This window comes from the organism of the source record quoted next, unplaced genomic scaffold, assembly GCF_019419815.1.
Source record: "Pyrus x bretschneideri cultivar Hongxiangsu unplaced genomic scaffold, Pyrus_bretschneideri_v1 Contig1, whole genome shotgun sequence".
Classification (NCBI taxonomy): Eukaryota; Viridiplantae; Streptophyta; class Magnoliopsida; order Rosales; family Rosaceae; genus Pyrus; species Pyrus x bretschneideri.
In genome coordinates, this window is record NW_025999390.1 from 1,441,143 (window position 1) to 1,513,231 (window position 72,089).

Here is a 72,089-nt window from a genome sequence, read left to right on the forward strand (position 1 = left end):
GAGTGGGATTAACAACGCCTCACGTGGTATCAAGACTATGGAGAAAATGATCTTTTTCAGGCAGCACAGTAACAGTTTTATTAGCATTACAAGAAAGAGAGTTTTAACGAAAAACCTACAGTACTGTTCACTTCAATGAAAAATCATATTTTTACATTAAAAAGTCAATTATGATATTATTCACTTTACCCTTTATTTTGTCCTTATCATTAAAACTTAAAATTTTCAAATCATTTTCATTAATTTTCCTTATAAGAAAAGGTATAAACTTCAAATTGAGTATCTTGAATTAAATCCGAATGATCCTCAAACAAAATGGATTTCAAAACAAAAAACAAGGCCAACTTGGCCAATCTCACCATAACGGCAGATCTTTGGATGCACAGCATTCCAAAGCCAAAAGTACTTTGATCTCGGCAATTAGAAATTCAATCACATCATAACCTGCCTCATAAGAAACTCTGCGTGCAAAATTACCAACAAAACTATTAATGGAACACTATTTACATACATAGCAACGCTAACTTCAAAAAGAAACTGCAAAAAGACCAATTAGTGACGTTTACAAAAATAACTCTACATTCAAAACCACAAACGAAATCATCGATTAGATTACAATAAATCATACCAACGCCATCATGAGACATGAAAGAAAGACTCAAGCTCAAACAAGCAGATCTAACATGGACAAAAGCAGCACTATAATCTAGAAAATCCACATCATTAAAACTCAACTTCATTTATTGCCAAACCCACACTACCCAAAACAACCACAGATGGAAGATTTTGAGAGAAAAATTGGATTGAAAAAGGACAAAAAAATAATTGATAGAGAACTCAAATATAAGCAAGCTTAGGCTAAAACTTAATCATCACAGGATTAATAATTAGTATGTCATCAATATGTGATAAAAAAAAAAAGAAATCACTTGGTGGTTTAGCCACAACAATTTATCTTTTTGGAGACCAAAAGATTATAGAGACGCTTCAAGCCTCTCCTTAATCCAGTATTATGAGATTTACATGCTTTAAAAATATAATCCAAAACGTACTATGAATAAAATATGAGCTTAAAATTCGTTTTCAATCAATGAATCATCCCGTAACTGTTATAAGATGATCATTATTCAATACATAAAAATCACAAGTGCTAGCCCAATTCCAGTGTAGAGTAATTTTTGTAAGGTTATTTTCGTTGGGGGCAATGATACTAAAATTATGCACAAATCACACAGAAGACAATCCCATCTTTTTTGCAAGTTGCATCGAACAGATAAGTAAAGGGTCCAAACCAACCATGTCATAAATAATCAAGTTCTTAGAGTAATAAAAAAGATGTGATATCTTATACATTTTATTTTATTTCTTATATGTTTTTTTAATTTTTAACTGTTTAATCGAATGAATTAAAAAATATTAACGGATAAAAATTATTAAAAATATGTGAAAAGTAAAATAGAATCTAAGGAAATTTTTAGGTGTTTTCAATGACTCGTTCTTTCTATCTTTTGCATACTATGTTTGACAAAGTAATCAAGATGCTGACCAAAAAAAAAGAAGAAAAAATCATGTCATTGATGAGCCGCCGCCGCAAGAGGGAAAAATGTACAGTCCCTTTCTTTTTGTTTTGGTTTTTTTTTAAATATAACCTTAACTCCTTACATTCAATTTTTTTTATGGATAGAACCCGACATAATTTGTTTACGGACGATTCTTGGATGCTGAACAGTCAGCACACTAAATTACTGACCACTACGTGGATCAATGGAATTTAGACGTCTATTATTTGAAACCTATCCTAACAATTGCTATCGTAATACCCAAACACCCAACCGTCACCTTATGTCTGTAACCAAACAGCAGGATCTTCTTGCCCTCACGTCTTCCATGGCAGCTCTCACCAACCAATTCATCTCTCCTCCGTCAACCCCACCTCCATTCCCTCGTCCAACCTATTCTCCGTCCTCCACAACAAGTCCGCGACCAAGGCTACCTCGTCGACTCCGCCGCCATTGTCTGCAAGATACTTTAGCAGTCGCGGAGCAATACTCTTTTGGAACGACGACGTCGATCATCGAGGAAGACTAGTTTTGAACCACACGACAGAGGACGACTAGTTGCAGTTGCTGCAGAAGAGAGGGATTGGAGGTGGGTCGCTGGAGAAAAGAAGGATTGATGGGGGGGGGGTGGCCTGTTAGGGTCGCCGGAGAAAAGAAGCCATGCCATGCCGGCTATGGCATGTAAGACTCGCAGACTTGCCGCAGGAGAAGTGGTCTGTTTGGTTAAGGGTTTAATAATAGAAAGGATGATTGGTTACTTGATTATCAAGCTTAAACATATAACACATGTCATGTCTTTATTGGTTATGTAATTTAGTGAGTAAAATGAGCACTGACTAGTCAGTACCAAGTATTATCCCCCTTTTTTTTTACTCCTGATCACAATGATCCACGTAAGAAAATTCTTTAATTATGCTTTATTTTACAAATTTTATATTTTTCAAATACCTAAAATATCCTTATTGCATATTTGATTGACACAATTAATTTTACATAGGTTGTAAAGGAAATTAATGATTTGCCAAAAAAAAAGACAATTAGAATGGATAAGTTCTCTTTATAGAAATTTGATCCAACAGTTAAAGTTATTATAACTTTGAAATAAATCTCTTATTTGTAATCGTTTAATCAAATTTTAAAAATCTAGATCGATTGATTAAGTGAATTTAATGAAAATGATCCGACTCTTTATTATAAACCTTTTGTCTTTTACTCTTTAACATGTCTCGAGAATAAGAAGTTATTTATTTCAATCGATTCACACGTAGTACACGTGCCCATATTACTCCTGTATATCTGTGTGTGTATATGACAGGGCTCGATATAAACTTAAGCCTTCACCCGGTTCGGCAAAAAATCAGTCTCTAGCTTTCTAATGTTTGAGTTGCAATAATGGATCCTCTCCCTTATGCAAACTCTATCACTGCTGGCCTGTTCACAGTATTCATCGTGCTCTATTACTTATCACGAAGACGGAGAGCTGCCAATCACAAGGGCAAGTTATCACCACCATGAAGCCAAGGGTGGATGGCCTATATTTGGTCACCTTCATTTGTTCGGAGGCTCCACTCCTCCTCACATAACTTTGGGAGCCATGGCGGACAAGTACGGACCCATTTTCACTATCCGCCTTGGCGTCCATCCGTCGTTGGTGATAAGCAGCAGTGAGATCGCAAAAGAATGCTACACAACCAAAGACTTGAGCGTGCTCTCTCGCCCAAAGATGGTGGTTGTAGATCACGTTAGCTACAACTATGCAATGTTTGGGTTCGGACCACCTGGACCCTATTGGCGAGAAATTCGCAAGATCGTTACCTTGGAGTTGCTCTCAGTCCGGAAGGTTGAGCTGCTCAAGCACATTCGAGTGTCGGAAGTGGCTACTTTCTTAAAAGAATTGCACGAACTTTGGAGTACAAAGAAAAAGGAGGGCTCGGAAGATAGAATGGTTGTAGAGCTAAAGCAATGGCTTGGGGACATGACGCTGAACGTTATTCTTACAATGGTGGCTGGAAAGCGGTATTCGGTGGCTGCCGCTGGGGATGAGAAGAAAGAAGCGCGTAGGGTTCAGACTGCATTGAGGGAGTTATTTGATTATCTGGGCATGTTTTTAGTGGGTGATGCGGTTCCTTATCTGCGGTGGTTGGATTGGGGTGGACATGAGAAGGCAATGAAGAAAGGTGCAACGGAAATGCACGCCATTATTGCAGAGTGGGTTGAAGAGCATAAGCAGAGGAGAGCAAAAGGTGATGCAAAAGGAGAACAGGACTTCATAGATGCGTTGCTTTCTGTGCTTGATGGTGCAGACCTTGGCAGTTTTGATGCTGATACGATCACCCGAGCCACAAGCTTGGTACGTATATATAATTCATTAATTTTGCAGGCAAGTAATTAACCATAAAAGGCTGGAGTTAGACACTAAACACATCAAGATTTTATTTTTACTTTTCAAGACTTATAAGCTAATTGCATGGTCTATAAAAATAAAATGAAAACATTAGACAATAAATTTTTTTTTTTTTTAAACATATGATTTCCAATTTTATATATGATTCATGCGACATATTTGTCTGCTCACCGATGAGTGATTGTAGAGAGATTACCTTCTTAGACAGTATCTGTAGACCACATAATGTGACGATTAATGGTTAGATTATTTCTTTAAATCTTTAAGAATGAAATTCAACTATCAACCGTTACATTCTTTGATTTACAAGATGTGATTTAAAAAGATAATCTCTTTAACATTTTCGTCGCCTAAAGAATGTATAAATGTTAATCAAGCAAATATTCCTTGGGCAGAATGTTATTGCAGGAGGTGGCGATACCACCATGGTGACATTGACGTGGGCACTATCGTTATTGCTGAACAACCCTCATGTTATGAAAAAAGCTCTAAACGAACTGGACACCAAAATAGGCAAACAAAGAGTTGTGAGTGAGGAAGATATAAGCAACTTGGTCTACATCCAAGCTATTGTAAAGGAGACGTTACGTTTGTACCCAGTAGGACCATTATCAGGGCCGCGTATATTCAGTGAAGATTGCACCATTGCTGGCTACCATATCCGAAAGGGCACCCGGTTCATCCCAAACTTCTGGAAGATCCAAACTGACCCGAAAAATTGGCCTGAGCCATTTGAGTTCAAGCCAGAGAGATTTCTTACCACACACAAGGATGTTGATCTGAAGGGTCAGCATTTTCAGTTTATTCCTTTTTCAAGTGGTAGAAGATCATGCCCTGGTTTGGCATTTGGTCTTCAAATGGTGCAATTTACATTGGCTAGTTTTCTACATGCATTTGAAATCTCAAACCCGTCGAGTGCACCAATTGATATGACAGAGAGTTTTGGAATGACCAACGTTAAGGCAGCTCCACTCAATGTTCTCATCAAACCTCGCTTATCTTCTGAACTCTATGGATAAAAGAAGAAAATATAGAATATTAGGTGTGGGATATGAATAAAAGATTTTGGTTGTTATTAGTTATATATAATTATATTTCTATATCTGTAATCGTAAAATCAATAAATCAACTGCCAATATAAGATAAAAAACCTAGCAATAATGAGTGTTTCAGAATGGGCATATTTAGCAATAAAAAAGTACCCCAAAAATGCCTCTATTTACATTTTCAATTGGGCTCTCTTTTGGGTCTGTTGCCCCCATTCGCCAGTACACAAACAGGACAAAATAAAATAGTCCATTTGCGATTATTATCGAAAAGTTAATTTTGATTAGGTTTTTCTTATTATTGATTGGAAAACTGAGATTTTCATTACATTAACCTGGGTCTAAACTGTTCTGAAGTGCAAAATTTGCACAGCAATGATATGTTTACTGCTTACATCACTTTGCATATCAGTAATGTGATATCAAGATATTTCTAACATTATTTGTAGGGCAAGAAAGAAATCCAAAAAAACCGAATCTGATCCGAAAAATTTGAGCCTAACTTCAAAAAAATCAAACCTGAAAATCCCAAATTATTCGGTAATCGAAACTGAACAATTCTAAAAAATTCGGTATAAAAATCGGGACTAAAGTGCGGTATGTTCAATAATACAAAACTAAACCGAAAAAATATATAGCATTAATCTTTAATATTAGAAAGCCAGAATGATAGTTTGGTGTCTTAGGGCTTTACCAAAAAGAATTGGACTATAAAGCCCCTCAAACAAAAAAAATCCAAAACTAACTGAAAATAATAGAAACAAAATAGCAGGGATAATTTTGTCATAAAAAAATTAAATTAACAAAACATTAGAAGCAGTTTTCTTCCCACTATCTTGCGAGAAGAATCCGCGTTATGGAAGCAAAAGAAACCGTCGTCGTCCCACACAAGAACCACACCCGGAGGAATTCTTTGATATTACGCGTATTGGAACTCTTTGACTCATCTCAAGAACCACACCCATTCTTCCCGGAGGAAAAGAATCAGTTTTCTTCCTGGAGATTATATTTTGGATGCAAAATTTGATGTTTTTGTGATATTGTTACCCAAAACAAGAAGTGATATTAGCAATTCTCTCTCCTCCACCTACTTCCCGTCGCCTTCAGTGCCATCCGGAGGTACCCAACTTTCCAATTTAAAAAACTAGGGTATTTTTCTGGGTTTTTTCTTCTGTTAGTTAGTTTGGGAATAGTGACTACCTTACTCAATGGGTGAGATTGTGTGTGTTAAAAGAGATTGGGCATCTACAGAGCCACGGAAAATCCCCAAGTCCAGTTTTGATTTTTCACTCTTTTCATTTTCTTTTTTCCTTGCAGATTCGTGAAAAGGATTGAGGCTACAAAGTCGAATCTCTTCCGTAAGTTTTCGATTTTTTTTATGTTGGCTTTGTAGTTTGTCACTGATTTTGGTATTTTAGATTGCTTTTTGGGGAATTTAAAGTTACCCAGAAACTCCAATTGCATAATTTGTAGATATAATTTGTTGGTATAATCTTAAATATGCTTTGGTCTTTTTCAATTCACATAATTTGTTGATATAATCTTTATTTTTTATTTTTTATTTTTTATTTTTTGAGGTTTTCAGGATATGGGATTTGATGGAAATGTGTGATTTTTATCGTAAGGCTACGAAATTTTACTAAATTATGCTTCAAGCTATGGAATTTACTTAACTGTGTGTTTTACTATGTTTATAGACTCTATACAAGAGCAGGAGATGGAAATCGAAGCCTTGGAAGAAAATACTTGCGGATGACTTCAAAGGTATCTGCTATGTGGTGCTTCTGCAGACCAACATTTGTTATAAAATTTGTTATCTGCTTCATTTTTTATTATCACAGGCAGTGAAATTTTTAGGAATGTTCTTTTCTGTTGTTTTCTATATGCCAAAAATACATTCGGGTGAAAGCGGGTTAAATACTTCCAAGAGGTGTTTTCAAATAAAAGTTATCTCCAGTGGTAGGTATCTCATTCTCTTGTTGTTTGCATTCTACTGGCATAATTGTTACAACATCATAATGTCAGGTCAAGAAAGAGTCTTGCTCGGTACAACATTTCAACTCTCAATCTTAATCTTTTATACTCAATTCTCAACCTCATTCGTTTTGGTCCTGTCAAGCTTAAATAGGGATTACAAACATGGACTATTAATCAGTAGTGGGTATATATGCGTTTCGTTTAGTGGTTTGCATTACTAATATCAACTCCCTGTCTACATTCTGCTCATTGCTTTTTGGTTAAATAGGCTTTGGTGCATTGAATTAGTGGAGCATTTAAACAGAGATACAAACAGAATTACTGCATTACTAAGGTATTTCCTTCATTTCATTCTTAATTTGTTAGATGGTAGACAATCGCACATCATGTTTAATATTTACTTTGAATGCCGTCAAAGGCATCACCTTTTTATGCCTACTTTAGAACAAAACTCTAATTAATCTTCACATGAGATAAGACTTTACATTTTTCGTACTTGAGTGATTTCAACACCATCGTGATCAATATTAAGCATGTACGTGCTTTTGCTTTCCAAACGGTTGGAGAAGAGTGTTTTAGATTATGTCATGGAACCTTCAGGTGGAGTTTTTTTTTTTTTTTTTTTTTTTTTCAAGGTAAGTAGAATTTAAAAGGAAGGTCATGTCCAAAGACTTGCGTACGAAGGCAAAACACCAGAAACACAGACGGGAAACCATAGAAATGGTACAAAAAAAATAATAGCAAAAGGTGACTGCATGAAGGGTAAGTGACTTGAAGTAAAACTTCAGTCTCGACCCCATTTCTAAAAACCAAGCTGCAGAGAAAGATAGGATAAGGTTAACAGTGCAAAATGAAGTATCGTCGCCTTCGGATTTGAAATCAATAGACGAATATGGTATACACAAGGTTGATGTGGAGTGAATGTAGAGTGTGTAGAGTAATTCGGAGTCCCCGAATCGTAAGCGATTTTTTTTTCATTCATTCATTGATTGATTCAAGGTAGCTGTAGCTTGCTTCCAAGTTCAAGTGCTAGCGATAGAATAGGTAGAACACTATGACACGATGACACGATTATAGCACAACACTTTGACACGATTATCTAATTTGCCTCACCAAATGACACTGTCTGTTTTGTCCATGCATTTTTATGTCACCTATAAATGAAATAATCCCTTTTTTGTGATCCTTAAGTCAATTCATTCACCCACCATAAAAATCAAATGAGTAAAATACATATTATTTGTGTCTTTATTGTTCTGTTTTCTATTTGGTACTCATATGTTCTTCAAATACGACACACAGTCCTTACTTCTTTATTGTGAATACTCTTCATTTCATGTTATATATTTTCTTGCCAAAGAGTAAATAGGTAGAAAAATTAAACATTTGTACGTGGCTTTATCAAGAGGAGTTTCAGCGTATACAACAAAAGTCTTGGTAAAGAAAGGAGAATTACACGATCATGAAGGAGTCTTCACAAGAAATGTTGTGTACAAAGATATTTTGCTTCCCTCAAATTCAACATAAGGTTACATTCTTTCTCTTAATGTTTAATTCCCTTTTTCAACTTTTAATGCAATTCAATCACAAATAATGCTAATATTTGATTTTAACTAAACGCATTAAATTTTCAACAGGATGAAACGATATGAGTTCATGATATGTTTTGCTGTCAAGTGTGTCAAGGTCAATTGAAGTTTTTGGATTGTTTTTATACTTTTTATTTAGCTTTTAGTTGCAACTAAATTATAAGGATCTTCTCTGTTATTTATTACTTCTTTTTTTTTACATATTCTGGACAAAATGCTTTAAATTCCTGCCTGTATTATTAGAGATGATAATTGCCTTTATTTTATGTTTCTATACATTAAACCAATCCTCACATATAAATACATCTAAAATGTGTAAGTCGTGCGTAGTGCGCCGTAATTAAAAAAAATACCTTTCACACGCGCTTGAAGTTATATCTCAACCATTTATAAAAGAAATTAAACCTCTCTCTCTCGACGACCCCAACCCTCTCTGTTTCTTCTACGGTGACACCACACCGCATATCACACCACACCCCACCACATGGTAATTTGCACCACACTGCCCCACACCTGCAAGCTCATCATCTCTAGCAACACTGCACCGTCAAATTCATCGCCCAATCCCACCCAATTCATGTTTCACCTCTGCGCTTGCACAAATCTCTCTCCCTCTCAACCCTCCACCACCCATTCCAATATTAGGTAGTCGATGACCACCTCTCTCTCTTAGTCCGCACACAACTCCACGAAAACTCCTTTTGTTTCAGCCGTCGACGCACAGCTCTGTCAATTCTCAACCAATTATCTATATCTATGTGCAACTCCCTTACAAATTATTTTGTGTCGTTGGTTTTCTTGGGTTTCCCCAGCCATGTAGAAGCTCAAGAAAGAGAGTCCTAGCAGACTCAAGACTTGCTAGCATTTACTCCCTACAGGCCCATATGCTTATGCTATTTCCATGTGTTCATCCAGATGCATTGCTTCTTATAAAGGAAGAGGGGATGCAAGAACCAATGGAACAGTAAGCCAACTCCTGCGGATTGGCTCCAGAGAGGAAGTAGCAGAACACCGATTATCCAAGAGGGTTCGAGTCAGATTGTTGCTTACGGTAGAGGAGGTAAGATCTCAGAACTAATAGGAGATTTCTCCATGGCATTGGCTTTTGCACTCGAAAATGGAGGAAAGCTCGGGAGGACGGATGCATCTAGCACAAGTTCAATGCTTTAAATGAAGTTTATAAAATTAACGATTTAAGTTTATATAATGAAGATACATATTTGAAAAAGGTGAAATATGTTCATTACCTTGACTGAAGAACGTAAGTATGGAAGGATTCTACTATAAAAAATAGGGGTGGGCATAGAAACCATAGAACCGCACCAAAAGGGACCATAAAATACCATATTGACAAAAAAAGTCAACTTAGGTTCAAGAACCGGACCAAACCGTTCATACTAGTTTCAGTTTTGGTTTTCATCTTGAAAGAATCGGGCAAACTGAAGTGAATGGCGATTTTAAATAATTAATTAAAATTTATTAGTGGTATACAAGCGTCGTTAGATAAGTGGTCAAAACCAAATTGGTTTAACCTAGTGCGACTGCACTTAATCATTTCTCAATTAGGTTTTGTGTTTTTTCTTTCAATCGAATCGTCATTCCTCAGTGCCTCACTCTCTTTGATCCTCCTCCTCCTCCAGGCCTTCCTCTCATGATATTGGAATCAATTGTAGTAATGCAAATGGGCATTCAAGGCCAGGTAATTTATTCCCTTCTGTGTTTTTTATATGGTATTTGACATGGTCTTGTACGTTGTGCTCTAAAAATTTAATCATGCCATCATGACGTATTTTCAACTAAGTTACCATTTTTTGGTTGGGACGTTTTGATATAGACGCCTCGTTTTTAAATGTCATCGGCTAAACATCTATTCCTTTTGCAAATTTGATTAAACATTTTCTCTACAATTTTGATACTTTAATTTTATTTCATTAGAAGTCTATTCACGTTAGCATTCCCTTTTTTTCTCCTATTTTTATGCATCTCTTATTATGATAATTTAATTTTTTTTATTTTTTTATTAAAATATTTATTTTAGTAAATTAAATAGAATGTAACAAAACTCGTTGTTACGTACGTCTAATTATAATGGTACATTTAGTTACTTGATGCATTTGAATTTTTGGTCCATTTGGCTTCTTGGTTCCTTTGGAATTTTAGTACATTTGAATTTTGGTACATTTGAATTTTTGGTACGTTCGTTTTCAAAACATAAGTTTTTTTACTTTTTGTCCTAATAATGAGGAATTACTTTGATTAATTATTTTTTTTATAGAAAGAGTCATTAACAATGTAAAAGTTTAAATTACTTTAATTAACGGATAATAGCTTTTTTTGTTAATTCAAAATTATATGATTTATCGTTATTATTTAGCATTATCTATAATAATAAGGATTTATCTCCGATTAACTAAAAGTTGTTCTAGAGACTTATCTACCAAAAAACAAGACTGTCTAGAGCATTGTGTATGAACCAAACATATTTTTAAACATTCCAAAAAGATAAATATTCATTTTAATATAGTTTATAATTGGATATGTTTTAATTCGGGGTTGGTACGTTTTCGTTTGACGTTGGTACGTTTTCATTTAATATTGGTACGTTTCCATTTGGCGTTGGTTTACATTTAGATTTGAAAAGTTTAAATTTTTGGACTTAAATATAGTTGAAATTATTTAAAATATATAGCAGATATTTAAATGTAAATTAATTTCAATTACTCTGAAGTAGTCAAAGTCTAAGTATCTTAATCAAATGTTTCGAAAGCTTAATCAAAAACTCAAAAAGCATAAATGTTTAGCCTATAAAAGTCTAAAATAAGGCATCTAATTCTAATTTTCTCATTTTTGGTTCTTGGTTTTCTCACAAAGTCGGTCTCATATTCGTTATTTGGGCTTGCAATAATAAATGCCCGAGTCTCCTTTGGATCCCAATTTTAATATCATCTCCATGCTTCATTAGCCCATACTGCTCCCAAAAGAATATTTGTCGTTAAAAGGATAAACTCTAGGCTAATAATACAAGAATTGCAACAATTCAATTATTGAATCAGTTGATATCTTTAATGATTTTTAGGCGAAATAAAAATGGTGTTTAAAAGTCTTGACCTTGAGTAAGGACATATTGGTCACTACATTTTGGAAAAGGATCCTCCTCGGATCATTTTTCTAGGATTTGGGGATCCTGTGATCATGACTGTTTATCGTACATTGTACGGTCATAAATCATTTTAAATTTAAAATTTAAAATGAAATATAAATAATACTTAACAAAAATTAATCGCACGATATACAATGAACAATCATGATCACAAAATTTTCCGAATCCCCAAAAAAAGAATCCGCTGAGGATCTTTTTCTCTCTTTTTTTTTATTTCGTTATTGACATGCAGTAAAGATAACTCGTCCTCCTTCGTAGTAATGTGGTGCAAAACGGTCGACGAGCGGGCGACGGGTGGTTGTCGAGATGATGGGGCGATTGACTTTTTGTGAGTTTATTTGTATTTCTTTAATTTTTATTATTATATAAAGAAAGAGTAAATTATATTTTGCACCTTTAAGTTTTAGTGGGATTGCAACCTCATACAACATCTTTAAAACATTTCAATCTTATATATCTACTTATCATTTATTTTCATTTTATACGTTCGTTAAAAAATCTGTTAAGTTAACTGTTAAATGATAATGTAGCAAACATATAATCCTTGAAAAGAAAAAAAAAAAAAAAGAATAAAGCTTTAGTTAACTAATAGTCGCACGATCCCATTATAAGATAGGTTTTTTAGTCAAAATAGTCCATGAGATTTGCATAACACATCACTTTGGTCCCTAAGATTTGAAATCAATATAAGTGGTCCTTGAGATTGTCCATTATCAATCATTCTGTGCAAAATTATGTTAAATAAGGATCAAAATGACAAATATATCTTCAATTTAATAAACAATGGGCTAAAATGATTTGACAAAATTAAGGGCGCAATATTATATGAAAAATGTTAAGGAGATTCTTTTAAAATGAAATTTTATATAAATCTCTATCACCTCACAATTTAACGTTATTTTTTTGTTCGAATATTATAAAACATTGTGCAAAAAATGAGGGGTTAGAAAGTTCACACAAAGTCACACTTTTACGAGAATATCCTTATATTATATTGTACACAAACGAGAAAATATTATTGAATTGCGAGAAGGGCAAGGAACAGTGGGAATTTGGTGTCATGGCTTCAACAAAAATATTAGGACAAAATTGCCCCTCAACAAAAAAAAATCCAAAACCAGTCCAATATAATATATCAAATAATGCAGGGGTAATTTGGTAATTTGATTACCATAAAATATAATATAAATATAAGTGGGAAGAGAGAAAAGAATAAAAAAAAAAAAATGAAAGGATGAGTGAAAGTTGATGGTGCTCATGTGAAGGGGAAAGAAAAATATAATAAAAAGTAAGAAAAATCATGAATATTGTGTTCAAACATCTTATAAGTCGTGCGTAATGCACTGTGATTCAAAAATGTCTTTTGCACACAGTTATTTATTAAATACTATTTCTCTATTTTTAAACACTTAAGAGGTGTGTAGTGCCAATTATATATAAAAAAAAAATCCTCTCGCACGCGCATAATAATGTGATTCGATTAATTATCAAATGGTTTTTTTTTTTTTTTTTATTTTTTATTTTTTAACAAACGATGTTATTTAGACTAAGGGGGAGAGAGTGGGGCTTAGCCTCACAATGGGCTACCAATCAGTTGTTTATTAAATATTATTTTTTCTAATCTTAATATAAATTCAATAAAATGTAGACGGAAGTTGAAAAACCGCTTTCATTAATGTGGATTCAGCTGCTTTGATCCGTTCATCGTACATCGTGCAGTTAGTTTTTGTCAGGTACTATTTTTGTTTAATTTTAAATAAAAATATTTAAAATGATTCACGAATCTCCGGGGTCCTCACAAAGAAGATTTGGATTCCTTTCAGGGTGACCCAATGGAAATTGAAACAAAAATGTTGATTACGTTGGAGTATCTAGCTAATGATGGTGTATGTGAGTGGGACTAACAATGCCCCATGTGGTACCAAGACTACAGAGAAAATGATCTTTTTTCAGGCAAAATAATAACAGTTTTATTAGCATTAGTATAAACTTCAAATAGAGTATCTTGGATAAATCCTAATGATTCCCAAACAAAATGGATTTCAAAACAAAAAACAAGGCCAACTTGGCCAATCTAATAGCCCCCATATTGGCGGATCTTTGGATGTCACTAGCATGATAACACATCCAACACTCCAAAGCCAAAAGTACTTCAATCTCGGCAACTACAAATTCAATCACATCATAACTCGCCTCATGAGAGACTATGTGTACAAAATTGCTAGCAAAACTAGTAAAGGAACACTATTTACATACAAGCAATGCCAACTTAAAAAAGGAACTACAAAATAAAAAACTAGTGACGATTACAAGAATGACTCTACACTCAAAACTACCAACGAAGTCATCAATTGCATTACGAAACGTACCATCATATAAGACATAATAAAAATCAGCTCAAAAGAAAATTAAAGGACGAAAGCCGCACATAAAAAACCACATTAAAATTAACATACTCTCCCCAAACCCACACAGAAATGGATCATCTCCGGATCCCTTCAACCAAATCCACCCAATCAAAATTTGATTAAACGGCTACAAATAGGTTTCTCTTTAAAAGTTATAATAATTTTAGCCGTTGAATCAAATTTCAAAGCCCGGATTAGGTGATTGGGTGGATTTGGTGGAAGGGATTTGGAAATGATCTCTTGCCAACCCACACTACCCAAAACAACCACAGATGGGAGATTTTGAGAGAATGATTGGTTGAAAAAAAAAAAAAATCACTTAGCGGCTTAGGCACAATAGTTTACATTTTTGGTGACAAAAAAGACTTACAAATGCACTTTAGCCTCTCCTTAACCAGTATTGTGTAATTTACATGCGTCAGAAATCTAACTCAAAATATACTCAAATAAAATATGGTTCTGAAATTCGTTTTCAATCAGTGGATCATCCTGTAGCGGTTAAGGATGACCGTTATTCAATGTATAAAAATTCCAAATGCTAGACCAATTATAGTGTGGAGTTTTTTTTTGTAAGATTATTTTCGTGGCGGCAATGATATTAAAATAATGCACAGATCACACAGAAGACAATCCTATCTTACTTGCAAGTTGCATCGAACAGAAAAGTAAAGGGTCCAAACCAACCATGTCATAAATAATCAAAATTCGTCAAGAAAAATGTGGGACTGCGCGATTTAACCATTTGGTCGTTCTTTAGAAAATTGTATATAGACAAGAAAATATTATGGGATAAGTTTAAATAATAAGTCTAAAGCCATGTAGAAAGTTGTCGAAGAAATATCACACTTTTCACGAATCAGCTTGATGCTACTTAATTCAATATTTGACTAATGAGTTTATAATATTAAAAATAGCAAATTATAATATCAAATAACGCACCATATGCGGGTTCATATGTTAATTATTTGGAGTACACATCCTTTTTGGATTTAAAAAAACTGAGCATAAGGATCAAATGATCCGGACATTTGAAATTTGATCTAACGACTACAATTATTATAACTTTTAGAATGATCCTTATTTGTAGCCGTTGAATCAAATTTCAACGGCTTGAATCATTTAATCCTTAGACTTAATTTTTTTAAATATAGAGAGAATTTGTACTCAATTATTTGAGGGTTCTTTCAGGGTGATCCAACAACGTGAAAGTTGAAACAAAGGTGTCAGATTAAGTTGCACGGTGTTAGATTAAGTTGCAAGTGTATCTAGCTAATGATGGTGTGTCTGAGTGTAACCCACAAGACTCATTATTTATGAATTCTGATCCTCTGCATGTTTTTTTCCCTACCACACTATTTCGTTGAGGAGAAATGATAAGGGGCTCCCTCGTTCGAACCACCAACTCTGCTTTGGTATACATTTTGCTCGGGATCAAAAGTATGTTATTGCCTCAATGCCTAATGTGGTACCAAGATTATGGAGAAAAGGAATTTTTTGAGGCAAAACGATAATGGTTTGATTAGCATTTTTTTTTTTAAAGTACAAACTTCAAATAGAGTGTCCTAAATCAAATTTGAGTGATCCTTAAACAAACAGTTCTAAAACAAAAAATAAGGTCAACTTGACTAATCTAATAGCTACTATATCGACGGATCTTCGAGTGTGACTAGCGTGAAAACACATCTAGCACTCCAAAGTCAAAAGTACTTTAATCTTAGGCAACTAAAAATTCAATCACTTTAAATCCGTCTCATGAGAAACTCTACACACAAAATTACCAGCAAAACCAGTTAAGAGCACTGTTTACATATACATGCAACACCAACTTCAAAAGAAACAAATAGTGACCGTTATAATAAGAACTCTGCACACAAAACTACCAACGAAACTATCAGTTGCATCACGGTAAACCCCATCAACGCCACCATGAGTCATAAAAGAAAGACACAAGCTCAAAAAGGCAAATTTAACATGGACAAAAGCCGCACTATATACCTAGACAACCCACACCATAAAAATTCGGCTCCATCACTTGCCACACCCCCACACTATCCAAACAACCATAGAGGGAAGATTTTGGGAGAAAAAATGGAATGAAAAAAGGACAAAAAAATAAGTGACAGAGAGCTCAAATCTAAGCGAGTTTAGACACAAACTTAATCACCACAAAGGGGACTAAAATGCTTAGTATGTCATCAATGTGTGATAAAAAATTACTTGGTAGTTTCGCTACAACAATCTACCTTTTGGGGATAAAAAAGACTCACAAAGACATTTCAACCTTTCATTGACCATTATCGTGTGATACACACGCGTTAAGAATCTAATCCAAAACAAACCGTGTATGATATATAAGTATGAAATAAGTTTTCAATCAGTAGGTCATCCCTTAGCGTGGGGTCAATGATATTTTTTCAGTAGATCATCCCTGACTGGAATTGTCCCCTATGTATAAAAATAATGAGCGCTAGACCAATTCCAACGTAGAGTTTGTTTTTTTTTTGTAAGGTTATTTTCGTGGGGGCAATGATATTAAAATTATGCACACATCACACAGAAGACAATCCCATCTTGCTTGTATGTTGCAACGAACAGATACGTAAAAGGTCCAAACCAACCATGTTACAAAATAATAAATCTTCAAAATAATCAAAATTCGATAAACGTCCAGAAAAACGGGGGATTGAGCAGTTTTACTATTTTGTCATCCTCAATTAAATTGTCTTTTTTAAGAGTTATGAAAAGGAAAGGGTATTTTTAAATTTTAAGGGAAGAGGATCCTCTTTTGAGCTCAGGATGAAAATCCTCATAATCAGTTTATCCAGACCGTTCAAATTTAATAGTTGAATTAAATTTAAATGATTCGGATAGCCTGATGAGAAGGATCCCTATCTTGAACTTATGAGGTATCCTCTTATATTTTTAACTACTTTGAATGTCTCATTTTTATATCTTCTGAACAGCACTTTTAGAAAAGTAAGCAATCGCGTCATTCTTAATTAAATTGTCATTAAGGAGTTTTAAAAAGGAAGGCATAATTTCAAGTATTTTGAATGTGTTACTATTTTTATATTTTGACTTTGTAACGATGGATAGATAGAATATAGATAACAATATTTTTGAATCACATTATTGCTAACTCATTGTGAGGCTAAACTCAATTTTCTTCTTTAGTGTAGAAAATATTGTTTTTTTCCAAAAATAGAAGAAGGTATTTTTGAAAAGTAATCAATCACGTCATTAACAAGCGAGAAAAGTCTCCAAAAGCTACATAACGTAGCACCAATATGAGTAATTACTTTAAAGACGCAAATGAAGTAGCCCAAGGAGAGCACCAAAGCAGCAGTTGCTGCCTTCTCTAAATGGTCCCTTTGTTCTTCTCCAAAGAGACTCTTAAACTAACCAGATTTTGTTTTCATATAGTGGAAACATGATAACTCGTAAATAACTAACCATTAATATTATTACACGTATTAATTATGATTCAAAAATAAAATTAAATATATACGGGTCGGTTTTGTTAACCGTACCCTAAAAATTTTGAGAATCGATTGCCAAACTGAGCTTCGGGTGGGATTCAAGCAGTTTAGTCGGTTTTTTTTTATTTAAATGCCCAGCTCTATGTTCTACGTAGAACCCAACATAATTTTTTCTCTTAATAATTAAGATCCACATAAACAAATTCATCAATTATACCTTTACTTTACAGATTTTACATTTTTCTAATTCTTAAAATATTCCTATTGCATATTTGATATACACAATTAATTCTATGTGGGTTCTTAGGTTCGATTCTCGCTAAAGGTAAATTTGAACCCCATTATTACTAACTCATTGTAAAACTTAGTGCACTCTCCACCCCTTTTAATGTAGATAATAGCATTTGTTAAAAAAAATTACAATCTATCTTTTACCTTTTAGTTAGTCATAAGTTTTTCATTTCTCCCCTCAACTAGGAGATAAAGAGTTATGTATTTCAATACAACCATACGTAATAATCAAGCCCTTTCTCCTATATATACGTGTGTGTATGACAAGGCGATAAATCAACTTAAGCCTTCACCCAGTTCAGTAAAAACCATTTTGCCTCTAGCTTTCTAATGATAGTTGCAAAAATGGATTCTCTCCCTTATGCAAACTCTATCACTGCTGGCCTGTTCACAGTAATCATCGTGTTCTATTACTTATCTCGAAGATGGAGAGCTGCCAATCACAAGGGCAAGTTATCACCACCAGAAGCCAAGGGTGGCTGGCCTATATTTGGTCACCTTCATTTGCTCGGAGGCTCCACACCTCCTCACATAACTTTGGGAGCCATGGCGGACAAGTACGGACCCATTTTCACTATCCGCCTTGGCGTCCAACCGTCGTTGGTGATAAGCAGCAGTGAGATCGCAAAAGAATGCTACACAACCAACGACTTGAGCATACTCTCTCGCCCAAAGATGGTGGTTGTAGATCACGTTAGCTACGACTATGCCATGTTTGCGTTCGGACCACCTGGACCCTATTGGCGAGAAATTCGCAAGATCGTTACCTTGGAGTTGCTCTCAGTCCGGAAGGTTGAGCTGCTCAAGCACGTTCGAGTGTCGGAAGTGGCTACTTTCTTAAAAGAATTGCACGAACTTTGGAGTACAAAGAAAAAGGAGGGCTCGAAAGATGGAGTGGTTGTAGAGCTAAAGCAATGGTTTGCGGACATGATGCTGAACGTTATTCTTACAACGGTGGCCGGAAAGCGGTATTCGGTGGCTGCCGCTGGGGATGAGAAGAAAGAAGCGCGTAGGGTTCAGACTGCATTGAGGGAGTTATTTGATTATCTGGGCATGTTTTTGTTGGGTGATGCGGTTCCTTATCTGCGGTGGTTGGATTGGGGTGGACATGAGAAGGCAATGAAGAAAAGTGCAGCGGAAATGGACGCCATTATTGCAGAGTGGGTTGAAGAGCATAAGCAGAGGAGAGCAAAAGGTGATGCAAAAGGAAAACAGGACTTGATGGATGCGTTGCTTTCTGCGCTTGATGGTGCAGACCTTGGCGGTTTTGATGCTGATACGATCACCAAAGCCACAAGCGTGGTACGTATATATAATTCATTAATTTTGCAGGCAAATAATTAACCATAAAAGGCTGGAGGTAGACACTAAACACATCAAGATTTTATTTTTACTTTTCAATACTTATAAGCTAATTGCATGGTCTATAAAAAGAAAATGAAAACATTAGACAAGAAGTTTTTTTTTTTTTTTTTGAAAACATATGATTTCCAATTTTATATATGACTCATGCGGTATATTTGTCTGCTCATCAATGGATGATGGTAGAGAGATTATCTTGTTAGACTGTATATGTAGATCATATGATGTAGTGGTTGATGGTTAGATTCTTTCATTAAATCTTTAAGAATGAAATTTAACGACTATCAACCGTTACATTCTTTAATTTACAAGATGTGATTAAAAATATAATCTCTTTAACATTTTCGTCGCTTAAAGAATGTATAAATGTTAATCAAGCAAATATTCCTTGGGCAGGCTATTATTGCAGGAGGTGGTGATACCACCATGGTGGCAGTGACGTGGGCAATATCGTTATTGCTGAACAACCCTCACGTTATGAAGAAAGCTCTAAACGAACTGGACACCAAAATAGGCAAACAAAGAGTTGTGAGTGAGGAAGATATAAGCAGCTTGGTCTACATCCAAGCTATTGTAAAGGAGACATTACGTTTGTATCCAGGAGGACCATTAGCAGGGCCGCGTATATTCACTGAAGATTGCACCATTGCTGGCTACCATATTCCAAAGGGCACCCGGTTCATCCCAAACTTCTGGAAGATCCAAACTGACCCGAAATATTGGCCTGAGCCATTCGAGTTCAAGCCAGAGAGATTTCTTACCACACACAAGGATGTTGATCTGAAGGGTCAGCATTTTCAATTTATTCCTTTTTCAAGTGGTAGAAGATCATGCCCTGGTTTGGCATTTGGTCTTCAAGTGGTGCAATTTACATTGGCTAGTTTTCTGCATGCGTTTGAAATCTCAAACCCGTCGAGTGCACCAATTGATATGACAGAGAGTTTTGGAATGACCAACGTTAAGGCAGCTCCACTCAATGTTCTTATCAAACCTCGCTTATCTTCTGAACTTTATGGATAAAAGAAGAAAATATAGAATATTATGTGTGCGATATGAATAAGAGAGTTTCGTTGTTATTAATTATGTATTATGTGTCCATCTTTGTAATCGAAATATCAATAAATCAAGGAGCGTAATATCCACACATCCCATTTTACTTCTCACACACATTTTTAATTTTCGACCGTCGGATCAGATAAATTGAAGAAGATCAACGAACAAAAATTATCAAAAGGTGTATGAGAAGTAAAATGAGGTGTGTGGATACAAAACCTAGCAATAATGAGTGTTTGAGAATGGGCATATCTAGCAATAAAAAAGTACCCTAAAAAAGCCTCTATTTACATTTTCAATTGGGCTATCTTTTGGGTCTCTTGCCTCCGGATTTTTTGTTTTTCAATTTGTTTGTAAAGAACCCACCCATTTGCCAATACACAAACAGGACAAATTAAAATAGTCCATCTGCGATTATTATAAAAAAAAACTAATTTTGATTAGGTTTTTCTTATTATTGATTGAAAAAACTGACAGATTTTCATTAGATTAACTTGGGTCTAAACTGTTCAGAAGTGCAAAATTTTGCATAGCAATGATATGTTTACTGCTTACATCACTTTGCATATCATTAATGTGATATCAAAATATGGTATTTCTAGCATTATTTGTAAGACAAGAAGGAAATCCCAAAAAAGAGAATCCGATCCGAAAAATTTGAGCCCAACTTGAGAAAAACCAAACCTGAAAATCCCGAATTATTCAATAATCAAAACCGAACAATTCTTAAAACCTCGGTATAAAAATTGGGACTAAAACGCGGTATGTTCGATGATACAAAACTAAACCAAATATAATTATATAATATATATATATATATATATATGTATTTGAAATATATGTGGCCGTTAGATTTGCTTGAAGTTAGATCTCAACCGTTAATAAAAAAAAATAAAACTCTCCCGAACCTCCCAAACTCTCAATCCCTCTGCTCGACGACTCCGACCCTCTCTCTCTGTTTCTTCTCCGGTGACACCACACCACATTGCCCCACACCTGCAAGTTCATCTTCTCCGGCAACACTGCACCGTCAAATTCATCGGCCCAATCCCACCCAATTCATGTTTCACCTCTGCGCTTGCACAAATCCCTCTCCCTCTATACCCTTCACCATCCATTCCAATATTAGGTAGTCGTTGACCACCTCTCTCTCTCTCTCTTAGGCCGCCCACAGCTCTACGAAAACTCCTTTTGTTTCAGCCGTCGACGCAGAGCTCCGTCAATTCTCAACCAATTATCTATATCTATGTGCAACTCCCCTACAAATTATTCTTAGTGTCGTTGGCTTCCTTGGGTTTCCCCAGCCACGCAGAAGCTCAAGAAAGAGAGTCCTAATGCTTATGCTTTTTCCATGTGTTCATCCAGATCCATACGCTTATTCCAAGCAGACTTATAGAGGAAGAGCGGATGCAAGAACCAATGGAACAGTAAGCCAACTACTGCGGATTGGCTCCAGAGAGGAAGTAGCTGAACACCGATTATCCAAGAGGGTTCGAGTCAGATTGTTGCTTACGGGATAGGAGGTAAGAGCTCAGAACTAAAGGGAGATTTCTCCATGGCATTGGCTTTTGCACTCGAAAATGGAGGAAGGCTCGGGAGGACGGATGCATCTAGCACAAGTTCAATGCTTTAAATGAAGTTTATAAAATTAACGATTTAAGTTTATATGATGAAAATACATTATTCAAAAAAGGTGAAATATGTTCATTACCCTGAGTGAAGAATGCAAGTATGGAAGGATTCTACTATAAAAAATAGGGGTGGGCATAGAAACCATAGAACCGCGAAACCGAATCGAACCGCGCCAAAATGGACCTGTAAAATACTATGTTGACAAAAAAAAAAAAAATTAACTTAAGTTCAAGAACTAGACCAAACCGTTCATACCAGTTTCGGTTCTAGTTTTCATCTTGAAAGAATTGGCAAATTGAAGCGAACGGCAATTATAAATAATTAATTAAAATTTATTAGTGGTATACAAGCGTCATTAGATAAGTGGTCAAAGCCAAATTGGTTTCACCTAATGCGACTGCACTTAATTATTTCTCAATTAGGTTTTGTCTTTTTTCTTTCGATCGAGTCGTCATTCCTCAGTGCGTCACTCCTTTGATCCTCCCCCTCCTCCAGTCCTTGCTCTCATGATATTGGAATCAATTGTAGTAATGCAAATCGGCATTCAAGGCCAGGTAATTTATTCCCTGCTGTGTGTTTTATATGGTATTTGACTTGGTCCTATACGTTGTGCTCTCAAAAAATTAATCATGCCATCGTGACGTATTTTCAACCGGTTACCACTGTTTGGTTCTTGGTCTTCTTACAAAGTCCTCATATTCGTTATTTGGGCTGCAAAGTAGTAAATGCCCCAGTCTCCTTTGGATCCCAATTTTAATATCATATCCTTGCTTCATTAGCCCGTACTGCTCCCAAAAGAATATTCGTCAGGACATATTGGTCACTACATTTTGGAAAAAGATCCTCATCGGATCTTGTTTTTGAGGATCAGGAAAATTCTGTGATCATAACTGTTCATCGTAAATCGTGCGATTATAAATTATTTTAAGTTTTAAAATTTAAATTAAATATAAATAGTATTCAATGAAAACTGACCGCACAATATACAATAAACAATCATGATCACAGAATTCTCTGAATCCCTTCTTTTTCCCTACTTTTTTTCCGTTATTGATATGCGGTAAAGATAACTTGTCCTCCTTCATAGTAATGTGGTGCGAAACGGTCGACGAGCGGGCGAGGGCTGGCTGTCGAGATGATGCGGTGATTGACTTTTTGTGAGTTTATTTGTATTTCTTTAATTTTTATTATTATACAAAGAAAAGAATAAATTATATTTTGTATCTTTAAGTTTTAATGAGATTGCAACCTCATACAACATATTTAAAACATTTCAATCTCATATATCTACGTATCATTTATTTCAATTTCATATGTTCGTTAAAAAATCTGTTAAGTTAACCATTAAATAATGACGTGGCAAACATAGAGTCCTTGAAAAGAAAAAAAAAAGAATAAAGATTTAGTTAACTAATAGCCACACAATCCCATTAAAAGATAGGCTTTTTAGTCAAAATAATCTATGAGATTTGCATAACACATCACTTTAGGTCCCTAAGATTTGAAATCAATAGAAGTGATGATTGAGATTGTCCAATATCAATCATTTTGGTCATTATGTGCAAAATTATGTTAAATAAAGATCAAGATGACAAATATACCTTCAATTTAATAAACAATGGGCCAAAATGATTCGAAAAAATTAAGGGCGCAATATTATATGAAAAATGTTAAGGAGATTTTTTTAAAATGAAATTTTATATAAATCTCTATCACCTCCCAATTTAAGTTATTTTTTGTGTGAATATTATAGAACATTGTGCAAAAAATGAGGGCTTAGAAAGTTCATACAAAGTCACACTTTTACGAGACCATCCTTAACATTTCTTATATTATATTGTACACAAACAAGAAAATATTATTGAATTGTGAGAAGGGCAGTGAATAGTGGGAATTTGGTGTCATGGCTTCAACAAAAATATTAGGACAAAATTGCCCCTCAACAAAAAAAAAACCCAAAACCAGTCCAATATAATATATCAAATAATGCAGGGGTAATTTGGTAATTTGATTATAATAAAATATAACATAAATATAAGTGAGAAGAGAGAAAATAATAAAAAAAATGAAAGGACGAGTGATAGTTGATGGTGCCCAAGTGAAAGGGAAAGAACAATATAATAAAAAAAAAAAAAGAAAAATCATGAATATTGTGTTCAAAACATTTTATAAGTCGCGTAACGTGATATGATTCAAAAATGTCTTTTGCACGCGGTTTATTATTAAATACTATTTATGTATTTTTAAACACTTAAGAGATGCATAGTGCTAGTTATAAAAAAAATCTCTCGCATGTGCATAATAATGTGATTCAATTAGTTATCAAATGGTTTTTTTTTTTTTTTTTTTTTTTAACAAATGATGTTATCTACACTAAGGGGAGGGAGTGGACTTAGTCTCATAATGGGCATCAATCAGTTGTTTATTAAATATTATTTTTTCTAATCTTAATGTAAATTCAATAAAATGTAGACGGAAGTTGAAAAACTGCTTTTATTAATGTGGATTCAACTTCTTTGATTTGTTCATTTTACATCGTGTAGTCAGTTTTTGTCAGGTACTGTTTGTGTTGAATTTTAAATAAAAATATTTAAAATGATTTCTGATTGGACGATGTACGATAAACAGATACGATTCACGAATCTCCGGTATCCTCACAAAGAGGATCCGGATTCCTTTCAGGGTGACCCAATGGAAATTGAAACAAAGGTGTTGATTATGTTGGAGTATCTAGCTAATGATAGTGTATGTGAGTGGGACTAACGATGTCTCATGTGGTGCCAAGACTATGGAGAAAATTATCTTTTTCAGGCAAAATAATAACAGTTTTATTAGCATTAGTATAAACTTCAAATAAAGTATCTTGGATAAATCCTAATGATTCCCAAACAAAATGGATTCCAAAATAAAAAACAAGGCCAACTTGGCCAATCTAATAGCCCCCATATTGGTGGATCTTTGGATGTGACTAGCATGATAACACATCCAGCACTCTGAAGCCAAAAGTAGTTCAATCTCGGCAACTAGAAATTCAATCACATCATAACTCGTCTCATGAGAGACTCTGCATACAAAATTGCCAGCAAAACTAGTAAAGGAACACTATTTACATACAAGCAAAGCCAACTTAAAAAAGGAACTACAAAATAAACAACTAGTGACGATCATAAGAATGACTCTACACTCAAAACTACCAACGAAGTCATCAATTGCATTATGATAGATCGTAAAAACACCATCATGAGACATAAAATAAAGTCAAGCTAAGACAAATCTAACATGGACGAAAGCCGCACTATAATCTAGAAAACCCACATCATAAAAATTCAACTTCATCTCTTCCCAAACCCACACGGAAAGGGATCCTCTCCGAATCCCTTCAACCAAATCCTCCCAATCAAAATTTGATTAAACGGCTACAAATAGGGGCCCTTTTAAAAGTTATAATAACTTTAGTCGTTGGATCAAATTTCATGTGTCAGGATTACGTGATTGGGTAGATTTGGTGGAATGGGATCTGAAGAGGATCTCTTGCCAACCCACACTACCAAAACAACCACAGATGGGAGATTTTGAGAGAACGATTGGTTTAAAAAGGACAAAAAAAATAATTGATTGAGAACTCAAATATAAGCAAGCTTAGGTACGGACTCAATCACCACAAAAGGGACTAAAAGAATTAGTAGGTTATTAATGTGTGATAAAAAAAATCACTTAGTGTCTTAGGCACAACAGTTTACTGTTTTGGTGACTAAACAAAGACTTACAGAGGCACCTTAACCTAGTATTGTGTGATTTACACGGATCAGAAATCTAACCCAAAATGCACGCAAATAAAATATGAGCTTGAAATTTGTTTTCAATTAGCGGGTCATCCCATAGCGGTTATAGGATGACCGTTATTCAATGTATAAAAATCACAAATGCTAGACCAATTCTAGTGGAGAGTTTTTTTGTTTTGTAAGATTATTTTCGTGGGGGCAATGATATTAAAATCATGCACAGAAGCCAATCCTATCTTACTTGCACGTTGCATCGAAAAGATAAGTAAAGGGTCTAAACCAACCATGTCATAAATAATCAAACTTCGCCAAGAAAATGTGGGATTGCGCGATTTAACCATTTGGTCGTTCTTTAGTAATTTGTGTATAGACAAGAAAATATTATGGGATAAGTTTAAACAATAAGTCTAGAGCCACGTAGAAAGTCGTCGAAGAAATATCACACTATTCACGTATCAGCTTCATACTCCTTAATTTAACATTTGACTAATGAGTTTGTAATATTAAAAGGGGCATTTAGATCCGAGTCCAAAAAATTGAGCTACTTTTCAATTGAGTCCAATTCCATGTGCCTTATCAGTTTAGGTATAACTGATCTTTTTATGTCTATTTTGCCCTTTTATAATCTAAATGAAAATAGATTTAAATTTCTTGATTTATCCAAATTTGAATCATTAAAGCCTTTAATCTCTATTCAATATCCAAGGAAAAAAAATTAAAATTAAAATTCATACCATGTTTTTCAACAACAAAATCTACTGTGATATACATTCTTGATAACAGTAGATTACGAAAAGAAAAAAACCTATGATATAGGTACATAAATACAAAATATGTCATGAAGATATATTTAAATAATATATAATCAAACTAGTGTAGGTAGATAATGCAACTAATCTGTGTTGCAGGTAGGCAATGCAATCAATCTGCGATGCAGGTAGTTAATTTACAAACAAAAAAACATATGATACATATGCAATTAATCTCTAATATGGGTAGAGTATTATAAAAAAATCATATGGTATAGGTAGATAAACACAATTAATCTTAAATTATCAATAGAATATAATATATATATATAGGTAGATAAATACAATTATTCATGATACATGTACATTATAATATGAAAAAATAAAAAAAGGACAAGTGATATAGGTAGATAAAACAAATAAAAAAAATGGGAAAGAAAAATGATATTGAGGGAGGAAACACTAGAGAAAATGCTAATTCAATAGAACTTCGAAAAAAAATAAAAATATATATACATATATAAAAGAACAAGAAGCAAAAAAAAAAAAAAAAAAAAAAACAAAGAATCCAAAACACTAATGCAATTTTTTTTTTTTTTTAACCAATCAAATGTATATTCATCATTGTTATGGAAGAGGAGGAGAAGAGGAATATTATGGAAGAAGATTACTCAGCAAAATAACATAGGAAGAGAAAGATATTGTGAGGGAGAAACAAGAAAAGAGAAATTAACGGTTGGGGAAATGAGAAGAAAAAAAGAGATTTCAATCCCTAAACTTATAATTAAGGATAACATTAATCACAAATTAAAAAAACAATAATTACTTAATTAGTCAATTTGAGGGTAAATTTGGCAAGAAAATACAAATAAGCTTAAGTGGATAATAAATCACTGGACCTAACCCAAAATTTAAAACAAAATTGGACTATAACTAATAATGGCTCATAAAATTGGACTCGTATTAAGTTTCCCCATATTAAAAATAGCAAATTATAATATCAGACAACGTGGCATATGCGGGTTCATATGTTAATTATTTGGATTACAGATCCTCTTCGGATCTAAAAAAACTTAGCATAAAGATCAAATGATCTGGACCGTTGAAATTTGATTTAACGGCTACAATTATTATAACTTTTAGAAGGATCCATTGTTTGTAGCCGTTAAATCAAATTTCAACGATCTGAATCATTTAATCCTTAGACTCAATTTTTTTTAAATCCAAAGAGAATTTGTACTCAATTATTTGAGGGTTCTTTCAGGGTGATCCAACAACGTGAAAATTGAAACAAAGGTGTTAGATTAAGTTGCACGGCGTTAGATTAAGTTGCAAGTGTATCTAGCTAATGACGGTGTGTGTGAGTATGACCCACAAGACTCATTATTTTATGAATTCTGATCCTCTGCATGTTTTTTTTCCCTATCACACTATTTCTTTGAGGAGAAATGATAAGGGGCTCCCTCATTCGAACCACCAACTCTGCTTTGGTATACATTTTGCTCGGGATCAAAAGTATGTTATTGCCTCAATGCCTCAAGTGGTACCAAGACTATGGGGAAACGGAATTTTTTGAGGCAAAACGATAATGGTTTGATTAGCATTTTTTTAAAAAAAGTACAAACTTCAAATAGAGTATCCTAGATCAAATTCGAATGATCCTTAGGCAAACAGTTCTAAAACAAAATTGCCAGCAAAACTAGTAAAGAGCACTGTTTACATATATAAGCAACACCAACTTCAAAGAGGAACTGCAAAAAAAACAAATAGTAACCATTATAATAATAACTCTGCACACAAAACTACCAACAAAGCTATCAATTGCATCACGGTAAACCCCATCAACACCACCATGAGACAAAAGAAAAACATAAGCTCAAAAAGGCAAATTTAACATGGACGAAAGCTGCACTATACCTAGACAACCCACACCATAAAAATTCAGCTCCATTGCCACACCCCCACACTCTCCAAACAACCATAGAGGGAAGATTTTGGGAGGCAAAATGGATTGAAAAAAGAAATAAGTGACAGAGAACTCAAATCTAAGCAAGTTTAGACACAAACTTAATCACTACAAAATGGACTACAATAATTAGTATGTCATCAATGTGTGATAAAAAATTACTTGGTAACTTCGCCACAACAGTCTACCCTTTGGGGATCAAAAAGACTCACAGAGGTATTTCAACCTCTCATTGACCATTATTGTGTGATACACATACGTTAATAATCTAACCCAAAACATACCGTGTATGATGTCTGAGTATGAAATTTGTTTTCAATCACTAGATCATCCCTTAGCGTGGGGGCAATGATGTTTTTTCAGTAGGTCATCCCTTACTGGAATTGTCCCCGATGTATAAAAATCACGAGCGCTAGACGAATTCCAGCATTGAGTTTTTTTTGTAAGGTTTTCGTGGGGGCAATGGTATTAAAACTATGCACACATCACACAGAAGACAATCCCATCTTACTTGTATGTTGCAACGAACAGAAAAGTAAAGAGTCCAAACCAACCATGTCACAAAATAATAAATCTTCAAAATAATCAAAATTCGATAAACGTCTAGAAAAACGGGGGATTGAGCAGTTTTACTATTTTGTCATCCTCAATTAACTTGTCTTTTTTAAGAGTTATGAAAAGGAAAGGGTATCTTTAAGGGAGGAGGATTCTTTTTTGAGCTTAGGATGAAGATCCTTTCGATCAGGTCATTCAGACCGTTCAAATTTAATCTAACAGCTTTAAACAGGAGGATCCTCTAAAAGTTATAATAATTGCAACCGTTGAATTAAATTTGAATGGTCCTGATGGCTTGGTGAGGAGGATCCCCATTCTGGTAGACCTGACAATTTCTTACACGATCCGTTAACGTGACACGAAAATAACAGGTTTCGGGTTAACACGATAATTAATCGGATCATTATCAGGTCACACGATAATAACCCATTAATAACGGATCTTTAACAGGCTTACACAAGAATGACACGTGGGTAACTTGTTTCGACAAGATAAGAAAAAAATTAGTTTGATGATTTTAATTTTTTAAACTACTAAAAAAAACTTACTATAAAATACAATAGATATAATGAATATGTATATATTGTTTATTAATTATTATTCTATATAAATTTTAAAATTTAAGTTTTATTTATTTATTTATTTATTTTTATATTGTATTATAGGCAAAGATTGAGATTAAAAATCATAAAACACATTAAAAATAAAAATATCAAATAATTTAAAAATACCAAACACATTAAAAAAATTATAATAATTAATCTACATGTGCGAAAAATATGAAAAAAATATGCAAACTCTCGTAGTTGCATCCCTTACGCTTTGAGGATGGGTATATGATCATTTGAATTTTTAAAACCATACAAACTCTCATGAATAGTAATTTTAAGGGAGTTCAAAAATAAACAAAATTCTTAATCATTAATGTATAAGTCTGAAAGATGTGAAAGTATAATAAACGTTTATAATTGCATCCTTAACGTTGAGACGATGGTTACATGGTCGTTTAGATTTTTAAAACCCTCCAAATCTCATGAACAGTGTTTTTTGTTTGAGTGCAAAATTAATAATAATTATTGTAGAAGTGTGAAAAATGTAATCACTTGTAATGAAAAGCGTTACAACTTTCAGGGATGGGTAATGAGTAGGGTTATATTACTTAATAATATTAATGGGGTTGATTTCGAGTCGGGTCATATTACCCGTTTACTTTAACAGATATTACACGACACGATCTATTAAGCTATTGGGTATAACATAAAAATAATACGAACACGAAAAATACGACACTAATACTAAGTCTACATCCTGGGCTCATAAGAGGATCCTTGTCCAATTTTAAGTACTTTGAATGTCTCATTTTTCTATCTTCTGAAAAGTACTTTTAGAAAAGTAGGCAGTCAGGACATTCTTAATTTTTTTTTGGTACAACGGAGGGCAAAGCCCGGCAACAAAACAAAAGAATCAGGCAAGAACAGCCCTAGGAAGGGCCCTGCCGATAGAATCAGAAACTAGAACATTACTAGCAGAGGTAGGAGGAGAAACAAAAACATGGAGGCCTAGGGATAGCCCATGACCCAAGTCAGCCATGTGATTAGCTGAGGCATTCATTTCTCTATATATTATGAGTGACTTCACATCTCCAATTTTTTCCGATGGCTTCTTTGCAGTCAATAATGAGATTGTAGAGAGGGTGCGAATCCAGAATAGGTTTTTGGATCAAAGTAACAGCATCCCAAGAATCACATTCAAGGATCACATCCCTGCATCCCTCATCCCAAGCTATAGAAAGGCCCATGAAAACAGGACATTCTTAATTGAATTGTCATTTTAAAGAGTTTTAAAAAGGAAAGCATAATTTCAAGTATTTTGAATATGTTACTATTTTTATATTTTGACTCTGTAAAGATGGATGGATAGAATATAGATAACAATATTTTTGAACCATATTATTGCTAACTTATTATGAGATTAAACTTATTCCCTTTCCTTTAGTGTAGAAAATATTATTTTTTCCAATAAAAAAGAAGAAGGTATTTTTGGAAAGTAATCAATCACGTCATTAACAAGCGAGAAAAGTCTTCCACAAGTTACATAACGTAGCACCAATATGAGTAATTGCTTTAAAGAAATCACAAATGAAGCAGCCCAAGGAGAGCACCAAAGCAGCAGTTGCTGCCTTCTCTAAATGGCCCCTTTGTTCTTCTCCAAAGAGGCTCTTAAACTAACCAGGTTTTGTTTTCATGTAGTGAAAACATGATAATTTGTAAATAACTAACCATTATATTATTACACTTATTAATTATGATTCAAAAATAAAATTAAATATATGCGGGTCGGTTTGGTTAACTACACCCTAAAAATTTTAGGAACCGATTAAGGTCGGTGCGGTTTGGTTAATGGGTCAACCTGTTAAGCACCCGTTAAATAACAGGTCATTTTGGATGAACCCGCTAAATCCGTTAACCACCGTTAACACCCGTTATTGAGGGCTTTTTTGTAATTTCAATGGTCAATAATGAAACCCTCCTTCTGTCTCCGAGAAGTTTTTGGTGGGAGAAGGAGATGAAATGCAGAATGTGCTCTCCATGTGTTTGATGAAATGACCTTGTGAAGATGGAAGGTCATGTCGTCGACTTTAACGACAATGTCGCTTAATAATCCAGTGGTGCAGAACTTGCAAAGACGAGATTTTGAAGCAAGTTTTGGCGAATTGGTTCATTGTTTTCAAATGGGTCTCCGGCAGAAAAATTGAAAAGGTGAGGTTTTTAAATTGAATTTGACCATTGAACTCACCATGCTTGGTCCTTGGAGCTTGATTTCTCAGCTGCCACCGTCGCCGTCGCCGCCGCTGATGCTGCCATTTTTTCGATAATGTCTCTGTGTATCTGCCTCTTGAGTGAAAGAAAACCCTTTCGAGTAGGGAATCAAAAACCTATATCCATGAAAGAGATGAATGGGGAAAGGGCTTGACTTCAGTTCACACAACCCAGAGACTGAAACAACTGAGAGACTGAAACAACCCAGTTCACTGAAACAATTGAGAGATTGAAGGAATAAAAGGAAGGTTGATGGGAATGGAATAGTGGAAGAAATTGGGTGGTTGTGATATTCCTTGATAATCAATTCAGCATGTGGAGAGAGAGACAAGAGAAACAACGAAAGAAAAAAAAGAAGAAAAAAAAAATTAACTGGTGAAATGGATAACCTGTTAGCTTAACGGGTTGAGTTCGGATGATCCGTTAACTTAACAGGTTGGGTTTGGGTGACCCGTTAAATTAACAGGTCGGGTTGAACCTGATCCAAACCTAATAAACCCGATCCGTTTACAGGTCTACTTACTCCTATATATAGGTGTGTGCATGACAAGGCGATAAATCAACTTAAGCCTTTACCCAGTTCAGTAAAAATCATTTTGCCTCTAGCTTTCTAATGATAGTTGCAAAAATGGATTCTCTCCCTTATACAAACTCTATCACTGCTGGTCTGTTCACAGTAATCATCGTGTTCTATTACTTATCTCGAAGATGGAGAGCTGCCAATCACAAGGGCAAGTTATCACCACCAGAAGCCAAGGGTGGATGGCCTATATTTGGTCACCTTCATTTGTTCGGAGGCTCCACACCTCCTCACATAATTTTGGGAGCCATGGCGGACAAGTACGGACCCATTTTCACTGTCCGCCTTGGCGTCCAACCGTCGCTGGTGGTAAGCAGCAGTGAGATCGCAAAAGAATGCTACACAACCAACGACTTGAGCATACTCTCTCGCCCAAAGATGGTGGTTGTAGATCACGTTAGCTACAACTATGCCATGTTTGGGTTCGGACCACCTGGACCATACTGGCGAGAAATTCGCAAGATCGTTACCTTGGAGTTGCTCTCAGTCCGGAAGGTTGAGCTGCTCAAGCACGTTCGAGTGTCGGAAGTGGCTACTTTCTTAAAAGAATTGCACCAACTTTGGAGTGCAAAGAAAAAGGAGGGCTCGAAAGATGGAGTGGTTGTAGAGCTAAAGCAATGGTTTGCGGACATGATGCTGAACGTTATTCTTACAATAGTGGCCGGAAAGCGGTATTCGGTGGCTGACGCTGGGGATGAGAAGAAAGAAGCGCGTAGGGTTCAGACTGCATTGAGGGAGTTCTTTGATTATCTGGGCATGTTTTTGTTGGGTGATGCGGTTCCTTATCTGCGGTGGTTGGATTGGGGTGGACATGAGAAGGCAATGAAGAAAAGTGCAACGGAAATGCACGCCATTATTGCAGAGTGGGTTGAAGAGCATAAGCAGAGGAGAGCAAAAGGTGATGCAAAAGGAGAACAGGACTTCATAGATGCGTTGCTTTCTGTGCTTAATGGTGCAGACCTTGGCAGTTTTGATGCTGATACGGTCACCAAAGCCACAAGCTTGGTACGTATATATTAATTTTGCAGCACCAAAGCCACAATACTTATAAGCTAATTGCATGGTCTATAAAAAGAAAATGAAAACATTAGAGAAGATTTTTTTTTTTTTTTGAAAACATATGATTTCCAATTTTACATATGACTCATGCCATATATTTGTCTGCTCATCAATGGATGATGGTAGAGAGATTATCTTGTTAGACTGTATCTGTAGACCATATGATGTGGCGGTTGATGATTAGATTCTTTCTTTACATCTTTAAGAATGAAATTCAACTATCAACCATTACATTCTTTGATTTACAAGATGTGATTTAAAAAGATAATCTCTTTAACGCCCAAAGAATATATAAATGTTAATCAAGCAAATATTCCTTGGGCAGACTGTTATTGCAGGAGGTAGCGATACTACCATGGTGGCAATGACGTGGGCAATATCGTTATTGCTGAACAACCCTCACGTTATGAAAAAAGCTCTAAACGAACTGGACACCAAAATAGGCAAACAAAGAGTTGTGAGTGAGGAAGATATAAGCAACTTGGTCTACATCCAAGCTATTGTAAAGGAGACGTTACGTTTGTACCCAGGAGGACCATTGTCAGGGCCGCGTATATTCACTGAAGATTGCACCATCGCTGGCTACCATATCCAAAAGGGCACCCGGTTCATCCCAAACTTCTGGAAGATCCAAACTGACCCGAAAAATTGGCCTGAGCCATTCGAGTTCAAGCCAGAGAGATTTCTTACCACACACAAGGATGTTGATCTGAAGGGTCACCATTTTCAGTTTATTCCTTTTTCAAGTGGTAGAAGATCATGCCCTGGTTTGGTATTTGGTCTTCAACTGGTGCAATTTACATTGGCTAGTTTTCTGCATGCGTTTGAAATCTCAAACCCGTCCAGTGCACCAATTGATATGACAGAGAGTTTTGGAATGACCAACCTTAAGGCAGCTCCACTCAATGTTCTCATCAAACCTCGTTTATCTTTTGAACTCTATGGATAAAAGAAGAAAATATAGAATATTATGTGTGCGATATGAATAAAATATTATGTGTGTGATATGAATAAGAGATTTTCGTCGTTATTAGTTATGTATAATTATGTCTCCATCTTTGTAATCGTAAAATCAATAAATCAACTGTCAATGTAAGATACCGATATGAATAAAATATTATGTGTGTGATATGAATAAGAGATTTTCGTCGTTATTAGTTATGTATAATTATGTCTCCATCTTTGTAATCGTAAAATCAATAAATCAACTGTCAATGTAAGATACAAAACCTAGCAATAAAAAAGTACCCCAAAAAAGCCTCTATTTATATTTTCAATTGGGCTATCTTTTGGGTCTGTTGCCTCCGGATTTTTTGTTTTTCAAATTATTTGTAAAGAACCCACCCATTTGCCAGTACACAAACAGGACAAATTAAAATAGTCCATCTGCGATTATTATCAAAAAGCTAGTTTTGATTAGGTTTTTCTTATTATTGATTGAAAAACCGAGAGATTTTCGTTACATTAACTTGGGTCTAAATTGCGCTGAAGTGCAAAATTTGCATAGCAATGATATGTTTACTGCTTACATCACTTTGCATATCAATGTGATATCAAAATGTGATATTTCTAGAATTATTTGTAAGGCAAAAAAGAAATCCAAGAAAACCGAATTCTATCCGAAAAATTTGAGCCCAACTTGAGAACAGCCAAACTTGAAAATTCCGAATTATTTGGTTATCGAAACCAAACAATTCTTCGGTATAAAAATTTATATGTACTTAAAGCTCAGCAAATTAGCACTGTTCATAATGTGAGAGCGAGCACTATTCACCAACCGTTGAAGGGGCGGAAATGCCCTCGGTTTCTGCTTTGGTTCCCGTACTGTTTACACTTTGCTATAGGAAAAAGTCCGTTTTGTCCTTCCCGGCCTCGCGTCTGTCATTAGCAAGCGAATCAGGTTCGTCTCTCGCTCCTCTCTCACTTTCTCTCTCTTTCACATTTTTTTTCAATTTGGGACATGCTGTCTTCTCCTTTTCCATCTCCATCTCTACGCAACTTGCCAAATCTCTTATGGGAACCTTCCACCCTATCATTTTTTTATCCGCATCAGTGGCTTCTTTTTGGTTAGCAGAGGGACGACTATTCAAGGATTCACCAGATCCCCTGGTAGTATTCACTCTAGCCCACAGAGGAAATGAAGGCACAAGTCCTTAGGCGCCTTGAAGCAAGTCTAGCACTCATCTCAGTCTACGCGTTTGCAAACCATTTGTGCTTCAGGTATATAATTTCAAGTTTTCCTTTTGATTTTCTATTGATGAGAGTTTTGATTTTTTGTTCCCCGTTGACTAAACATAATTATATGAGGACGTATTTTATCCTCATACATTTTACCATATTTCTTAGCATATTTGGATTGAGCACGATCTCACGAGCTTGTAGGTAAAAACCGTTCGTGAAACGGAGTTATAACGAAAGAGTTATTAACGTTTAAAATTAGGGACATTTTTGTAATTTTGGCTTGATTTGGATGGCTCCAGGTCTCTGAAGCCATTATCTGTGATGACACATGGAGGGTTGGGATGAGAAGGAGAGAAGAGAAAGGAGAAAAATGAGGAATAGCACCGGCCAATGAGGGAGAAAGGAAATGAGGGAAAGGAGGGAAGGGAGAAGGAGAGAATCGGCCAACCCGGTTTCTCCACCTGACCCGCCAACTTGACTCGTTCATATCTCCTCCATATGAACTCCATTTTGGGTGATCTTGGTGTCCATGGAAAGCCCTTAACGAGTCTTACATCTCTATGGTGTTAGATTTCCCAATTTCTTTCCCATAATTCCAGTTTGAAGCCACAAACCCATGACTTTTCCGGCGACTTCAATCTTTTTCCGATGGCTCCGGCGAGCTTCACCGTCGATGACCACCACCAAAAGACTCCTCTCAATCCTAGGAGCAAGGCCCAAGCCTTTGTTGAGGTGACGAAGTTCTTTGTGGTGACAAATCGACAACTACCCAAATCAAGGGTTTCCAGCGGGTTTGAGTCAATTTGTAGCATTTTCCGGCCAAATTGAACTTGACCACAGGTATAAAGTTTGCTCTACTCTTTGAGATCTTCATTTCTTTTCATAATTGTTGGGAAATAAGAGGCATCTAGGTGATATATATATATATATATATATATATGGTGGACCACTCACATATGTGGCAGGGTGCAATTTCCATGGCGATTATGGAGTTTTGTGAGTGGAAATTATGAATTGCATTCTGGCTGTAATATTTCATAATTTCTATGGATATGTGAGATACATATATGTATTTTGAATCATTCATATGTATGGTTGTTAGTGCAGGTTTCTGGGGATTGTGAATGCAGGTTCCCTAAATGATTTTGATGACCTAAGAGTGAAAGGACTATGAGGTTCCCTTGGGTTTCAACCCCCTAAAACTTTTGTTGACCCTAAAAATTACAAAGCCTACACGGCGTGCAGGCCGAATATCTAATAAGCTAACTAAGTCCTTCGGTTGAATGCAAGGCGTGCCAACTCGTTGGCCGAGTTCGACCGAGGAGTAAAATTTGTTGATGTCGCGTTGAACGAGTTGCTGACTTCTTTATCTTGCGATTGCGACTGAGGAAGGAATGCTCTCGGTCTTTGGGTTCTAGAGCCTGAAGACGAAGCTACTAGTTCTGCGAAGTTCACAAGTCGTCGGTGTATGATTCGATCACTGTGATTATATTCATAAGAGTATAAGCACGTCAAATCGATACCAGACTATACGGACTCAAATATTCAAAAGTGACGTATGTCTTGATGGTGAACGTGGTTCGGCCGTTAGAGTGCCGAACTTTGAAACTCACCTGTGAATATCCAATCATAAGATCACTCGACGTCTGATACACTGAACTCGTAACTCATAACACCTTACTTCGTCGAGACGGCTGATAAGATGACCCCTGCCAATAAGGATTCGAAAACCCTTCTCGGCTGAGACTTGGATAGATAACCACTCGGCATCGACGCAGTGCTGTTTATCCAAACTGAAGATGCTCATTGGTTGGCTGATTCTACGACGACAATGTTGTTTATCCAAACTGAAGATGTTCGCCGGTTGCCTCCACAGTGTTGTTTATCCAAACTGAAGATGTGTTGGCAGAAAAAGAAAAGGAAAAATCTCAAGGCGTTTGAGAGGTTTTGCGCAGAGCAATTGTATTTTGAATTCAAGGTCCTCCCTTGTTGCATGATTTCTTGTATTTATTGCACCCACTATTTGAGACCGAATCAAACCCCTATCTGGATTGGGGGTCCTTGCCCTGTTTCAACTTTACTTCGAACAACCCTACTCCCATTAGGACTTTGAACTTACCCCCCATTCGAGGCTTTATTCCTCGTTGACCAGGAAATAAATGGCTCGGAATCCATCAGGCAGCCCATAGTATTTGACAACAGCTTTGGGCCGGGCACTACCCTATGTTCGGCTCAACAATCTTATTTCGGGCTCAAACATTGCCCCCTTGCTTCTGAGGTCACCGACTGTCAACCTTTGGTCGGATTTCGATCTTGAAGAAGCGGAACCATCATTTGCTTTTTAGACTTTGTTGTTCTTGATAACTATTACTATGCGCATTTATGGGATATGATTGCACTATCCTCGTTACTCCCGACGTACAGCCACGTGTCGACTCATTGCAAATCCTAACAACTTTCAATCATGGCCCTCGAAAACGTGCACCCACCGAAGTGTCTCTTCCTCATTAATGCATTAAAATCGTCGCTGCATGCAATCGTTCGTCCTGGATCCTTGAAAATCCTGATTTTATCCTTGTAGGTTCCCAAAATATCCGAAATGATTGAGACCATTTCCCGGTTAAATTTCCCCCCAATTCAAGCTCTAGTGCTTTCGAATACCAAACGTTTGATTTTCTTTCTGGAACGCCTATAAATACCCAAATTTCTACCATTCGTATCCCACGTTTTCAGAAACTTTGAAATCTTCCTTTCGCCATTCCTGCTTGCTCAAACTACGGGCCCTCAAGCTCATCTCCAAGCTTTCCGACGAGTGCAACAAATGCAAGGACTTCATCGACTGGAGCGCCATCAAAACGCTATGCTTCGACAATGACCTGGCCACCACTCACCAAATTCTGGGTCCACTATTCAAAGATGTAGTGCCATCGTGCATCACTAACCTTCTCAAGGAACAGTGCTTAACACCTTTGCTGCAGGGGTTTGATTAGTCGAAATGGTGCTTGGCGCAGCCCCAAGGGGCTTGGCCCTCGACTACTGTAGCCTCGGCCACCTGGGTCGACCGAATGAGCACATTCTTCGGCAAAAAGTGGAAAAGTCATAGTATTTATGACCCCATCATGCTCTCGACCATGGAGATCACCATGGATAGAGAACTGCTCATGACAGCCCTGACTTTATGGTGTTCGGCCACCAACACCATGATCCTTCCTTTCGGCCCTCTCGGCCCCACCGTCCTTGATATCTTGGCTATCCTTAGGACTTCTCCGTCTGGTCTCCCAATCAATGCCGCCCTTTCCGGATGCCCCTCGCTTCTCGACCTAAAACGTTGTTCGACAAACGGGCTGTCGAGACACTCAGCCGAGGTGATCGGGAGCCTTTGAAAGAAGAAGTTCAGAAGCTACACAAGAACTTCTTCAACTACAACACTCTTATCTTCCACTTCGCCGGTCGAGGCGAGGAGAGCCTTAGGAAGGGAAAAAATGAAGCCGTCCTATTCTACTGGTACAACAAATTCATTTGTTGTACCAGGTCGAACAAATGTTTGGTCGAGAATATGCTGGTGGCTCAGGCCCTGGCTAGTGGTCACTTCTTGGCGCTTTGTCCGGCCATTCTCGCCAATCTCTTCCTTTGTTTGGCCGAGACGACCATCAACAAAATTGACCCGCACCAGAACGGACCCCTCGGGGTATTCCAGCTTTGGCTGCAGGTTTACTTCTCCACGCTTCGGCCTGAGGTCCCCGTTTTCCAGCGTACCGCAGCGCTTGGTCCTCAATTAGCCTCTCGACCGGCGCCTTCTCACCGGGCCTACGAAGTCCTCAAACACTTCTTCGGCCTAGACGTCTTCTCTGACGACGAGTTTCTGGTGTGCCGGCGTCAGGAATACCCCGCCTCGATCAGGCTTCCTACGGCAGCGTGGGCTGAGACCGAAGACGCTACTCTTCATCAACATTGGGGGTCATTCGTACTGGCCCGCGACCTTCCCCTTGGTTAAGATGCCCGCCGAGCTAGCTGGGAGGTCTATCATCCCCATTTCGTTGCCCGCAGCTCGCTACCTCTAAGGTTGTCCTGTACCCCTGCTCGCTTCTCGCTCACTCTTAAGTCGGGGACGTCTTTTTGGTTCCTCCGAGAGGGAGTGTAAGACAACGGAGCAAGAGTTTCAGGATAAGTGTAAAAAATTTCAGCTTCAGCCGACCGTTCCTGAATCTTTGGGTACCGACACCTTTAGGGACTGGTGGGACGAGTACACCTGTGACTTCTTCGGCGTCTCGGTCGAAGACGTGGTAAGCAGAATCTTCGACGACCGGCCCAAACAAGCTTCTGCAGCCCAACCTTAGGAGTTGACCCAAGGTATATTGTCATTTCGTCCTTTGTACTTCAATTACTTGCCCTCTGTTACTAATTACTTCGCTATCTCAGGGGGTCGTGTGTTGAAAAAAGTGGAGGTGGTTGCCGCGGTGGTGGCCAAGAAAAAATTGGTCCCTATGAAGAAGACCGTTAGTACCGGGCGAACACTATCAGCCAAGCGCCCTCACCAAAATGCCGAGACGGGGGATGATGCTCCTCACCCTTCCAAACGCATCAAGAAGTTAGCGAAGAAAGGCTACCGGGAGATTCATGTTATTCCTAGTGACACCACAGGGACTACTGCTCTTGCCGTCTCTCTTTCCATCCCGGTTACTCCCGCTTTGGCGAACCCTCTTCCTTCAGCCTCCCCCATGACTGGGGTTATGGCCAATCCGGCCGCTGTACCAGATGCAACTTCAGAGCCGGCCATTGCGCCTGCCCTGGGGGAAATGGCCAGCATCCATCGAGGCATCCCCCATCCAACGATCGACGGTCATTCTGGAAGAAGAATGATTCCGCTGCTATCCTTTGTTTATTTAACCTTCTAGTCGTAACAAAAGTTTCCTCAGGACGATGAGAGCAACGAGAGTGATGAGATCCCGCTGGAGCGTCGCCCTTGACCAGCCAACTCTCCTCCCATTCGTCGTCATGTGGTCGAGGCAGCTGTCCAACCGGATTCCCCTACGGCGGATCGTGGGAAGAGGACCTTGGCTGATCCTAAGGCGACGGCCGAAACGCCGTTCCATCCGCAGGATAAATTCCTCCACAAGAAGTTTCCTCGGCCTTTGTAAGTCTTATTATTTTTTTTTGTTGATTTTATCATGACGCATTTGTTCTTAAAGAAATATTAAATGTCAGGTGCCTGAATGTTCATTTCACTGATAATTTTATGCGCCGATAGGCGTTGTCTATATTTCCTGGCCACCATCGTGGCCATCAAATGTAGATAACCTCTATCGGCCGCGTGAATTGAGAAGCGGTCTTAGGCACTGAGCTTGGCCATTAAGTTTCCTTGGCTTAAGCAATGACCCAGAGGGCATGGCTGAAGTCTCTTCCTGGCAGGTCTAAAAACAATCCCTTTGTCATGCGCTCCATGTATTTCACATCTTATTTTCCTTTACGAATTTTCCTCTATGTGCAGCCTTCGTGGCAAGTAGAGCTCGATGCTCTTCTTCAGAGCACGACTGGTGTGGCCAGCTCCTCTACTGCCCCTGCCGAACCAGTGGAGGCTATGCCCGAAGCCCAAGCTTTTGTCAAGCTACACGAGCTCCTGTCCCTCTCTGCCTTCCAAGTCCTTTAATGCAAGGGTCTTGACTCAGTTGGGGAGTGCTTAAACGTCCTTGCCAGCGGCGGTTACCTGAGCACGGAGAATATTGCTTATCTTACTGACCTTCTGGAGTGGACTCGGCAACACTTCACTATTTTTGAACAAGCTCTACGGGCCGATGATGACTTAAAGGAGGCCAAGGTTGCGCATAATGCTGGTCGAGCGGAGGTGGAGGTGATAAAAGCAAAGAAAGCGCAGTTGACCGAGTTTGATCGCTAGATCTCTGATCGCCAGCGTCAAATTGCTGAGCTTCAACAATAAAGGTCCGATGTTGCTTCAAAGCTTGAGAGGGACTTTGAGGCGAATAGAGCTCGGCTTACGTCTTTTGCTGCCCGCATGTGGCATATCCAGCAACTGCAGCTCAACAAGAAGACGAGGCAGACTGAGATAATTTTGAGCGAAGTGAAGTGGCTGGAGTTGAAAGCTGCCCTCGAGACTTTCCTCTCTTCGACCCCTAGAAAATTATTTTTATTTTATTTTAGGAGCCTCTCGAATGTATCTGTTCGCCATTTTCTATGAATTAATACAATGGTATTTATTCTTGCATTTCCCATGTGACTGGATAGTACTTTTTAAAAAATTTTCCATTAATCGGCAATTTGTGAATTAAACCAGTCCGATCTCTGAGATGATATGCCCCCTTGCCGAGAACTTTGTGAACAATGAAAAGCCCTTCCCAATTCGGTGACCATTTGCCAAACCTGGGGTCTTTAATCCCAACAGGCAACACCGTTTGCCAAACTAATTCTCCTTCGCCAAACGTTATTTGTCTAACACGTTGGTTATACGCTTGCTCGGCAATTTTCTTCTGCCCTATTAATAAATTACCCGCGTCGATCCAATTTTCTTCCAAGTCTTCTAATTCTTGTCGCATAGCTTGACTATATTAGGCATTAAACAAACTACTCTGCTCGATCACTCGTAATGAGTTTATACTCAACTCGACCGGTAACATAACGTCGTGTCCGTAAGTTAACGCGTAAGGAGTCGTTCCGGTGGCCGATCGGGGTGAAGTTCAGTATGCCCATAATGCTTTGTTTAACTTTAAATGCCATAGCCTAGGCCTCTCTTTTACCCTTTTTTCGAGAATGCCGATCAACACTTTATTGCTTGCCTCAGCCTGCCCGTTTGCTATGGGTAATACGGCGTATATTGCTCAAGTCGGATATTCAGACTTGCCGCGTATTCTCTAAACCTGTTGGCTGTGAATATGGTGCCATTGTCAGTTATGATCATTTCTGGCACACAGAATCTGGTCACAATATTTTCCTCTACGAAGTTGTATACTTTTTTGGCCGTTAGTTCAGCGTATAACCTTGCCTCGACCCACTTAGTGAAATAGTCAGTTGCTACTATTATCCACGCATGTTTTGCCGCCCCCGATGATGGCATGATTTTGCCAATTACGTCTATTGCCCATCCCCTGAACGGTCATGGTTTAGTGACCGAATGGAGTAATTCGGTCGGGGCTCTCTGCACGGGTCCATGAATTTGGCACGGTATGCATCTCTTTGCATATTCGATGCAATCCTTTAATATACTAGGTCAAAAGTAGCTGTGTCGTCGAAGCAACCAGTGCATTTTTCATCTTGATTGGTGAGCCCTACAAATTCCTTCATGTACCTCGGTCATCGCTTGGGCAGCCTCATATAGGCCGAGGCACAATAGTAGTAACCCGTCCTCACCCTTTCGGTATAATTCATTTTCGTATGACACGTAATTCGTGACGAGGACCTTCGTTCTCCGGTCGTGTTTCCCATTGGGGTTATCGAGGTATCATAGCATCGTCTTTCTCCAATCGTCTGGTTGTACCTCGACGACACATACTTCTCGGGGTCTCCCTGTTCTAGTAAGGATGGTAGAAACATCACCCTTGTGCGCATTACGTGATTATGCTGGAGAGTTTGCTGATTGACCAAGGCTAGGTACGATCGCAGAACTATGGGTGTTACCCGGCTTAGCTTGCCCCCCGTGAGTTGTGCTCCGGAGGCGATTTGGGCGAGTTCATCGACGTCCGTGTTGTGAATACGCGAAATGTGCTCAAATGTGATCCGTTCAAACGACTCGGCCAGATAGGTGGCAACCATGTGATAGGGCGCTAAAGTACAACTCATGCAACGGAACATGCCGTTGAGTTGGTTAATCACTAGTTCAGAAGCACCGAGGACGAGAACACGGGATTCTTGTCAATCTTGTAAAACGTGGAGGCCGATGATGAGAGCTTCATACTCGGCCTGATTGTTTGTACAGTGATGCGAACATTATACGCGCACAAATTAAACCCTCTTTTTGTCAATTGTAGTGAAGAATGTAAGTAGGGATCGTTCTGGACCGGGGATTAGGAGGGATTGTTAATCACTTGGATTTGACTCAAAAACGTAAAAACAAGTTTAAAACACTAAACTAAACTTGAAGAATGCAAACCTAAACTTTAAAACACCAAAACAAACCAAAAGACTCAAAATACATAAAAACACAAAATAAGATAGATTAAGACTAGACTAAACAAAGTATGGGGGGGAGGATTGAGGTTTGGACGAATTTAAACTAAAATGGATAGAATGTAAAGAAAACAAATTGTAAATATGAATTTGACGGAAATGAATGGATGAGAAACTAGCTAAGGGGTTCATCTCCATACATGTTATACTTGCATATAAAACGAATCTAATTGCTTTTCAATAAACCATGAATTCTCAACACCCCGGGTTAATTAGGTCCGCTTAAATTAACCGTCAAGTTTTCCTTAAGTTAATGAATTGGATGATTGCATACGACAACCCAAAGCATTCCTCACAAGTTCTCTACATGAATTGCATAATAGAGATACAAGCAAGAATCATTAAGCATCATGAAAACTATAAGTGTTGACGAGGCATTCGTTACTATGATTGCATGAAACTTATGCCAAGAATTTGTTTAACGCGATTGTTTATAAGCAACCTCCACTACTTGTGAATATAAGTTCATAACTATTACGTGAAACTCACTTATATTCTAGCGTCATATTCATGCATGAAAATTAAGCGTTCATTCTCAATAAACATACATAAATAGGTTATCAATCAAACAGTTAAACAAATTGAATTCACAACTTATGAAACGTAATTAGAAGTAATCAAATCATATTGCAAGCATAAACATATATTTCGAACCCCCCCTAGCCAAGGGGGGGTTTAGTTCCTCATACGTACAAAACAAAGAGAATTGAAATTAAATATTGAAATCAAAGAAACGCCTAAACATTCCAACAACTCAAACTTGAATTGTATGAACGTTTAGGCCCTCTTCTCTTCCTCTTCGTTGTAGCATAAGGTCTAAGGATAGTTTGATGGTGTGGATGGTTTGGGGAGTGGTGGAAATGGAAGCAATGGAGGAGAAGTGGAAGGGAACCCACGGCAAGCTTGGAAGCATGCTGTTTTTGTGTTGTGTTGTGGTGTGTTGTGTATGAAAATGAGATGTGTTTGAATCGGTGGTGCAATGATGAAAGAATAAGTGCATGTGGCTGAATTGAATGAATGCAAAGTGAATGAATAATGAAATGGGAAAGCATGACCAAGGTGGAAATGCATGTGAAATGTTGGAAAGGGATTGGGAATGCACGGCATTGAGTGTGTTTTGGTGCTTGAAATGCATGTGAATGCATGTGAGTGCATGTGTGTGTGAATGGTGGTAGCTAGGGTGAATTATAATGAATGCATGTGGAATAAAGATGGAGAAGGTGGTGTAATGATGCATGGTTGTAGTTTAGGGTGTTGAATATGGATTTGCATGGCTTTTGAAGTGATTGTGGGTTTTGGAATTGGAAGGAAATGCATGGCCTTGGGGTTGGTTTAAGAGAGAATGGGCTAGGCCCTTTGTTTTATGTCCAAAGTGAATACAAGGCCTTCAAATTCGTCCAACACTTTGGCTCCAATCATATGCTATCCATTCCAAGCCCAATTTTGCTCCAAAATGCTCCAAAATGCATCTTTTTGCTTCCTTAGCCATATGAACCTAAAAACACACGAAAATGGCTTAAACTACTAAAACAACTATGAATTAACAACATAGATGCACGAAAACAAGCTAAGTAAGTCGCCTAAATATGCTCCTATCAAACTCCCCCACACTTAGCTTTTGCTAGTCCTCGAGCAAAACAAAATAATAACAAAACGACACTAAACAAATAAAACACAACCTAAACCTTCCAACAACCGTCTTAGGGATTTCCAATGCACATGACATGTTAAAAATCATCATTCCCACAGATTTTATTCATCTTCACACTTAAGTACATTCTTAATCATAGTCACCACATACTATTTCACAATTAAGCATTTAAAACCATGTTTTGAATGTAGTAACATGCCTTAGAGAATTTGCTCAATTCCTTACAAGATATGCACTCGATTTTCACTCAGATTTTCTAACTACACACCCTAATCTAGTCATATGTGAGAAGATTAATGTAAACATGAAAACGAACACTCACATATATGTATCACAAAGAAAGCAATTTCTGGAGTTAATAAGCATGTTTAGATATGATCTCATGAATGGAATGCTACTACTTAGACGCGAGAACCAGTGACACCATATGCTCATACCAAATTCAAACTCCACAATTGAAATGTACAACACTCAAGATAGAAGTCAAGGGTTGTAACGGGGCTTGGGGTATGTGGATAACAAAGAAGGGATATGGAAAACAAAGGTTCTTAAAGAAATAGTGAGCAAGGCAATTGAATCAACTTAGAATTCACTTTTGAATGAAAACTCAACTTTTGAACAAAAAGGGAGAATTTAGACAATTTAGGGCCAGAATTGGTGTTTTGAACCCTTTCTTCAATCACTCATTCTTTCATTTTTTTTTTTTTTTTCAAGCTCTTTTTTCTTTCTTTCTTTCTTTTCTTTTCTGTTTTTCTTTTCTTTTGAATCTCAAAACATACTTAAGAACAAGCATTCCTTCCCCCACACTCATTTTCTTGCATAATGTAACTCAAAAGGAATTCATTTAAGTCATGCTCACTATCTTTTAAGAACAAGGGTGTGGATTGTCCTGAACTAGGCTAGGTGAGGATAATGTGGGTTAACAAAGAATAAAGGCTAAACAAAGCTCAACGGGGGTAAAACTTACAACATATACGAAATATGGGAAGTGAGGCTATTTGGCTATGGTGGCAACTACACAACTTCATCTTGATATATGTTATGCAAATCAATAACATGCTTTGAATGAAATGGGCATGAGTTCTAGCATTTGGAACTATATGATGAAACGCCTTCTAAGTAGTAACCAAGCAAAGAATAATGAGATCATGCAACGACTTTAGAAAACAAGAAATCACAGATTATACTCTCCAAAGAACGTTATAGGCTCAAGTCTCTCAGGGTTGTAGCGTTTGTTTGAGTTCCTTCCTTCAAGCATGTTACAAAAACGAATGTTTCTTTTATGATTGCATGTGAAGTCATACATTATAACCATAACCAAGCATATACCAAGAGTAAATCAAACTTTTCTCTATGTTTATAACTCTTTTTAACAGTCATGCACTTACAAACCAAATCTTGAGGCAAGTGTTGGAAGGTACCTACGACACAAAAACGACTCAAAACACTCTTTTTAGGCTTTTCAAAACATGTTTTTCAAATTTTTATGTGATTTTCGGAGTTTATCAAAACAAAACATAAAAACACTCTAAAACAACTTAAAAATACCTTAAAACAGCAAGGAACATCATTTGAAAACAAATCAATCTTCAGTCTTGGTTGACCATTCTGCTTACGGACATGCTGCACCGGGCCGTATTCGGCCTTCCCTTTTCCTTTGTTTTTAGGGAGATAAGCATCCACCATACCAATTGTTGTCGAGGGGAAGGGATTGACTTTGACCGCCATCTGTTTCTCCGGGAATTTTAGCTTTCCTTTCTCGATCCAACTTTGAATTGTGTCTCGGAATACAACACAATTATTGGTTGCATGCTTATTAGAATTATGATAATTGCAATATATTTTCCCCTTCAATTCGTCGGCTTTAGGGATGTTGTGTTCCTGCCGAAGTTTGATGATTTTTGCCACCAATAATTGATCGAAAATTACATCGGCCTTAGTGATATCGAAAGTGTACACTTTCGATGTTTTACTCATCTCTTTGGCGGTCGAGCAGGTCTTGGTGTCTTTCGAACTAACTTGAGCTAATGCCTTGCAAACATAAGGTTTTTCTATTACTATCTCGGCCGCGTCTACACTGGCATGCTGGGTGTCCTCGCTTTCGGCCAATGCATAGCTAACCGTGGGATTCTTATACAACGTTCCCCGGGATGGTGACTTTGACATCTTCTCTTCTCGGAGCAAATAATCATACTGCTCAACCTGTTAAGCAAGTTCGTACATATCTCGAATATTTGCCCCCAAAAACTTCTTTTTGTATTCCACGTCCAAACCGTTTAGGATGATCCTGACGAATTCAACTTTAGGGAAAGGTACATGGCACCAATTCCTGGCCGACTTAAACCTTGTTAGATATTCCATTGGAGATTCGTCGGATGCTTGAGCCATTCTGGCCAACGATGATATGGACATTTCCATCCCCGGCCGATAGAATTGTTCATGGAATTTCTTGACCAATTCTTCCCAACTCTGTACGGAGTTCGGTGGGAGATTAATGTACCAAGCGAAAGCTGAGCCTGTCAGTGAAAAGTTAAACAGCCGTAGTTTATGGAAGTCACTATTGACGTTTCCACACTGTGCCGTGAACCGAGCCACATGTTCTAACGATGATAAGGACGATTCTCCAACAAAAAGACTAAAATCGGGGATCTTGAAGCCTCGCGGGTATTCAAATCTCTCTACATAAGCCGGGTATGGATGAATGAATTTTGGAAACTTCGGTCCCTTCTTTAAGGCCTAGTTGATCATTCTTTGGACCTCGGTCATATTGACGGACGCTGCTTCTTCTTCATGGCTTGGTCCGTCAGATCTATTGCCTGGTCCACCTCTTTTCTCTAAGTTGATTGATTGTAGCCGGGCGGACTCTTTCTCGGCTTATACTGGAATATTTGTAGAAGAAGGCTGTCGAGGTTGGCTGCCCTGGCTATCTTCAAAAGCTTTACTAACCAATAGTTCAAGCATCCTGGTCTGTGTGTCGTTGTTGCTTTGTATTACGTCTAGTAAATCATTCATCTTTTGACCAATCGATTGCTTGACCTGTCGATATTGTTCATCGAGTCGTCTCTGAAGAAATGACCTAGTTGGTGGATCAAAACCTTCCCTACCATCTTCGTCGCGATCTTCCATTATTCCTTCAACAAACATGCCTGCTATTTAGTTAGGGACTTCTGGGTTGCGAGGTTGTCTGCCGAGACAGATTTCATTCTCTAGGCACGTCGCACTTGTAGCCTCGGGCGGCGCAACAATGATCGGATTTTTCACCAGGTGCAAATCCTACTTAAAGCCTTGCACTGGTAAGTCAGCTGTTGACTTTCCCATGATTGTTTTCTTTTTTACAGACCGTGTCTCAATGGTCATGAACTCCGAAGGTCTAGCACAATGGTCCCACCGGGCGTGCCAAAATGTTGACCCTAAAAATTACAAAGCCTACACGGCGCGCAGGCCGAATAACTAATAAGCTAACTAAGTCATTCGGTTGAATGTGGAGCGTGCCAACTCGTCGGCCGAGTTCGACCGAGGAGTAAAATTTGTTGATGTTGCGTTGAGCGCGTTGCTGACTTCTTTATCTTGCGACTGCGACCGAGGAAGGAACACTCTCGGTCTTTGGGTTCTAGAGCTTGAAGATGAGGCTACTAATTCTGTGAAGTTCACAAGTCGTCGGTGCCTGATCCGGTCATCGTGATTATGACACACCCCGACCTAGATCAGAGTGTGCTGGCCGTCACGTGGAAGTGACGTAGCCATGTGCACAGTGCGGAAGCTAGAAAGATAGTAATATAAAAGTACGAATAATTAAAATCTAGCATACAAAAGTCAAAGTAAAGAGTGCTAGTGCGAGTGAACCACTAAGTCAGAGCATTAAGTCTACAGCAGTCCAAATTAACATAATACGATAACAGTACACCCGAATTGACCCTACATTGGTGCGTGTCTGTCAGAAGAGCCGGGAAGCCCTCTGGGAAACCACCGAACCTGCTAGCTAGCTAAAACCTGGAGGGGCGCAAAACAAAAGTGTGAGTGGGCAAAAACAAAGCTTTTCGAAAATCATTTCAAAAACAATATTCTAACCTCTCGCCGTAAAACCTGTATACTTCCCAGAAAATAAACATATGTACATAGGTATAAATATGTCAATCATGCTCAAATATATGCCATATCGAAACCTCAGCCTGAAATGCAAGTGCTCAGGTATAAATCACATCAATAACATATAATCTGGCAGCCGGAGTCACCCTACGTGACCTGTACGACTGAATCTAGAGCTCAAATCTCAAACTCAATAACTAAACCTGCCCACGAGTCGGAACCACCTAAAGTGGTCTGTACGACAGGCCTGGGTGTAATACATATAACGTTCTAGTGCTACGATCACGTGAAGACTGTGCGAATAATCGCAGGTCACCTACGAGTCGGAACCACCCTAAGTGGTCTGTACGACAAGACTATGCACCTAACTTGGATCCAAGCTGAGTGTGTGGTGCGGGAGGTGAACGACACGTGAAGGACTGTGCCCTACTCTGGGCGGGAGCACTAACACCGGGGGTGCAGGTTACGAGCTCTCTAAGTATCCCGAGTCACCATTTAACAGTAAACATGAAATACACTTACCTGGCACTTACCTGCACGTCCACAGCACCGGATATGCATATATATATGTATGTGTATCACTACTAATGTATGCAGCGATGCATAAACGATAATAATATGTCACATGGCATAAAACAATTAACCCTCTAACCAATTTCTGGGAAAATAAATGTATATAGGTATATACGGAAAACAAAAAGCCCACTCACTGGTACGTGGAAGGGTCGTAGCCCCCTGCCTCGCGTGAGCACGCTCGTCCTCGGGATACGTGTCACCTATATGCGAAAATACTATAAAAACGTTAATTTTAAAGCGCATAACCATCCGTTCAAAATAACTTCTCATACATTGCTCAAAATGGACAATTGAATATACCAACGTGCTCTACACAACCTCAGGAACACACCAGAATTTTTAGAAAAATTTTTCACCGCCGCACGCGCCCCCACGCGCCGGCCACGCGCAGGCACGTGCCTGGCACACTGACGGCGTCAACTGACGCCGTTAGGAATATTCCGTCAAAGTTGACAGATTCCGTTAACGGCGTCAGGAATATTCCGTCAGAATTGACGGAATATTCCGTCTCCTTCTCCGATCAGTCTCCTGCGCCGTCGCCGGCGCCGGAAACTGGAAAACCTGCAATCGACTCGCTCATTTTTCAACCATTTTTCACGTTTCTTGCACCAAAATAACCCTTAGAACTAGTAGAACATGTCCCAACAAGTTTTAAGGCCTAAAACTATAAGGTTATACCTGTTCAAAAACTCCATAACCGGCCAACTCGAACCAGGCTATTCCTGCGTCTAAACTCGTCCAACGATGTACTCCCAAGCTCCTGGGAACCTCACAAGGACATCTAAGAGCTTCAAAAGTCCAAAAACAAGCTAGAATAAATTTGCATGAATAGTGCTCAAATCGGAGCTTACGAAATCGACGTGAAAACGACTGGTTTCTCACCTGAAAATGCTATGATCGTGTTCCCCTCGACCTCACGATCACGACCATGTCCTTGGTTTCTTCGATCTACAAGGATTTGGTGGGATTCGAGTGTGGTCCGTACACATATGGTGAAAAGGAAGGGGAAAGAGAGCACGGGAGAGAGAGAGAGACAGGGGAAGAGACTGAGAGAGGGATAGGGACAGTGAGGGTGTGTGTGTGTGATCCCAAACATGCCCACAAGGCACACAAACAACCAATAACTCAAACAAACTAACTAAGGGGCAAAGTGGTCATTTCACATGCACGTTTCAACATTTTCGGGACGGAATATCACAGATTATATTCATAAGAGTATAAGCACGTCGAATCGGTGCCAGACTATACGGACACAAATATTCAAAGGTGACATATGTCTTGATGGTGAACGTGGTTCGGCCGTTAGAGTGCCGAACTTTGAAACTCACCTGTGAATATCCAATCATAAGATCACTCGGCATTTGATACGCCGAACATCGTAACTCGTAACACCTTACTTCGCCGAGATGGTTGATAAGATGACCCCTGCCAATAAAGATTCGAAAACCCTTCTCGACCGAGACTTGGGTAGATAACTAGTCGGCCTCGACGCAGTGCTATTTATCCAAACTTAATATGCTCCTTGGTCAGCTAATTCTACGGCGACAATGTTGTTTATCCAAACTGAAAATGCTCGCAGGTTGCCTCCACAGTGCTGTTTATCCAAACTAAAGATGTGTTGGCAGAAAAAGAAAAGGAAAAATCTCAAGGCGTTTGAGAGGTTTTGCGCAGGGCAATTGCATGTTGAATTCAAGGTCCTCCCTTGTTGCATGATTTCTTGTATTTGTAGCACCCTGATGCGAGAATTATACGCACACAAATTAAACCCTCTTTTTGTCAATTGTAGTAAGTACGTAAGTAGGGATCGTTCTGGACCGGGGATTAGGAGGGATTGTTAATCACTTGGATTTGACTTCAAAAACGTAAAAACAAGTTTAAAACACTATTTGATGCGAAGAATGCAAAACTAAGAAAGATTAAGACTAAGACTTAAACAAAATATGGGGGGGGGTTTAGGTTTGGACGAGATTAAACTAAAATGGATAGATTGCAAAGAAAACAAATTGTAAATATGAATTTGACGGAAATGAATGGATGGGAAGCTAGCTAAGGGGTTCATCTCCACACATGTTATACTTGCATACAAAACGATTTCTAATTGCTTTTCAATAAACCATGAATTCTCAACACCCCGGGTTAATTAGGTCCGCTTAAATTAACCGTCAAGTTTTCCTTAAGTTAATGAATTGGATGATTGCATACGACAACCCAAAGCATTCCCCACAAGTTCCCTACATGAATTGCATAATAGAGATACAAGCAAGAATCATTAAGTTCTTTGAAAACTATAAGTGTTGACGAGGCATTCGTTACTATGATTGCATGAAACTTATGCCAAGAATTTATTTAACGCGATTGTTTATAAGCAACCTCCACTACTTGTGAATATAAGTTCATAACTAATAGGTGAAACTCACTTATATTCTAGCGTCTTATTCATGCATGAAAATTAAGCGTGCACTCTCAATAAACGTACATAAATAGGTTATCAATCAAATAGTTAAACAAATTGAATTCACAACTTATGAAACGCAATTAGAAGTAATCAAATCATATTGCAAGCATAAACATGTATTTCGAATCCCCCCTAGCCAAGGGGGGTTTAGTTCCTCATACGTACAAGACAAAGAGAATTGAAATTAAACATTGGAATTGAGGAAAAGCAACACCTAAAAATTCCAACAACTCAAACTTGAATTGTATGAACGTTTAGGCACTCTTCTCCTCCTCTTCGTTGTAGCATAAGGTCTAAGGATAGTGTTTTGGAGGGATGGAAGTGTGGAATGGAGTGGGGAGTTATGGAAATGGAAGTGGAGGAGAGAATGATGCAGAAAATGGATGGGGAGCTCACGGCAACAAGGTTGCTTGTTGTGTTGTGGTGTGTTGTGAATGGAATGAATTGTATGAATGCAATGCATGGTTTTATAGGGAGAGAATGGATGGGAGAACATGTGAATGGCAGCTAGGAATGATTAAAGAAGGGAATGCATGTGTAATGACAACTAGATTGGTTGGTGGAAATCTGAAAATGCAAATGGGAATGCTGGAAATGCAAGGGTGGCCACGGCATGGGTGTGTTTGTGTGTTGTGGCTGATTTGTTTGTTGGTTAAAGCTTGTGAGTGAATGATTAAAAATGCATGTGGATGAATTATACAATGGGAAAGTATGTGATTGACAACTAGGGTGAATGGTGGCTGCAATGATGAAGTGTGATGGCTGAAAATGGCAAGGGAAGGCACGACAAGAAAGGTGTTGTTGGTGCTGGAATTGCATGTGTGTGCATGTGTTCAAGGATAGAGTATGGCTTGGGTGATTAATCCATGGGATAGACAGCTAGGGGGGAACATATGCATGTTGGTGCATGAATTATATAATAAAAAGTGAATGATTAGTGCTCTAGTGTTAGGACAAAGGTGCAGCTGAAATGAAAGGGAAATGCAAAGGGAATTTGAAGGGAAGGCACGGCAAAGGGAGATTGGTGCTGTTTTGCATGCCAAGGGATGTGTGATGAATGATGAAGGGTTGCAAGTGGCTTAATGATTAAAGGGTGAGGGAATGCACGGCACAAAGGGAGATGAATGGGATTGTGGAGATGCAAAGCAAAGGATGTGCTGGAATTGCAATGTGAAAAGCTGGAAAAGGAAGGGTAGGCCACGGCAAATGATGATTTCTTTATGGTTTTGGAGTTGTGATACATGTGAATGCATGTGAATGGTAGCTAGGGTGTGTGATGATGATTGCATGTGGAATAAAGAATGAATGGTGGCTGAATTGAAGGAGTGGGAAGCTGGAAAGTGGAAGGGGATACACGGCAATGGTAAGTGTTTGTGTGAAGTGTGTGTGGATGGTTGGAATGTGGTGCAATGATGAATGATTAAGAGTGCATGTGGGTTATGGCTGAAATAGGTATGAGAAAGGAAGGTGTTTAAGTGTTAAAAATAGGGAACAAAGCCCTTCCTTGTATGGCAAGGAAGGGAGACACAAGGAAACACACGGCAATGGAGAATGTTTGGTGTTTGAAATGCATGTGAATGCATGTGAGTGCATGTGTTGGTGGTTTTGCATGGCTTTGATGGATTGTTTGATTGGGCTAGAGGTTTTCCATGGCTCAAAGGATTTGTTTGATTGGGCTAGGCCCTTTGTTTTATGTCCCAAAGAGCATACAAGGCTTCAATTTCGTCCATCCTCTTTGCTCCATGATTAAGCTATCCAATCCATGCCCAAAAATGCTCCAAATAGCCTCAAAATGCACTTTCTTGCTCCCTAAGCCCTTAGAACCTGAAAACACACAAAAGAAGCATAAAGGACTAAAATAACTAGAGAAACATAACGTAAATGCACGAGAACAAGTCATTTAAGTCGCATGAATATGCTCCTATCACACCCACTCCTTGAGACCGAATCAAACCCCTATCTGGATTGGGAGTCCTTGCCCCGTTCCAACTTTACTTCGAACAACCCTACTCCCAAAATTTGATGCGAGAATTATACGCACACAAATTAAACCCTCTTTTTGTCAATTGTAGTGAAGAATGTAAGTAGGGATCGTTCTGGACCGGGGATTAGGAGGGATTGTTAATCACTTGGATTTGACTCAAAAATGTAAAAACAAGTTTAAAACAGTATACTAAACTCGAAGAATGCAAAACTAAACTTTAAAGCACCAAAACAAACCAAAAGACTCAAAATACTTAAAAACACAAAATAAGATAGATTAAGACTAAGACTTAAACAAAATATGGGGGGGGGGGGGTTGAGGTTTGGACGAGATTAAACTATGTGATGAAAATATAGATGAAGCTAGCTAAGGGGTTCATCTCCACACATGTTATACTTGCACACAAAATGATTTCTAATTGCTTTTCAATAAACCATGAGTTCTCAACACCCCGGGTTAATTAGGTCCGCTTAAATTAACCGTCAAGTTTTCCTTAAGTTAATGAATTGGATGATTGCATACGACAACCCAAAGCATTCCCCACAAGTTCCCTACATGAATTGCATAATAGAGATACAAGCAAGAATCATTAAGTTCTTTGAAAACCATAAGTGTTGACGAGGCATTCGTTACTATGAATTGCATGAAACTTATGCCAAGAATTTACTTAACGCGATTGTTTATAAGCAACCTCCACTACTTGTGAATATAAGTTCATAACTATTAGATGAAACTCACTTATATTCTAGCGTCATATTCATGCATGAAAATTAAGCGTGCACTCTCAATAAACATACATAAATAGGTTATCAATCAAATAGTTAAACAAATTGAATCCACAACTTATGAAACGCAATTGGAAGTAATCAAATCATATTGCAAACATAAACATGTATTTCGAATCCCCCCTAGCCAAGGGGGGGTTTAGTTCCTCATACGTACAAGACAAAGAGAATTGAAATTAAACATTGTAATCGAGGAAAAGAAACACCTAAACATTCCAACAACTCAAACTTGAATTGTATGAACGTTTAGGCACTCTTCTCCTCCTCTTCGTTGTAGCATAAGGTCTAAGGATAGTGTTTTGGAGGGATGGAAGTGTGGAATGGAATGGGGAGTTATGGAAATGGATGGAGATGGAGGAGAAAATGGTGCAGAAAATGGAGAGAACCCACGGCAACAAGGGGAAAATGGTGTGGAATGGTGTGTGTTTGTGTTGTGAATGGAGGTGTGGAATTGAATGACAAATGAATGAAGTGTGTGTGGTTTTTATAGGGAGAGAATGGATGGGAGAGCATGTGAATTGCAGCTAGGAATGATTACAGGGGTGTTGCTAGGTTGGAAATGCATGTGGAATTGCAAGGAGGAAATCTGAAAATTGTCAAAGGTGAATGCATGTGCACGGCAAGGAAGGTGTTTTTGGGTGATGGGTGCATGTGTTGGCTGATTTGTTTGTTGGGAAAGCATGTGAGGGAAGGATTATGGTGAATGATGATGAATACATGTGGAAGTGTGGCTGAATTGAAGGATACATGTGGCTGAAATGAAAGGGAAATGCAAAGGGAAAAGTTGGAATTGTAGTGAAGTGCACGGCAAGGTTGATTTCTTGATGGTTTTGGGGTTGTGATGCATGTGAATGCATGTGAATGGCAGCTAGGGTGTGTGATGATGAATGCATGTGGAATAAAGAGTGAATGGTGGCTGCAATAATGAAATGGAGTGGCTGGAAATGCAAGGGGAATGCATGTGAAATGACAACTAGGGTGTGTTGGTGTGTGTATGGGAATTTCTGGTTCTAAGGCTTTGTTTGATTGGGCTAGGCCCTTTGTTTTATGTCCTAAAGTGCATAAGTGGCCTTCAATTTCGTCCATCCTCTTGGCTCCATGGTTAAGCTATCCAATCCATGCCCAAAAATGCTCCAAATAGCCTCAAAATGCACTTTCTTGCTCCCTTTGCCATTAGGACCTAAAAACAAACGAAAATAGCTTAAACTATTAAAACAACTATGAATTAACAACATAAATGCACGAAAACAAGCTAAGTAAGTCGCCTAAATATGCTCTTATCAAATTCCCCCACACTTAGCTTTTGCTAGTCCTCGAGCAAAACAAAATAACCAAAACGAATCAAACACATTCTAGACCTTCCAACATGTACCTCAGGGATTTCCAACGAACATGACACATTAAAGAACATCATTCCCACGGTTTTTAGCTTTCTTTATACTTCAACAAACACTTAATCATGGTTACTACTTATTAGTTCACATAGAATCAATTAAAACAATGTTTTGAATGTAGTAACATGCCTTAGAGAATTCCCTCAATTCCTCACTAGAATGCACTCTATTTTCACATAGATTTTCTAACTTCACACCCTACACTAGGTATATGTGAGAAGATTGAAGTAAATATGAAGACTAACACTCACATATGTTATATCAAAGAAAGCATTTTCTGGATTTACGACAATGACATGAATATGATCTCATGAATGGAATGCTACTACTTAGAACGAGAACCAGTGATTCCATATGCTCATACCAAATTCAAACTCCACATATTGAACACATAACATCAAGATAGAAGTTGAGGGTTGTAACAAGGCTTAGGTATTGGCTAACAAAGAAAGGTAAGGATAAACAAAAGTTCTTTAAAGCAATAGTAAGCAACATAATGAAATTGAACTTAGAATTCCCCTTAGAATGCAGAAATCAACTTTTAAACTCAAAGGGAAGGTTCAAGCAATCAATTAGGGCCGAATTCAACGTTTTGGACCCTTCCTTCAACAAACAACACTTGAGAACACTTTTTCACATCTTTTCAACTCCTTTTTTTTTTTTTTTTTTTTTTTTTTTTGCCGTGCCTCATTCAAGACTTTTGGCACACCCATATATCAAGAATCCTTCCCCCACACTTGTTTTCTGCAATGCAATGATCAAAAGGAAATCATCTTGAGTTATGCTTTTACTATGCTTCAAGAACAAAGGTATGGGTGGTCCTACTCTAGGCTAGGTGAGGATAATTGTGGGTTAACAAAGAATGTAGGCTACACAAGGCTCAACGGGGTTAAATCCTACAAAACAAATGAAATAGGGAAATATGGCAATTTGGCTATGGTGGTCACTACACAACTGCATCTTGAATATGTGTTATGCAATTCAATAACATGCTTTGAATGAAATGGGCATGAGTTCTAGTATTTGGAACTATAATGAAATGCATTCTAAGTAGCAACCAAGCAAAGAATGATGAGATCATGCAACGACTTTAGAAAACAAGAAATCACAGATTATACTCTCCAAAGAACGTTATAGGCTCAAGTCTCTCAGGGTTGTAGCATTAGTTTGAGTTTCTTCCTTCAAGCATGTTACAAAAACTGATTTTTTTTTTCTTTGTGATTACATGTGAATTCATAAGCTATAACCATAACCAAGCATAACCCAAAGCACAAATCAACTTCCAGCCATGTTTACAACATTCTTTAATAGTCATGCAATTAAAAACCAAATCCTCATCATTGTGTTGGAAGGTACCCTAAGACACAAACACACACACAAAAACAACTTTAAAACAACTCTTTTTGGGTTTTTCAAAACAATTTTTCAAATTTTTATGGGATTTTCAAATTTTTAAGTCAAAACACACTAAAACAGTTTAAAAACACTTAAAAACAGCAAGAAACAACATTAGAAGTTATGGTGGATAAAACCCTACGAATTTGCATCAAAACACTTTAGTTACCCCCCCCCACACTTCAATCAAACATTGTCCTCAATGTTTTAAGCCGAAATTCACACCAAACAAAAGTAAACACATAAACAGCACTTAAACATACTAAACATGGCAGAATGTATCTAACAAAGAGAAGAATTTAGGGATGCAAATCTGGTTATGGAGTGTAAATTCCATCTTCTCCTTGGTGATTGCATTGAGGTTTGATCGTGAGCTTTTCCACAGGCTACTCTTGAACTGAGCTGGAGGATTCTGACACATGGCAGGCAAGCACGAGGTGGAGGTGATGACCTGTTTCTTTGTTCAATCTTTCCAATTCGTATTGAAGAGGGTTAGAGGATAACTCAGCATATGCAGTTGTTGCGTTTGCTGACTATCCACAAGATTGATGTTTCCTCGTCACTCGTCTTAGCTGTTCTCCAAGCCGATGTGGTCCCTTCTTTGGAAGTGTATCAACCTTTGAAGATGACTACTCGAGAGCAACGCTAGGTAAGCAACCAGGGAATAAATTCCAGGTAGTTGGTTCCAGATCAGAAGACTGACTCCAAGTGCCGGCTGATTGCTCACTTTACTTTGCCATGCGAGTAATAACAAGGACAAAGGAAAGGACAGGGAAAAATCATGATATGAGATACCTTTGCTTTCGCCCTTGATGATATGAGGTACTTTTGCTTTTGCAGAAGCAGTGAATGAATCAGCACATATATTTATTGCGCTTGTCTCCACATGCTTCGATCCACCGTTTCCTCTTGCCTCATCTGTACTCCAGGCATCTGGTATCTTCTTTGGGGGATACATCAATGGTTGAAAATGTGTTCTCAAGAGAAGAAGAAAACTGAGCATGTTTGAGAGGGTTGGTTGCAGTTACATTCTCGGCCGAGAAGGGAAGTCATGCGTTTTTGGGTGTATGCCTTGCCATGAATGTTGATGTATATAGGAATTGTAATGGCAAGTGGCAGTGCGGATGCGGCAATGTCCTCCACGCGTCTTCTGAAAAGCCGGGAGCTTTTGACAAAGTTGCACACGTTTTCTGAAAAGCCGGGATTTCGGCTTTGTCACCCACGCTTGTCGCCAAAAGTGTGCAGCTGCTTTCTCGCCCTCCACGCGTCTTCAACTTTGTCAGAAATCTTTTGACAAAGTTGCATGCTTTATCTGAAAAGCCGGGATTGCGTCTGAAGAGCTGGCGATCTTTACGCCGGAAAATCCGGCTTTGAAGAGTGGTGTCTCTTCAATTCTGAATCGGTGAGTGTGTCACCGCTCCTTTTATAGAGGTGATCGATCACCTCTAACATGCACACTTTGAAGATTGCCCAAAAATCGTCTCCGGCCCGTCGAGATTTTACTCCATCCAACCCTTCTCTTTTAACTTCTTGAAAAATGGCTAGCTCATCTAACCCATCTAACCTTTGCTTAGATTTGAGTCTCAGCAGTGATCCGGTTGCGCCTCGTCAGGGTAAGGTATGGTGCCCGTCTTTCTTATCTTCTCATGGCCCTCTTACAGGTGAAGACTCTGTGATGACGGATGCAACAACAGCTACGATAGTAGCTCGGAACCTCCTCACTCCCAAAGATAGTCAGCTGCTTTCAGGACGGTCCGATGAGTTGACCGTTCAAGAGTCCCTGGCTCTCAGTGTTCAGTGCGCGGGCTCTGTGTCTAACATGGGCCAACGCCTACTTGCTCGCTCCCGTCAGGTTGAATCATTGATGGCGGAGGTGGAAAGTCTTAAGCAAGAGATCAAACAGCTTAAGTACGAGAATAGGAGTTTGCACGTGCTTGCCAATAATTATTCGACAGGCATGAAGAGGAAGCTTGATGAGCTGCAAGAATCTGAAGGCCGAATTCAAAATGACCGTCAAAGGCTTGCGGCTTTCTTCCAGAGGCATCTCTTTCCTGCATCATCTAGTGTTCCACCAAGGATTGGGGCCTTGAATGATCTATCTTCGGTGCCTCCCGCTCCTATGCCTCTCGCTCCGATGCCTCCTGCTCCGATGCCTCCCGCTCAAATGCCTCATGCTCCTAGAGTGTTGCCACGTAGTGGGGCTTCACGTACACAACCTTTGTGAAGGCTCCATCTTTTTCTTTCTTTGTTAGATACATTTGTAATTTCTCGAAAATCAATGAACATGCTTTGTTTTATTCAGTGCATTGGGTTGCCTCCTAAGTAGCGCTTTCTTTTACGTCTTGCAGCCGGACGAAGAACTTCTTTTCTCACTTAGGACCCATGACATGGAATTGATCTTTGAATGGGGGGTGATACTTGAGATGATCCGGTAATTGTTTAAATTCTAGAGTGGGTGCCTGAATCATTAACAACATATTAGTATAAAACAAAATTGAAATTCGGGGAGGTGGCTTACCTGTTTGCTCCGACATAAACTCAAGAATAAACACCCCTTCGAAAGTTCTAGGACTAGAAAATTCAGCTAGATTTGGTGTTTTGAGAGTTATGACTTGTCCTGTGTTATGAAATTCAACTTCTTTGGGGTTGTTTGCCTCAAGAACATCCTCTTTGACGAATTCTTGATATTCCATACTTTGCATTTTTGGAAGGGCTTCCAAGATGTCTTTTTCACTTTCTTCTTCCTTGGAATTCATGAACCTGCAAGGAATAGGGACATTGGGTGGAATGGGGTTAGAAAGAATTAAAATTTGAACAACCTTACCAGAATTGGATGGCGTAGGTGCAATAGGTGCCTGCGGCAAAGGTGTTTCCTCCCTTGCCGTGTGTTGGGTGTGTTCCTCTTCCTCAAATCGCAATCTTTCATCCTCCTTGTGATTTGATTTTGATGGTTGAGGTTCCGTTCCAACCTCCTTGCCACTTCTCAAGATGATTTCCTTGGCAGTTTCAAATCCTTCCTTCGGATTTGTCATGGTTGAAATAGGGAGTTTGCCCTGGTCTTGAAATTGTCCTACGAACTCCGCTATCTGCCCAATTTGCTTTTCCAAGTGGTCCAACCTTTTGTCTTGATTTTGCCTTGCTTTGTTTTGATCTTCTTGCCCCTGAGACAAATCAGTGAGTAACTTACTAACCGTATCATTATACAAAGACTCACTTGAATTTGTTTGGGCAGGTTGTGGTGGCTGCATAGGTGTTGTATAGAACTCCTCATATGGTTGCCAATATTCTCCTTGTTGAGCCTCCTCGAGTTGGTTTTGTGAGCCCTGCACCAAAGAAATTAATTCATTAAGAGCTTGATTATAATCTATTGACAAACCTAAGTTTGGTTGGGCATATTGTATATGAGGTTGTGGTGGATGCATAGATGTTGAATAGAACTCCCCATAGGGCTGCCAATATCCTTCTTGTTGAATATGTTGAGGTTCCCACCATATAGAGTTTGAATGATCACTCCAATCTGAATTGTAAGTATTGGAAAACACGTCATTCCTTGATTGATTATGATCAAATGTACCAACTCTTTGCATTTGGGACCTTTCCATAAGCTGTGACAAAAGAGAAGCACTATCAAGTGCCATGTCTTGCTTCTAAAATCAACAAAATAAAACTAAAAATATATACACACAAACGAAAATAAAACAATCCAAGAGATTAGAAAAGTTGCTAATCCCCGGCAACGGCGCCAAAATTTGATGCGAGAATTATACGCACACAAATTAAACCCTCTTTTTGTCAATTGTAGTGAAGAATGTAAGTAGGGATCGTTCTGGACCGGGGATTAGGACGGATTGTTAATCACTTGGATTTGACTCAAAAACGTAAAAACAAGTTTAAAACACTATACTAAACTCGAAGAATGCAAAACTAAACTTTAAAGCACCAAAACAAACCAAAAGACTCAAAATACTTAAAAACACAAAATAAAATAGATTAAGACTAAGACTTAAACAAAATATGGGGGGGGGGGGTTGAGGTTTGGACGAGATTAAACTAAAATGCACACTTTGTAATTAGGGGCAAAATATAAATATGAATGTGATGAAAATATGGATGAAGCTAGCTAAGGGGTTCATCTCCACACATGTTATACTTGCACACAAAATGATTTCTAATTGCTTTTCAATAAACCATGAGTTCTCAACACCCCGGGTTAATTAGGTCCGCTTAAATTAACCGTCAAGTTTTCCTTAAGTTAATGAATTGGATGATTGCATACGACAACCCAAAGCATTCCCCACAAGTTCCCTACATGAATTGCATAATAGAGATACAAGCAAGAATCATTAAGTTCTTTGAAAACCATAAGTGTTGACGAGACATTCGTTACTATGAATTGCATGAAACTTATGCCAAGAATTTACTTAACGCGATTGTTTATAAGCAACCTCCACTACTTGTGAATATAAGTTCATAACTATTAGATGAAACTCACTTATATTCTAGCGTCATATTCATGCATGAAAATTAAGCGTGCACTCTCAATAAACATACATAAATAGGTTATCAATCAAATAGTTAAACAAATTGAATCCACAACTTATGAAACGCAATTGGAAGTAATCAAATCATATTGCAAGCATAAACATGTATTTCGAATCCCCCTATCCAAGGGGGGTTTAGTTCCTCATACGTACAAGACAAAGAGAATTGAAATTAAACATTGTAATCGAGGAAACGAAACACCTAAACATTCCAACAACTCAAACTTGAATTGTATGAACGTTTAGGCACTCTTCTCCTCCTCTTCGTTGTAGCATAAGGTCTAAGGATAGTGTTTTAGAGGGATGGAAGTGTGGAATGGAGTGGGGAGTTATGGAAATGGATGGAGATGGAGGAGAAAATGGTGCAGAAAATGGAGAGAACCTACGGCAACAAGGGGAAAATGGTGTGGAATGGTGTGTGTTTGTGTTGTGAATAGAGGTGTGGAATTGAATGACAAATGAATGAAGTGTGTGTGGTTTTTATAGGGAGAGAATGGATGGGAGAGCATGTGAATTGCAGCTAGGAATGATTAAAGGGGTGTTGCTAGGTTGGAAATGCATGTGGAATTGCAAGGAGGAAATCTGAAAATTGTCAAAGGTGAATGCATGTGCACGGCAAAGAAGGTGTTTTTGGGTGATGGGTGCATGTGTTGGCTGATTTGTTTGTTGGGAAAGCATGTGAGGGAAGGATTATGGTGAATGATGATGAATACATGTGGAAGTGTGGCTGAATTGAAGGATACATGTGGCTGAAATGAAAGGGAAATGCAAAGGGAAAAGATGGAATTGTTGGAAATGTGCCCTAAAACCAATCATATGATGATACTTTACGGACATTTCAAACTAATGTAGTTTAAATGTAAAGGGCAAAGATTATTGTTTGAGCCGTCTCATATAAATGTTATATGCTTAAACGATAAGTCCAAGGAATATGTGATTGGAAGAATGCGATCTAAAGAAGTTAGATTCATGAGACCATTCTTTCGTTGACACATCCTAAACGTTCCTGATCATAGGATTATCAATTGGGCATTGACAGTCCGTTAAGATCACGTGCTATGTCTTCTCTCAGGGAGAGTGACTAGTCTCGAGTCATTGGTGTGTGTGACATCAAGACAAGTACGTAGGTGCTCAATAGAGAATGAGTTCACTGAACACGATCAACGAAGAGTTCTCATATTCATGTCACATGAGAACTCATGGTTGGGATAATGCAAATTAGTCTTTTGACCTGAGGCATCACAGTTGTCTTGTGGTTAGGTCCTTAATCTTTGATTATGTCAAAGTCACTCCATCAGGAGGGTGTCCACGACATTGTTGGGGTTAAGCCACTTAGCCATGGAGGCAAGTGAATGCGCAACAAGGGATCTCTAACCTTCAAACTGTTTGAGGGAGAATACTCTATGATATGATTAAGAATCTTTGGCCAAAGTATGAATGAGATTTAGGAATGTGTTCCAAATCACATTCAAGGTAATCATATAAGCACGAGACTCACATTGGATAGTAGACATGAATAAACTATCAAACCAAACAATGTGGTCAAGAGTATTGTATTAGAGAAAGACCGTATTGCATTTGTAATCCTAAAACTGAATAGGTTCTCCACCTCCTCTGATTAGCTTGGGTAACCATGACATGCTGCTAGGCGTCAACCATGGTTTGTGGAAGCCCTAAAAGTGTATTATCACTAACGGGAGAATTGAAAGTAAGTTTCAATTCACAATCGATTTGAAAGAGTTTGAATCGCCCACTGCCTCGCTAAAAGGAACCTAATGGATCGTACACCGTGTAAGGTAGAGATTGAAGATTCAACGGAGATGAGTAAGAATAATTAAATGGTTTAATTATTTATGGCAAGGATTAATTAATATGTTAATTAATCAAACGAATAAGTTCGTTAAAGACCTCGGGATAGTTTTGGACCTTAAGGCCCAATGGGCTTCGAACGTCAAATCCATTGACTTAAGTTGTATGACAACTTAATGAATAATGATTCACAAAGGCCCAAATAGCCCAATAAATCCCCTTAGGCCGGCCATTTAGAGGATGGTAGTGAACTTGGCTTAATTGCAAGTTTGCCACTCCATTGTGAGGTGGTATAAAGACATCTTTATAGCCATTTCATCCTAAGGGTTTTCTAAGGAGTAAAGATGAGAACACAAACCTCCCTTTGCTCTCAAAGAGGCCGGCCACCCTTGAGGAAAACATCTAGCAATCTTACTTCCTCAAGGTCACTCATTTCTTCTACAATATGCCTTGGTGTGGAGACTTAGAGGTTCTCAATTTTGGGAACTTGGAGAAACCTTTTCATCCATCCAAATCCATGGATCTAAGATGCAAGGAATGAAGGCCCTCTCTTTGGGTGATTAGCCTTTGCTTATGCAAAGAGGAATCTACAAAGGTATTGATTTCTCAACTCACTTTGTTTTGAGTTGAGTCTTGGTTCACCTATCTACTAGGCTTTGAAGTTCATGGGTTAAGTTTTGTTTTTGAGTGCATATAAACATGATTCCGCCTTTTAATTGTTAATTGCATGTTGTTGATGTTGCTCAAATGAACTTGTTTTTCACAAATCTTCCTTCAGGAATTGTAGTGAAGTGCACGGCAAGGTTGATTTCTTGATGGTTTTGGGGTTGTGATGCATGTGAATGCATGTGAATGGCAGCTAGGGTGTGTGATGATGAATGCATGTGGAATAAAGAGTGAATGGTGGCTGCAATAATGAAATGGAGTGGCTGGAAATGCAAGGGGAATGCATGTGAAATGACAACTAGGGTGTGTTGGTGTGTGTATGGGAATTTCTGGTTCTAAGGCTTTGTTTGATTGGGCTAGGCCCTTTGTTTTATGTCCTAAAGTGCATAAGTGGCCTTCAATTTCGTCCATCCTCTTGGCTCCATGGTTAAGCTATCCAATCCATGCCCAAAAATGCTCTAAATAGCCTCAAAATGCACTTTCTTGCTCCCTTTGCCATTAAGACTTAAAAACAAACGAAAATAGCTTAAACTACTAAAACAACTATGAATTAACAACATAAATGCACGAAAACAAGCTAAGTAAGTCGCCTAAATATGCTCCTATCAGATAGATAACCAGTCGGCCTCGACGCAGTGCTATTTATCCAAACTTAATATGCTCCTTGGTCGGCTGATTCTACGGCGACAATGTTGTTTATCCAAACTGAAAATGCTCGCCGGTTGCCTCCACAGTGCTGTTTATCCAAACTAAAGATGTGTTGGCAGAAAAAGAAAAGGAAAAATCTCAAGGCGTTTGAGAGGTTTTGCGCAGGGCAATTGCATGTTGAATTCAAGGTCCTCCCTTGTTGCATGATTTCTTGTATTTGTAGCACCCACTCCTTGAGACCGAATCAAACCCCTATCTTGATTGGGAGTTCTTGCCCCGTTCCAACTTTACTTCGAACAACCCTACTCCCATTAGGACTTTGAACTTACCCCCTTTCGAGGCTTTATTCCTCGCTGGCTGAGAATCCTAGTTGCACTGGGATTTCCTCGACCCTTGATTTATCTGGACTACTCATTCTTATGATAGGACTCGACCGACCCTGTTAAATGGCCCGGAATCCATCAGGCAGCCCATATTATTTTACAACAGCTTTGGGCCGAGCACTACCCTATGCTCGGCCCAACAATTTTATTTCGGGCCCAAACACCTTCAGAGGGTGTTATACGGTTGGGCTACTCCTGCGGGATAATTTTTTCGGCGGGTTTGAGTCAATTTGGAGCCTTTTTCGGCCAAATTGGACTTGGACATAGGTATAAAGTTTGCTCTACTATTTGAGATCTTTAATTCTATAAAATTTGAGAATTTGTGGAAATAGTTGAAATTTTTCGGCGAGTCGGGGCGGCCAACTGCCACCCACGCAGGCACATTGCCAGAGGGTCATCGATGCTATTTTTAGGCTAAATTAGATGCCTTGATTTCAGTTTTGATATTCGTATGGAGTAGGTTGATCATTTGAACCTAAATTCACTACGATACCTTACTTGATCAATTTATGAATCAACAATCCAACCGTTCGATCGTCACCAAACTTTGAGACCTTATCGTACGTAATATTTGAGGACCTTAGGAGCTTACGGATCAAGAATCCAACATACATATCTTCCCAAATTGGATTTGTAAGTTTGTAAAATAAAACGTTGACGCCACTTGATTTAGTGATTAGTGAAGATCCAACCGTTGGATTGGAATTAAATTTTAGCATGTTGTTCTAGAAGTGTAAGGTGAACTACGAATAGCTTGATCCCTTCGTTTAGGCTACGTAGGCAGTCTAACTAGAATGTTAGATGCAGCCATAAATTAAACAAAATGATTATTTTTTTTAGTGTAGTTAGTTAGAATTGTAATTAACCATTATTTTATTGTGGCCTACCTGTGTGTTTGGCTTTCGAATTAGAAATTTCAGGTCGTTGCAACAAGGGTACAATTGGGACTGGGGATATATAGGTATATATTGATTTGATTTATGTTGTATTGGTTGAAGCTTTGTTAACAGTACTAGAGTTGTTAAATTTGTCCACCATATATATTCAATAAATTATGTCTCAATGTTGTTGCTGCTGTTACTCAGTAATGGGGTTTCTTAAGGTAAACTGTTATCAAGTTCGAATTTTCTTTTTGCAAATTATTTTTTGTTTTAGGAATTGCAGTTGTATAATTTTAAGTGACTGAAAATTGGATTTGGTGATTCTCTGTTTTTTTTTTTTTTTTTTTCCTTTTAATATTTTTATTAAGGGAGACTTTGGATGCGGTCCTTAGTTATGAATATTCTTTGATTGAAACTTTGTTGGTTTTTAATTTTTGATCAAGGTCCCTGAAATTAATGTGATAATTTATTTCTTTGTATGTTACAATATTTTTTAAATTAAAAATTAGAAATTTTAGTTTTTTATATAAATGAGATTTTAAATAAAAAAATAAAAATATTAAATATAAATATACTATTTTGTGTGTGTGTGTGTGTGTGTGTGTATAAAAACATGGGTACATTCATCAAAATTAACCAAAAAATTAATTGTATCAAAACATGGGTACATTCTTCAAAATCACAAAAAAAAAAAAAAAAAGGATATTAGGCTTAATAACATTAGTTAATTTCTTCGAATAAACTTGACATGGATACATTTTAAAATCAAAGAAAAAAGAATGAACCCATATAAGTTTAAAAATGGATTAGAAAAAAATTGAATAGATTTTATATAAAAAATTGTACATTTTACATATAACAAATTGGTATATTTAAGAATGAGTACATTTTAAGATTAAAAAGTTTTACATGAATGGGTACATATAATTAGCATGGGTACATTTAGCAAAAATAAAAAGTACAAATAAAAAAAATATATGGGTACAAATACAAATAAACTTTAAAAAATATGAGCACAAAAAGAAATTAATAAATGGGTACAAATTAAAACTGAAAAGAAAATTGGTACAAATTAAAAAAGAATTATAAATTAAAAATGGGTACAAACTAAAACTAAAAATATATGATGAAAATTTTAATCATAAATGTAAATATACTAATTGTAACATTTTTAACATTAAATGAATATATTTAGAAATAAAAAAATATTTTTTTATTGAAATAAATAATGATGTTATTAATACCTAAGGACCTTGATCAAAAATTTAAAATGAATAGGATTTTAATCAATGGAATAGCAAAAGAAATGATTAGAACCACATTTCTCCTTTTATTAATTGCCTTATACAGTTTTTTTGTAGGTTTTTGTTGCTGTAATTTATGTTGAATTGAAAAGGGTTCGAGGGTTGCTACTTCGAGCCATGAAGCGCGCCGTATGAAGGCGTTTGCTGCTACTTGGGTGCTTGGAGAAATCATTATGGAGCAGATTCATGAGATTAGTGGGTATTTTTCTTAACCCTTCTTTTTGTTTGATAAGTTGTATGTTTATAAAATATGATAAAAGTGGCTGTAAGAGTATTGATTTTTTGGGAATTTTTTGTCAATGTCGTTTGAATTAACTGCAGGGAATACTTTGCCCTTGGCTTTTATATTTCACAATGTAAGTTTTTAATTTAGGCAATTTATTAGTTGTATACAAGCGTTATTAGATAAGTGGTCAAAATCAAATTGGTTTCACTTAGTGCGACTACACTTAATCATTTCTCAATTAGGTTTTGTGTTTTTCCTTTCGATCGAATCGTCATTCCTCAGTGCCTCGCTCCTTTGATCCTCCTCCTCCAGTCCTTCCTCTCATGATATTGGAATCAATTGTACGCAAATGGGCATTCAAGGCCAGGTAATTTATTCCCTTCTGTGTTTTTTATATGGCATTTCACTTGGTCTTGTACGTTGTGCTCTCAAAAATTTAATCATGCCATCATGACGTATTTCAACCAGTTACCACTTTTTGGAAGGGCTGCAAGTAATAAATGCCCAAGTCTCCTTTGGATCCCAATTTCAATATCATCTCCATGCTTCAGGCCGTACTGCTCCCAAAAAGAATATCTATCGTAAAAGGATAAACTCTGGACCAATAATACGATAACTTCAAAGCGAAATAAAAAAGGTGTTTCAAAGTTTTGACCTTGAGTAAGGACTTGTTGATCACTACTTTTTTCGTTATTGAGATGCAGTAATGATAACTCGTCCTCCTTCACAGTAATGTGGTGCAGCGAAACGGTCGATGAGCGGGCGAGGGGTGGCTGTCGAGGCGATGGTGTGATTTACTTTTTGTGAGTTTATTTGTATTTCTTTAATTTTTATTATTATATAAAAAAAAAGTTATATTACATTTTACACTCTTAAATTTTAGTGGGGTTGCAATCTCATATAACATCTTTAAAACATTTCAATCTCATATATCTACTTATCATTTATTTTAATTTCATACGCTCGTTAAAAAATTTGTTAAGTTAACCGTTAAGTAATAACGTGACAAACATAGAATCCTTGAAAAGAAGACAAAAGGAAAAAAAAAAAAAAAAAGAATAAAGCTTTAGTTAACTAACAGCTGCACGATCCCACTAAAAGTTAGGCTTTTTAGTCAAAATAGTCCCTGAGATTTGCACATAACACATCACTTTGATTCCTAAAATTTGAAATTAATAGAAGTGGTAATTGAGATTGTCCACTATCAATCATTTTGGTTATTCCGTGCAAAATTATGTTAAATAAGGATCAAAATGACAAATATACCTTCAATTTAATAAACAAAGGCCCAAAATTATTTGACAAAATTAAGGGTATTTTAGTCATTCTATTATTATTTAATGGAAATTTTCCAAGAAATGATCAAAATGATTGATGATGGAAAAACTCATGGACCAATTCAATTAATTTCAAATCTCAAGAATCATTTTGGATAAAAAGCTTAAAAGATATCTATTAGCTGAGAATGTGATCCCCATTTTTTACCTTCACCTGAAGAACCTAAATATTATAGGATTTAATTTAATTTAAGTCCAATTTTAAGAGTCAATATTAAGAATAGTCCATTTTTCGTGATGTTTGACAATAAGTTCATTCTACGTCATTTTTATTATTTTTTAAATTATTAATCTTTATTTCAATTTTGCCCTTATATTTAAAAAAAAATTAATAAAAATGATTTGAAAACTTTGAATTTTAACGATAAGGACAAAATAAAGGGTAAAGTGAATAGTACCAAGATTGACCTTTTAGTGTAAATATGTGGTTTTTCGTTAAAATGAACAATATATAGAGCTTTTCGTTAAAGTTCTCTATTTTAAATTATCTCTATTCCTTTTTTCAAGGATTTTTATTTCTCTTTTTAAATATCCATTGCTAGTTTGAATTTCTTCATTTTGAATTCCAAAAAGATGGGGCATCCGTCCATTTTTAACCAGAATAGATTTTTTCCCATCCTAATCTCTCTCCACTTCTATCACCTTTTGTTTAAATGGTTGCAATTACGCTATGTCTACATCTTATTTTGAATTTTTTATATAAAAAATAAGACAAAAAAAAAATGTAAAAAGAGAGGATGGAAGGGGACAGTAATAAGACAAAGTAAGTTAACCTGCACACGAAAGCAAACACATAGACAAAGTATGTTACACTAAGTTAACCTGCACACGAAAGCAAAATACATTGGATCACATCCTTCACGTGCCAACGAAAACGGAACTCTATTGAAATGCCGCAATATTATATAAAAAATGTTAAGAAGATTTTTTAAAATGAAATTTTATATAAATCTATCCCTTCATAATTTAACGTTATTTTTTGTGTGAATATTATAGAACATTGTGCAAAAAATGAGGGGTTAGAATGTTCACACAAAGTCACACTTTTACGAGAATATCCTTAACATTTCTTATATTATATTGTTCACAAACGAGAACATATTATTGAATTGCAAGAAGGGAAGTGAACAGTGGGAATTTGGTGTCACGGCTTCAACAAAAATATTAGGACAAAATTGCCCCTCAACCAAAAAAATCCAAAACCAGCCCAATATAATATATCAAATAATACATGGGTAATTTGGTAATTTGATTATCATAAAATAGAATATAAATATAAGTGAGAAGAGAGAAATGAATAAAAAAATTAAAAAAATGAAAGTGAAAGTTGATGATGCCCACGTGAAAGGGAAAGAAAAATATAATAAAAATAAGCAAAATCACGAATATTGTGTTCAAAACATCTTATAAGTCGCGCGTAACACGCTGCGATTCAAAAATATCTTTTGCACATGGTTGTTTATTAAATATTATTTCTCTATTTTTAAACACTTAAGATGTGACATCCCACATCGCCCAGGGTAGTGATCCTTAAATGTATATTCTCATCTCTACCTAGCACGAGGCCTTTTGGGAGTTCACTGACTTCGGGTTCCGTAGGAACTTCGAAGTTAAGTGAGAAGGGGGCTAGAGCAATCCCATGATGGGTGACCCACTGGGAAGTTGCTCGTGAGTTCCCAAAAACAAAACCCTGAGGGAATGGTAAGCCCAAAGCGAACAATATCGTGCTACGGTGATGGAGCGGGCCCGGGAAGTGATCCGCCCCGGGCCCGGATGTGACATAAGAGGTGCGTAGAGCTAGTTATAAAAAAAATTCTCTCACACAGGCAAAATAATGTGATTCAATTAGTTATCAAATGATTTGTTTTTTAACAAACGATGTTATCTACACTAAGTGGAAAGAGAGAAAAGAATTAAAAAAAAAATGAAAGTATGAGTGAAAGTTGATGATGCCCACGTGAAAGGGAAAGAAAATTATAATAAAAATAAGAAAAATCATGAATATTGTGTTCAAAACATCTTATAAGTCGTGCCTAACACGCTTGTGATTCAAAAATGTCTTTTGCATGTGGTTGTTTATTAAATATTATTTCTCTATTTTTAAACACTTACGAGGTGCGTAGTGCGAGTCATAAAAAAAAG

General features: G+C 37.6%; 2 protein-coding genes and 1 pseudogene across 2 annotated transcripts; all 3 read left to right on the forward strand.

The window, feature by feature from the left end:
- Positions 1-2,882: 2,882 nt before the first annotated feature.
- Positions 2,883-5,194, forward strand: LOC103929023 (annotated as a pseudogene).
- Positions 5,195-18,199: 13,005 nt separating this feature from the next.
- LOC103929479 (cytochrome P450 CYP82D47-like) lies at positions 18,200-20,419 on the forward strand. Its single transcript, XM_009338692.3, has 2 exons — positions 18,200-19,215; positions 19,672-20,419. The coding sequence occupies exons 1-2, from the start codon at positions 18,244-18,246 to the stop codon at positions 20,293-20,295; spliced, it is 1,596 nt and encodes a 531-aa protein (XP_009336967.3). The 5' UTR covers positions 18,200-18,243; the 3' UTR covers positions 20,296-20,419.
- A 12,010-nt stretch (positions 20,420-32,429) lies between these two features.
- On the forward strand, positions 32,430-34,579 carry LOC103954661 (cytochrome P450 82A3-like). The gene is made up of 2 exons (XM_048585527.1): positions 32,430-33,416; positions 33,796-34,579. Exons 1-2 carry the CDS (start codon positions 32,445-32,447, stop codon positions 34,417-34,419), a joined length of 1,596 nt encoding a protein of 531 aa, XP_048441484.1. The 5' UTR covers positions 32,430-32,444; the 3' UTR covers positions 34,420-34,579.
- Positions 34,580-72,089: the final 37,510 nt, after the last annotated feature.

Coding starts and splice junctions, on each gene's coding strand:
- LOC103929479 (XM_009338692.3), top strand. CDS start 18,244: ATGATAGTTGCAAAAATGGATTCTCTCCCTTATGCAAACTCTATCACT. Junction 19,216..19,671: donor TCACCAAAGCCACAAGCGTG/GTACGTATATAT, acceptor TTCCTTGGGCAG/GCTATTATTGCAGGAGGTGG.
- LOC103954661 (XM_048585527.1), top strand. CDS start 32,445: ATGATAGTTGCAAAAATGGATTCTCTCCCTTATACAAACTCTATCACT. Junction 33,417..33,795: donor TCACCAAAGCCACAAGCTTG/GTACGTATATAT, acceptor TTCCTTGGGCAG/ACTGTTATTGCAGGAGGTAG.